Source organism: Prionailurus viverrinus, chromosome E1 (genome assembly GCF_022837055.1).
Source record: "Prionailurus viverrinus isolate Anna chromosome E1, UM_Priviv_1.0, whole genome shotgun sequence".
NCBI classification, from domain to species: Eukaryota; Metazoa; Chordata; class Mammalia; order Carnivora; family Felidae; genus Prionailurus; species Prionailurus viverrinus.
This window is the reverse complement of record NC_062574.1, coordinates 49,856,008-49,916,079: the sequence shown is the minus strand read 5'-3', so window position 1 is coordinate 49,916,079 and position 60,072 is coordinate 49,856,008. Positions and strand designations below refer to the sequence as shown.

General features: G+C 58.4%; 1 protein-coding gene across 1 annotated transcript; it reads left to right on the top strand.

The window, feature by feature from the left end:
- Positions 1-3,855: 3,855 nt before the first annotated feature.
- Positions 3,856-52,208, top strand: TIMP2 (TIMP metallopeptidase inhibitor 2). The gene is made up of 5 exons (XM_047833711.1): positions 3,856-4,283; positions 39,558-39,658; positions 41,609-41,717; positions 47,832-47,956; positions 49,273-52,208. The coding sequence occupies exons 1-5, from the start codon at positions 4,151-4,153 to the stop codon at positions 49,468-49,470; spliced, it is 666 nt and encodes a 221-aa protein (XP_047689667.1). The 5' UTR covers positions 3,856-4,150; the 3' UTR covers positions 49,471-52,208.
- Positions 52,209-60,072: the final 7,864 nt, after the last annotated feature.

The following is a 60,072-nucleotide window of genomic DNA, read 5'->3' as shown; positions in this document are numbered from 1 at the left end:
CAAAAACGGAGCCTTGTTGATCTGCTCTGCATTTTGCTTTTCTTGAGCCTGAAGGTTTTATTGGTTTCCCTAAGCTAGTGGTTATCAACCAGGCGGTTTTGGTCCCACCCAGGGACATTAGGCAATGTCTGCAGACATGTTTGGTTGTCACCACTTGGTGGTGGTGGGGGGGGGGGACCCTTGGCATTCAGGGGGTGGAGAAGAGGGATGTTGCTCAACACCTCACAGCGCACAGGGCGCGCCCCTCCCCCACCGGAGATCAATCGGGCCCAGAGATCGGCGTCACCGAGGCAGAGAAGTCAGCCCTGGCCGCAGAGGGTTAATAATTTAATTAATGAGCAAATAGGAACATGGACCGTCCTTATAGCGTCTGCTGCTGGTCGTTAAGACGCTGACTGTGCAGAGAGCCACAGCCCATATTCTGGCCACAGCCGGACTCAGCTTCTTGTCACCGTGGATGTCCTGCGGTAAACAGCCCCACCAAGGAACACGGAGGACAGATATCTGGGCGGATGCAGCGGGTGGCGGGGGGGTGGGGTGGGGAGGGAGGGGAGTACCACCTGCCTTCTATGGTCATGAGTCAGAAGCCCAGAGTGGACAGGGGCCCGTCGTGACCCTGATCCCTCTCTGGGGGCCACCTGTCACACAACCACAGAAACCTCCCAGACGGTCAGGTGTACGGACAAGCCCCCCCCCACCCCCCCGACCCAGGAGCTGCCCGAGACATCGCCGCTGTTCTGTATCTAGCCTCCTGGGCATGTGGGGCCAACCGTCATGCCTGTAAGTTACACGGAGCGTCTGGCTCTCTGGAACCTGCTGGAAGGAGGTGGAGGCTTCAGCTCCGCTCCAGCTGCCTCTCGGGAGAGAACACTCCATGCTCAGGAGGCAGGAGATCTCCTCCAAACTGAGAGAGTGAGTCTACGGAGAAGACGCATTCCCAGGGCTCTCCCAGTGCTGGGTGGACAGAGCCTGGCTCTCCCGGGCCTGCTGCCCGGGGCCCGTGAGGTCACTCTGACTCTGTTTACCTGACAGGAGCAGGAGGGAGGAGCCATTGGCATTTCCTCCTGGCTCCCGACAGTGTTTACTCTGTCAGGCCAAGCCCGGGACACGTTTGCTGGGTGTGCCCCGACACGGGTAGGACAGGCAGCGGCTCTTGGTGAGGGAGGCAGGGGCAAGCTGTGAGTTTCTGGTAGACGGTGGTGGGCCCACGAGTGTGGTCTGAGGGTCCCGGAAGTCCCCCCTCCCCGGCTGGCCCGGCAGGTCCGCTTCCCCCTGTCTGTCCTAAGACTCAGCCCAGAGTCAGGCTCTGGGGGCAGATACGAGCCCAAGGCCAGAAGGTGAAATCAGAATGGATCCCGGGGGGAATGGGCCAAGGTCTCCTGCGTGGCTCCCCTACTGGCCCACTCCCCCAATATCAACGTAGAGGAGGCTGGGTAGGAGCAAAGGTGACAGAGGGAGCTACCGGCGGCCCGGGGCCTCCTCCCTCCCCACTCTGCATGGATGTGGGCCATGCAGACCCTGTCCTCCTTCTTGGGGGCGTGGTCAGAGCGCAGCCTCGCCTGGCACGTAGCAGAGCGAGCGCTCTTGCGATGGGGCGTGTGAAAGATCACTCTGTTGACATCAGCAGCCAGGTTCTAATGTCCTCCTATCCTCAGTACCTTCCTCATCTGAGGCCTCAGTTTCCTGAGTTGGAAGACAGCACCTGGAAGGCGGGCCAAGGCTGCAAAGAGGAACAGAGAGGCACTCAGGCGGCAGTCAGATGGCTGGAGCCGGTGAGGTGGAGATGGGGGTCGGGGGGTGGGGCGGCTGCTGGGCCCGCATGAGAGTCATTCGATGTGGGGTGGCTCTCAGTAGCAGCCAGCACATGCACCAGATTTTAGAGACCAGGTCAGCCATTCAGAGCAATCCTTTAGGAAGGGGGTTCAATCACCGTTCTGCGGGTGCGGAGGGCGTGGTGGGACCGCGAGGCAGCTGGGCTGCTGAGTCTGAGACCTGCTGGTGCCCTCTGCCCCCACTCCAACCTTTCAGAGAGGTACCTGCGCTGCCCATCTGCTAAAAACCCTCCAAAAGCTCCAAACTCAAAATAAAAGGTGCGTCCCCTCCCCTCCCAGCCCCTCTGACAGCAAATGGGTCCTAGCTGGCCCCTTTTCCCTCACTTCCCCCTCCCTCACTGGCTCAGGGGTCTTTGCACCCACTGCCCATGGGACTTTTGCCTGTTCTGTGGGTTTCTGAATGCCCTGCTCCCAGGACAGTGTCCCTCTGTAGATGCTCCAGTGAGCACTGTGGATGGAAGGGAGGAAGGAAGTCCAGGTCTCTTATTTCCACCCTGGGGCAGCTGGTGTGGCCCCACTCCCCTCTTACACGGCCATCGAACCTACCTCTGGGATCCTCATCACCCTCACCTATACCTGACTGCTCAGGTGTACGTCTTGCCTAAAAGACAGGGCGCCCCTAGGTTGTCTGTTTCATAAACTGACAAATCGATTTTGGATTCTGCAAATTTCAGCAGCATTTTGGTTGTGCCTGTCACAATGAAAGGATGGGGGGGGGGAAATGTTACAGTTTTCTGAATTCACGACTAGAGATCGGACACCATCTCAAAACGACACAATTCTATTTTATGCGAACAAAAGCTGGAAAAGTGACTTTGGGTTTGTCAGGGTGCTAAAAATAACCACTCTGCCTATTTATCTTTGCTCCCAGTTGTGTGCTGCAAAGCGCACACAAACAGAGAGAAACCATTTTCCCCCAGTCTTCCAGTATTTTCCAGTTTCCTATTGAAAGTCAGCATCACACAGTTGCATGAGCAATTACTCCTTAACTGTGCCCTTTTCCTGCACTTACAGCCCTCCTAGATAACACACGCCCTGCGGGCAGGAGGGAGGTCCTGTGTATAACACCACCACCAACCGCAGAGGGGCTGGGGGGCAGCCTCGGTGACAGACAGGTACACGGGGACCCTGGTGGCCACAGTTTGCATGCCATCTGCGCCTCCAAGATCCCGGCCTTTCCTGGAACACAGAACTGTTTTGGGAAAAGTCCTTCAGCCCCACATTTGTGGGCTAAGGGAGGAAACTGTGAGCAGAGCCCAGCAAACGCTCTCCATCCAATCCTACTGCGTCCTGAACTCCAAGGCCCACCCCCCACTGGCTCTTGTTGGCTGGTCAAAAATATGGCCAGTTTATATAAAATCCTGTTTTGTTCATAGTAACCACTCCCCCTCCCCCTCCATGTGAACTGGTCAACCGCACTTAAAATTCTAAGACCTGCATTTGAGACAGGAATCTTCACGAAGCTTCCTGAGGCCACCTACCAAGGGGGGGGCATGGGCAGGGGGCGGCGGGGAATGACCCCTGCTCTGAAGCGCACACATCCCTTTGGCTCCGTCCCTAGCCGAGGGACCCCAGGGGTGGAAGGGAATCAGGCAGCGTACGCCTCCAAGCCGGAGGGGAAGGGGCAGTCGGCGGGCGCCTGGTGCCGTGGAGGGGTGGGCTGCGAGTCCCAAGTGCTGAGTCAGGGCCCCGTGGGCGCTGCCCGCCCCGCGGCTGCCACCCCAACCTCGGGCGATCTCGGGGGGCGCCGGGGGGAGGGGGGCTGCGGGGCGCGGCCGGGGGCCAGGTGCGCAGCTGCGGGCGGGGGTGGGGGCCAGACGTGTCCGCCGGTCTGGGCACAACAAAGCCGAGTTTGGGGGAGGGCGGGGAGGCGCGGGAGGCGCGCGGGGAGGGGGCGGCCCAGAGCTGCCGGAGCCGCATTGGCCGCCCGCCACCGGGGGGCGGAGCCGGCTCACCCCGGAGCGCAATAAAAGGCCGGCTCGGCCCGCGCCCGCAGCGCACGCATCCATAGAAGGCAGTGGAAGCCGCCGGCGCCGGGTCGCGCGCTCGCTCGCTCGCCCGCCCGCCCGCCCGCCTCGCCGCCCCCACCCGTCTCCTCGCCGCCGCGTGAGCCGCGCCCCACGCCCCGCGCGCCCCCCTCTCCGGCCCGCGACAAAGACCCGGGAAAGTTTGCGCGGGCGAGCGCGGGCCAGGTGCGGAGGGCGCGCCCGCGGAGCGCAGCGAGCCCCGCGCGGCCCCGGCGCGCCCAGAGGCCAGCGCTCGCAGAGCCGGCGGAGGCGGCCGAGCCCCGCGCCCCGCGCCCCGCGCCCCCGCCCGCCATGGGCTCCGCGGCCCGCAGCCTGCGGCTCGCGCTGGGCCTGCTGCTGCTGCTGGGGACGCTGCTGCGCCGGGCCGACGCCTGCAGCTGCTCCCCGGTGCACCCGCAACAGGCGTTTTGCAATGCAGACGTAGGTAAGGACGGCGACCCCGCCCCGGCCCGGTGCCCGCCTCCCCGAGGGTCCGCGGGCGCCCCGCCCGCCCGCAGCTGGCCGAGGGGCCCACGCCCCGGACCCTGGCCCTCGGGCCTTCTCGAATCCTGCAAGTGGACGCCAAAATCGCACTTTTTTTTCCACCCCCTTCCGTCTCCCTTTCTTTGCTTCTCTGCCGAGATGCTTCTCAACCTCAAAATTCCACCGAAATTCCGCTGCAGCTCCAGCCCCAGAGAAGGGAGCCAGGGAACGGATCGGGTTTTGGCAGGCGGAGGGCCCTGGGATGCCAGCGCGGGGGGCGGGGAGAGTGGGGGGACACAGCGTGGGACGGGGAGAGTTCCGGCGCCGGGGGGCTGGAGGCCTGGGGACCCCGGGAGAAACTTGCACGGATAACATGGAGCTGGCCTTCTGTGGCCTGGAGCTGAGTGCCAAAGGGCTTCTCTGCCTGGGCCCCTCCCTCCAGCCCCGTTTGGGGGTTCGCAGGATTAAACTGGGGCAGAGTGGAAGCTTCCCTCCTCTGGCCGGCTTCCCTGTGCTCAGAGGGGCAGCCCCGAGAGGCAGCTAGAGCCCCAAAGGCAGCTCCTTAATCTGCACCCTGCCCAGGGGGCACCCAACCCAGGGCCGTCGGGGGAGAGGGAGGAGGGTCCTTGAGTGGTTTGCACCCGGTGAGTGCTTTTTCAGGACATGCACAAGAACGAGGCTGTGTGGGGCAAGTGGGGTTGTGTGGCTGTTTAGAATCCTCAAGAAAATATCTGTTACCCCCAGGACTCCTTACCCCCCCCCCCTCCAGTGGTGGGAGCAGGCAAGGGAGGGAGGAGAAGCCAGATACTAGGTGTGATCCACGCAGGGGCTGGGACAAGTGGGGAGAAGCCAGCAGAAATGGGAGGAACCAGCTGGGCCCCAGAGGTTTCCATGCAGGCCTCCAACTGCCCTGGTGAGGGTCAGCCAGGTTCTCCTGGGCCAAGTTCAGTTGAGCCGGAAGGACAGATGCCCAGCAGGTGGGCCACTGCAGCCCCCTATCCTGCCCCCCCCCCACCACCACCCCCAGGCTTTTCAACAGGTTTATGTTCTGCTCCTGAGTCTCAGCCAGCCAAGCATCCGGTTGCCAGGCCACATGTGGTGGGGCTGGCCACCCTCACCTGTGCAGATGCAGAGCCAGGGTCTCTGGGTTTCTTCTGTTGTCAGCCATGCCCTTCTCATCCCCCCACCCCCACCCCCATGGCTGCTGGCCACACCCCAGCTGGCCCTCTGAGCTGTTGCCAGCCCAGGAAGTGTTCGTGGGTTCTTATCTGTGGGCCTCACATGGCTGTGGCCACCTGGGCGTGGGACGTGGTCCATGCTTACGGACTAGTTTTCCGTAAAACCCGAGTTGGAGGGAGGTAAGGTCGGCTCCCCGATTTGGGTTTGGTGCTCAGCAGGATTTGAGGGCGATGCACATCGGCCTCCTTCTGGGGTGTCTGCTGGGAGTCCCGGCCTGGCCAGGCCCCTTTGCTAAGAGCGAGGCCATACTTCTGACCATCAGGCCATGGGGCAGGATGGTCCCAAGGCCCAGAAGGAACCGAGTCTTGCAAGGTGCTTGGGCTTGGTTCACAGGCACCAAGCAGGAAGGGGCTGGCCCTGGAGACCACCTCACACTCTTTGGCCCCGAAGGGAGAATTCCTGGCCGCGTCCTGGCCCAGTAAGCTGAGACAGCAAAGGGTCGGGGTCGAGGGGCTTCTTGCTTTGTGGTTCCTCTCTCTTCCGCCTGGATCTCCTGGCATTTGTGTCCCAATTCTCCAAATCAGAAGCATTGGAGATCCTAGACTTTTAACCCCGTCTCAGCTCGGAGGCCGGTCGGGGTACCGACGCCAGACTTGCATTGCGACGCCCAGTTCGTTAGAGTCCCGTGGCTGCTGTAGCGAATCACCAGAAACTGGGGGGTGAAGGGGGGGTGCTTAAAACAACAGGAATTGCTTCTCTCACAGTGTAGGGGCCCAAAGCCCCAGATCAAGGTGTGGGTAGGATTGGCTCCTTCCGGGGGCCCCGAGGGGGAATTCGCTCTAGGTCTCTCTCGCAGCTTGGTCTGGCTGCTGGTGCTCCTTAGCTTGTGGACGCGTCCCTCCAGCCTGCGCTCTGTCTTTACGTGGGTCCGTCTGTGTGCGCGTCTGTCCAAATCTCTCTCTCCTTAGAAAGACCCCGATCACTGAGTTTCGGGCCCACTTGAATCCAGCATGACATCATCTTAACGTGATCACATCTGCAGAGACCCTATTTCCAAATAAGGTCACGTACGCAGGTTTCTGGGTGGACCTGAATTTTAGGGGGAAGCTCGTCACACACCGGCTGCCCCGGTCGGCCCCTCTGTGTTCGATCTCCTTGGGATACAGAGCCGAGGCACCCCAGGGTGGCCGTGGAGTAAACCTCACGGTGAAGGCCGTGGCCCTTCTGTGTCTGCTTCTCTTTTAAGTCCTGCTTGTATTCCCCGCTCTGGCCCAGAACCGAGTTGCCTGGGACTCTTTTAGAGACCACTCAAGGCTGGGTCCCTTTGTAAATACAGAGGGCCGGGCCTGGACCTCAGCTCTTGTGGTTTTAAAAGCGCCACAGGTGATTCCGTGCCACCACGGCCGGCTGTGGCCGCGACCCAGGGGCCCGTGAAGGGTGATGGCCTCACACACACTGGGGTTACTAAACGCTGACCTTGAATGTGCTGTGCTGGCTCCTTTAATTGTCGGCTGGACGCAGGCTCGTTAACTGGCTTGGTGTCTACGAGAGGCAGTTGGCTTAAGAAATAGTCCGATCTCTGTCTGCCTGCCTGTGTAAGGATTTCTGGGAGCTTGTAGGACCGGAACTGTGCTCAGGAAAAGGAGCTCATGATGAGGTTGTGAAATTTACGATGAAGGGAGCAGTAGGTAAGACCTGGGTCCCTCCTGGAAGGCCTTGTTCCCCATCCTTTCCAGGCAAATGAGGACAAACGGGAAACGTTTCCTGTCTCAGCCCTGCTCCCATGTGCTGCTGGCCCGTCTCCTACCACCTAATGGAGTCCGTGGCCGTCTACCGCGAGCCTGCCCAGCCCCCAGCCCCCGGCACCTGGCCACAGACCAGCTTTGGGCCTTTTTTTCAAGCAGTACCACCACGGAGGGAGCCTCCAGACACTGAGCCAGCTGAGAGACTTGGCCAGTTTGGGAGTCCTGGGTCAATCCAGGAGCTCCCTGGATCTGGCAAAGAAAATCTCACTTCTGGCTTGGGTGGCAGCACCCAAGGCCACGTGGCTCCAGAAGAGTGGCCCACGATGGCGTCTTTCTCAGGGTGCTCCCATCTCCAGACCCTGCTCTCGGCAAACCCCCTGGCGATCTCTGGCAGAGCGGAGAAAGGCCCACCACCAAGGTCGCTTGCCGGTTGCCGGGCCGGGCGGGCCAGACCGTGGCCACCTGCAGAAAACACACAGCGAGCATTCGGAAATGGCCGTGTCTTCACTGGATGCACGTGTCCGGGAAGACCAGGGCAGATAAGACTCCAGTGAGTTGAATCAGGCCCTAAGTGCACGGGGGCCGGGTGGGGGTGGCTCTTTAAAACTGCCGTTGGCGACTCCTATAGAGTGCTTGCCCGCTTGGTGTTGTGTATACCCTTTCACGGCGGGCTGTGTTTCAACAAGCCGTTATGGCGTGGCCGGCTCCGCCCCACGGGAGGCATTGTCCCCCGCCTTAGGAGGGGACCTCCGGACACCAGTGCCAGGTGGTGTGGGAGTGCTGGGTGTGTCAGGGTGGGCAGAGCCCCGCAGTCCCCAACCCTGATGGCCACACTCCAGGTGCTTTGGGTAAATGATAAATCAAGTACCTGTGTGAGAGGGGAATGCATTTTTAGGATCTGGAAGTAGCAGGTTTTGAAGGGAGGGGGGCCACGGAGGGGACTGGAGCCCCTGGGCCCGGGTTTGGACAGTGTCCCTGGAAGGATGCATTCTCCCCAGGGAGTCCCTGGAACCTGGGCTGCTGGCATTTCCCGGGGTTGGGAGACAGAGGGCGGAGATGTATCCTAGACACACGCGTGCAGGTGGTGCCGGGCGTGGCCGGTGGGTGGAGGGAGCTCTCCCCACACCGTGGCCCCTGCCTGTGGGCTGAGGACTTGGTGTCAGCCTGCAGCCGGGACCCGCTCGGTCCTCCTCGGGAATTTGCGGTTGGGGCCTGTGGTCTGTGAGCGGCAGGTGGGCTGGGCCCCTGCCTCTCTTCTGTGCTGTCTCAGCTGGGCCGCCGGGCAGACCCCCGTGCCGGGCGCACGGTCCAGGTCCAGTGGTGGCATTTGAGCGCATTGAGAACAAGGATGTGGACCCCTTCCCAGGCTTATGGGGTTGGCGGGGAGGGAGGGCGTGCAGCCACCCTAGGCCAGATGCAGAGCCACTGACCCGAGGCCCGAGGCCTGCAGGTGTGGGTGAACCCCTCAGATTCCCAAGTGGCTAAGAGATCTACCCGGAGGACCCTGGGAAATGCAGCAGGAGAGAGAAGGGCCTGGAGGAGACCAGAGAAGAAAGAACAGCGTGGTGGGCGGGGCCAGTGCTTCTCCCCTGCGCCAGACGCTCCCTCACCCTTCCGCAAGCACGCGCACAAGGGACCAAGGACAGGTGGCCCCATGACTAGGCTGGTTTTCCTGGAAAGAGAAAAGCAGAGCTGAGGAGCCAAGGTGGGAGAGTGTGAGCCCTGAATCTGAGGACAGGGCTGGGGGACCATGCACCCAGACGTGGTTAGGTGCATCATCCGTGGCGGCAGCGTGGGGGTGTGCCGAGCAAAGGGACCACCCACCCGGGGAACGGTGAGAGAGAGTTCCAGGTGCAGAGCAGGGGGGCGAGGGGCCAGATGACCCCTCCGTGGTGTATCACGTGCAATGTGTCCCTTCCCAGGGCCCCAAGGCAAGCCTTTGAGGATGTGCGCCTGTGGATGACAGCAGGGGTGGCCCCGGGAGTTGGCTAGAAGGCAGATGTCTGAACTGGTCCCGAATTGGAGCCTTGTGGCTCGGGGCATGGGCACTGGTATTTTTTATTTGGAGTGTGCACCTGGGAGAGGGGCAGAGAGGGAGGGAGAGAGCGAATCCCAGGCAGGCTCCACACTGTCGGCACAGATCCCCGTGTAACGCTTGGTCTCTCCAACCGTGAGATCATGACCTGAGCCAAAATCAGGAGCCAGATGCTTAACTGACTGAGCCACCCAGGCCCCTCATGGGCATTGGTACTTATAAGACTGTCCAGGTGATTCTGGTACCTGCCAATGTTTGCACAGAGCAGTTGTCTCCAGTGTGGGCTACTCAGGACACTTTTGGTTTGAGAAAAGAATGTTCTCGGGGCTCCTGGGTGGCTCAGTCAGTGAGGTATCTGGCTCTGGATTTCGGCTCGGGTCATCATCTCCCGGCTTGTGAGTTCAAGCCCCGTGTCAGGCTCTACACAGTCAGTGCAGGATTGACAGCTTGGGATCCTCTCTCTCTGCCCCTCACCCGCTCATTCTCTCTCTCTCTCTCTCTCTCAAAAAAAAAAAAAAAAAAAAAAAGAATGTTCTAGATCTTTAGTATAGGCATTGACAGCAGTACTTGTACATAACTTTAAATGGGTAGATAGGTCTTGAGGCTGCTTGGCCAGACTTCTGTCTTGGTGCTAAAGGGTCTGAGCAGGTGTGGAGACAGAGGGCCGTGGGGGTGTCCGGCCAGGGGTTAAGCAGGTAGATGAGATGCCTAGAGTTTGGGAGCAGAGGTGGCTGAGGGAGGCGGGGAAGGGGGACTTCCAGACGGAGGGATGGTCAGGAGCACCTGTGTCTCAGAGGGCAGGTAGGATGAAGTTGACTCCCCCATCCAGACCTGGGAGCCCCCAGGACCCACTCCCCCGGCCCCTTGAGGCCTGAACTGGCTGGAATCCTTCGGTGCCTCCGTCGTTGTGTGGACGTGCGGCTCCAGGGAAAAGTGCACAGGACCCAGAGGCATCGTGTTTTGCAGCTGACAAAATTGGATCCGCTGTGTCTGAATAGTACCCCAGGTTAGGCTTCTGGAGACCCCAGCAAGGCGGACTGCACAAGCGTTTACTCTAAGAATCACATCGAGGTGGAGTCTTTCTAAGGAAGGGTCCTATCCTGGGCCGTAGGGACATCTATCCAAAGATAGACTAGGGGGTGGTGGCGGGGGGGGGGGGGGGGGGGCGGGGGACACGGGTCTTGAGCCCTGAAACCACAAGCAAAGCCGTGTGTCTGTGTGTGCGCACGCGTATGTGTGTGCGTGCCCGGATTTTCCGAGGCAGGGGCGGTGGCTTCCACCAGATTCTCAGAGGGCTGTGTGACCTCCAAGAGCCGGTTCGCTACCGTGGAAACAGCCATTGTATGGCCCGTAGGGGAGAGTGGAGAACGTGGGGAGAAGTGTCACTGGAACCGAAATGCGGGCAGCTCTGAGCCCGGGTGCGGCAGTGGAGTCTGGAGTCCCGGCGATGGGACCCACTGCAGGATTTTGTGCGCCCCCCCCCCCCAACTGTTAGATGCCAGGGTGGGGGAGGGGCACAAAGCTGCGGGGAGGAGAGCGATTTTTTTTTTAATGTTTTATGTATTTTTGAGACAGAGACAGAGCAGGAGCAGGGGAGGGGCAGAGAGACAGGGAGACACAGAACCGGAAGCAGGCTCCAGGCTCCGAGCTGTCAGCGCAGAGCCCGATGTGGGGCTCGAACTCACAAACCGTGAGATCATGACCTGAGCCGAAGTTGGACGCTTAATGGACTGAGCCACCCAGGCGCCCCGATTTTAAGGGGCCTGCAGTTCTCCAGGAGCCCGTGCCTGCAGTGGGGGAGGTCTCGGGAGACAGAAGGCAGGTGTAGCAACTGGTGGGCCTGGTGGGGAGGGAAGGGGCGGGAAGGGCTCGTGGGGGCTCGTCTCTGGAGTTTGCCCTCAGTGCCCAGAGACCAGGTATCCCCTCACGTGCTCAGGGCTACCCTCCCCGTTTAGTTCTGCTGGGATACAGAGCCTGGGTCTACACGGGAAAGCCTCTGGCCGTGGCTCAGCAGATGGTGGAAAATCGGGGTGGGCGGGGGGGGCCCAGGAGGGAAGGGGGAGTAGAACACAGAGGGGAAGTCGAGTCAGCAGGAAACGAGGGAGCTGGCTTTTATAACAAGCCTGTTAGGGAGGCCGCCGTGCAGCCCCATGCCGGCGTCCAGAGGGGTGAGGTCCTGGGCCGGTGCCCTCTGCCTCAGTTTCTCCAGCTCCAAACAGATGGCAAATTACTTACTTGCTAGGGTTGTGGGCGAGGATCACAAGAACAAGCAGAGGTAAAATGCTTAGGACGCTGCTCACAGGGGGTTCTGGTGTGTGTGTGTTTTGGGGGGGGGGGTGTTCGCTGTCTCCACGTGAGACCCTGTGCTGTGCGCACCACCCCCACCGAACAGAGCAGAGGCCGTGGTGATCGATCGCACAGGGAAGGGAGCTGGGGAGACACAGGCCGGGTTCCCGGGCCGCCTGCGGGCAGCCAGGCAGGAAATCATCCTAAGTTTGGGAAGGGCACAGGACGGGGACCGTGACAATAACAGCTGTTGCTAGTAAGTGCCGAGTGCTTGGAGGTATGTCCGCGTGTTCCTGGTGTTAGCCCTGCCCGTTCAGTTGTTATCCCCTTCTATAGAAGGTCACGGTGAGGCACGGCTGATGAGGTCACTTGCTCGGGGTCGTGCAGCGGGCAGGTAGCGGAGAAGACAGGAGGTGTTAATAGAGGAGCCCGACCTTCGGGATTCTGAGCCACGAGAGCTTGGCTGGGGCGGGAGGGTGGAGGGTGGAGGGTGAGAGACCTCTCGCTCAGAGGTTATAGCCCATCGACTGCAGATGAGCAAATAAATGAAGCTCTATCCTGACAGCAAAATATTCAGCTGTCATTTTCAGCGGTGTTCTGGATTCACGTTTGTGACCTAGAAGAATCTTTAGGACGTATTTATTTTAAGTGTTTTTTGTAAATGTTTTTATTTATTTTTGAGACAGAGAGAGACAGAGCAGGAGCAGGGGAGGGGCAGAGAGAGAGGGAGACACAGAATCCGAAGCAGGCTCCAGGCTCCGAGCTGTCAGCACAGAGCCTGCCGCGGGGCTGGAACTCATGGACTGTGAGACTATGACCCTGAGCCGAAGTCGGACGTTTAACTGACTAAGCCACCCAGGCGCCCCAGGACGTGTTTATTTTAAAAGCCCAGTTGCACTGAGTGCTTTCAAATTTATTTTATTTTATTTATTTAGTTTTATTTATTTTATTCTTTAATTTTATCTTATTTTGTTTATTAGTTTTTAAATTTTATTTAAATCCAAGTTAGTTAAACTGTTGTGTAATACTGGCTTCAGGAGTAGAAATCAGGGATTCATCACTTACATACAGCATCCGGTGCCCATCCCAACAGGTGCCCCCCCCTTAATGCCCATCCCCCATTTAGCCCCTCCCCCCCACCCAACTCCCCTCCAGCAGCCCTCAGTTTGTTCTCTGTATTTAAGAGTCTCTTACGGTGTGTCTCCCTCTCTCTTTTTGTCTTATGTTTCCTTCCTTTCCCCCATTTTTATTTTTTTAGGTTTATTTTCATTTATTTCGAGAGAGAGAGAGAGAGAGTGAGCAGGGGAGAGACAGAGAGAGAGGGAGACTAAGCCCAAACAGGCTCCACGCCGTCAGCACAGAGCTGGGCTCGGACCCTGTGAATCGTGAGATCATGACGTGAGCCGAAATCATGGGTCAGACTCTTAACCAACTCAGCCACCCAGCACCCCTGGTTTCGCATTTTAAACATTCTCTCCCCCGGGGCGCCTGGGTGGCTGAGTCGGTGAAGCGTCCGACTTCGGCTCAGGTCATGATCTCACAGTCTGTGGGTTCGAGCCCTGCATAGGGCCCTGTGTTGACAGCTGGGAGCCTGGAGCCTGCTTCGGATTCTGTGTCTCCCTTGCTCTCTGCCCCTCCCCTGCTTGCACTCTGTCTCTCTCTCTCTCTCTCTCTCTCTCTCTCTCTCTCTCAAAAATAAACATTAAAAAAGAGGAAAAGGAAATGTAAGGACAGAGTGAGGTTTCCTCAGGAGGGGAGAGGCGGAGGAGAGGCCCCCACGTGATCGGGTGAGGGCGCTGAGCCTGGGGACACGTGCCGCCCCAGAGCCGCCTGACTTTGCCTTGGGTCCCCCGAGAAGCGGGCACACTGAAGGGTTCGTGGCCCCTCAGAACACCCGTCATGCTTTACCCGCCTCGGAGACGGGCCGTGAGTTCCATCGGCTTTACTGAGGTGCGGTTCCCGTATGGCTGTTCATCTGTTCCAGGTGTAGGAGTCTGGTTTTTATTTTTTTTTTTTTTATTTTTTTTAAATTTTTTTTTCAACGTTTATTTATTTTTGGGACAGAGAGAGACAGAGCATGAACGGGGGAGGGGCAGAGAGAGAGGGAGACACAGAATCGGAAGCAGGCTCCAGGCTCCGAGCCATCAGCCCAGAGCCTGACGCGGGGCTCGAACTCACGGAGCGCGAGATCGTGACCTGGCTGAAGTCGGACGCTTAACCGACTGCGCCACCCAGGCGCCCCAGGAGTCTGGTTTTTAGTACATTCGCGGGGGTGAGCGGCCGTCACCGCTGGCTGATTTCACAAGGGCCAGGGGACCCTGAGCTGGGTTCCCTTTGCGGTTTCTTAGCGGGAGGCGTGGGGTGGCCTTCAGCCTCCTCCCACCACTGGAGCCTGCTGTTCTAACCCGGTGTCCTGGGCTGCAGCCCCGTGCGCCAGGAGTTCGAGGCCCACAGCGGCTTCTGAGCCGGGCAGCAGAGCCGAGCGGTGGGCAGTGTGGCACACAGAGCCCGGTCGGGGGCCGTTGGGCCCCGGCCGGACCCAAGCCGAGCCCTGGGCCGTCGTGAGGGCCGGCTGCACGTGTGGGCTTTCTGGTGCTGGCTCCCCTCTCCCCTGTTGGCCTGTGGGGTGTCACTCCCCGAACTGACCTCAAAGATACGGAGAATCCACCCCCCCTCCCCCTTCTGGGCTCAAGCCGGCGAGCACAGTGGCAGAGATGAGCTGCAGGGCAAAACCCCGGCTTTCTGCCGTGGAACGTTCCATGGGCAGAGAGACCCCGAGATCACATCGGTGTGTCCTTGGGGACAGGACCTGGCTTGGGGTGAGGCTTTACTTGTCCCTTTCTGGTCTATACCCTGGAGATGTTGGTTGGGCCTTCCTGGCAGCCCCATGAGGGGCTGGGGGCACCTTCACAGAGCCGGTGAGGCACGAGACCGCAGCACCGGGCTTTGCCCTCACCCCTGTCACTGTCATCGAAGGCGCTGGTTAGAAAGCATTTCAACTGCTGATTCTTCACCAAGGGCGGGATGAGAAAGCGGACCGACATGTTAGAGAAAGAAGACAAAGTAGAAGGTACTGGGAGAAAGGCCAGCCAGAAGTGGTTCCGAATCCCAACCCCTGTGCCCGTCTGAGTCTCCATTTCCTCTTCTGTACGAGCAGGATTGAACTTCTGGAGGCCGTGCCCTCGTAGACGCCGAGTAAGGCTCTGCGAAAGAGTGCGGTGCAGGGGGAGGGGGGCCTTGACGGTCGTCGGTCCCCCCGCTGCACCCAGGATTCTGAGACCCAGCACGATGCTCCGTCCCGGAGCTCTTTAGGGAGAGGCCGCAGCTGGCGCGGGAAATAAACCTGCATCGTTCCTGGCCAGCTCTGGCCGCTGAAGCCCAGCCGGGCTGTCCTGGGGCCAGCTCGCGGCAGCTGCCTTCCTCCCCCCCGTCCGGATGGGGACTTCGGGGCTCGAGGGTGGACTCACGGTGAGGCCACGTGTCAGGAGGACCGTGTGCTTGATGATCACACGAGATCGTAGCGCCAAGGAGAGATTGTGCCTTCGACCGTCTGCGGCTCCGCCTCTGTGGCTGGTCACGCCCGGTGACTGAGAGTTCACCGTGCCGCGTTGGCTGACCCTCCCCAGGCCACCGTGTCCTCCCCCAGGTCCCGTGAGGTGCAAGAGAGCGGAAAGCAAGGACAGGAGTGAGAATAAAGCCAGGAGTGTGTTGCACGCAGAGGTGTGGGGGCAGTGATACCGTTTGGGCCGTGTGTCTTGCGTGTTGACACGTACCAGCGGGATCTGGGCTCACATCACCACCGGGTGCTGCCACGCCGAGGAAGATTACCTGACCCTTTCCCCAGGTCACAAGGCCACTGGGCGTCCCGGCCGCAGTCCCAGCCCGGAGTCCAGGGTGCTTTGGAGAGCTGGCGCTCCATTTGTCAGGGGCCGGGAGAGAGGGGACTTGGCATCACTTGTGGGCTTCAGGTCCGTGGAGAGGGTCCTGTTCCGTTCGGAGGAGAGTGCGCGTTTCAGGAGGATTGTGGCGGCCCCTGTGGCCGGTTGGCTTTGGGGGCACGTAAGGCGCCCTGCTTTTTGGGTACAGGGTTATTAGTTGGACGTGTATACCCAAGTGCTCTCCTGGGGGCTTCTGTCTACAGCTCTCCTAGCATTTAGCCTTCAATTTTTAAGTCTCTGGGAGGAAAGGACCAGCCTGGCATCTCAGGAGCGGGGGAGGGTTGTGCTAGAGCAGGGCCAGGATGCAGGCCGCCCAGTTGTGTACATCTTGTCCCCTCATCCGAGGTGGCTCCGGGACGGAGAAGGAAGGAACAAATCTATAGCGGCCTTGGCTTTTTGTGCACCAGTTCTGGAAGGCAGGGATTGAAAACCCAGGGCTCATCGCCCCCAATTGTACGTCTCTTAGATGAAGATACCAGCTGTCGAGGCCTTCCCAGCACAGAAGGGCCTCCCGTGTCCCTTCCTGGTTACGAGGCCTCGGTGAGGCCGCTGTCCTCTCCTGTCTGGACGGGGACTGGTTGGATGACTCACCCAAGGTCACGCAGCTGAGGGCTCAGGCCAGGAATGCAAGGAGCCTGGTCCTGGCACGCGTCTCTAGAAATGGGACCGGATGTCACAGCTTTGGACTTCCCGTGGCTTGGTTCATCTGGCTGAGGGGCTTGCTGTCCTTGGAAGGGCTTGACTGTAGGGTTCTGTCTTAACCCGAGCAGTTGAGAGGCTCGGAAGGGCATTTCGGCCTTGCCACTCGGGGCCTTTAAAAATCAGTCTCCCGTCTCATCAGGCAGCCCTGTATCTAGGCATTTTCTGAGGGAAGGAATTCGGCACACGTGCCAGCGTTCAGTCAGGATATTCATTTCCGTCTCGTTTGTCTTAGGGAAGCGTTAGAAACACCTACATACACAGCAGCAGGGGAGCAGTTAAATAAATCACAGCTTCTGATGCTCTGCGGGACCAAAGGGTGTACGATTTTTGTTTTTTTAACGCGGCGTGTTCAGATGGGGGTGGGAAATGAGACGTTCTCTTACAAGCGTGCGGTTCCTAATTTTTCTATGTTGCGTGTGAATGACACGTGTCGTTTTTGAAGCTCAGGTTCGCGAAGGTGCGGGTCGAACCGCGGAGCGCAGCGGTACGGGCCTGGGCTTGAGCCGGCTGGTCCTACGCCGGTGGTGGGCCCAGAGAGGAAATGCCGTCGAGCAGGGCAGGTCAACGCAGAGCAGGGGAGCTGTTGCTGAGGTGGTGTTAGGAGGACCGGGGCTCGGGAGAAATGTCTTCGACGGTGGTGGCCATACCGGGACGTTCTGGAAGGCCGTCAGGGGCCCCCTAAGCTGTAACATTTGGAAGCCGTGTTTATTCCACCCCCGACCCCCACCCCGAGCTTGTCCCTTGCTGGAGGCGGGTACAGAAGACCATGCTGAAGGGGCTGGGGGGCTGGAGGGGTATTCACTGCAGCAGAAGTAGAACTCCCTGTACCCGCAGGACCAGGAAGAGGGACCCCAACAAAAAGGGGGTGGAGGGGGCAGACTGTGGTTGAGAACTTCGGTGGGAGGTTCCGGCCCCGGACAAAGGCTTTTGTCCCCAAGATTCCCACGATTCAGCCAAGTTCCCGCTAGTAACTTTCTCCTCTCAAGAAACCAAACCCCGGGGCGCCTGGGTGGCTCAATCCGTTAAGCGTCCACCTTCGGCTCAGGTCATGATCTCACGGTTCGTGAGTTCGAGCCCCGCGTCGGGCTCTATGCTGACAGCTCGGAACCTGGAGCCTGCGTCGGATTCTGTGTGTGTCTCTCTCTCTGCCCCTCCCCTGCTTGTGCTCTCTCTTTCTCTCTCTTCCTCAAACATAAACGATTAAAAAAAAAAAAAAAAAAAAAAAAGGAAGAAACCAAGCCCCCGAATCAGTTGCTTTGACTTCTTAAGGCCAAAGTCATGTTCTCCAAACTAAATTTCTTGACTGTCAGATTGGCGGAGGGTGCCCCCCGCCCTAGAAACGAGGTCAGGCATGTCTGGTTTCTTATTTTGGGTGGGTGGGTGACCACAGGGGGCCAGGGCCAGGAGCCCTTCCCCTCCTCGTCTGGTTAGCTCTGCTCAGCAGCGGCGTTCTGTAGGTCCCCGACCTGAGTGGGGACAGAGGCTCTCCGAGGGGGGGGGGGGGGGGCGGCAGCATCTTGGGGATCCCCGACTTTGACTCGGGACAGCTCAGAAGAGCGACCCCCTGGCCCTCCTCACCAGCATGTGCTGCCGGGCCCCTCCTTAAACCCCAAAAGGGCACCCGCGCCCCGACCTTCACGATGTGCCTGTGTGTGTGCTGTCTGTCTGCCCGTCATGCCAGCCGCTTGAAGCAAATCTTCGTGATTGGTAGCCTCCCAACAGGTGTCCTCATAGGCGCTCGCCCTCTGGCTGGCTGGTCACCGTCCCTGACTTCAGCCCTGCTCTGATGTCATAGGCCAGCAGCTCTGTCGTTCCCGCGGCAGCGGCCTGCCTCTGGTCACCGGCTGGGGCAGACGCCGGGCTGCTGGTGGAGGTGGGGAGCTGTGAGTCCAGCCTCCCTCGGCCAGTGCGCCCTGGAGAACCCAGTGCAGGCCGTTCAAAGCTCCAGTGGTGCCCGCCCCTTATCCATCGTGGGGTGGGCTCCGTGTGGGCCCAGCTGTTTGTGGGGGGAGGTCTTACAAGGGCCTTGGGAAGTGGGCCAGTCAGGGTCGCCAGGCCACGTGTCCAGAAGGCTAATTTGAATTTCTTTTTTTTTTTTTTAATATTTATTCATTTTTTGAGAGAGAGAGAGGCAGAGTGTGAGCAGGGGAGGGGCAGAGAGAGAGGGAGGCCCAGAATCCGAAGCAGGCTCCAGGCTCCGAGCTGTCGGCACAGAGCCCGACGCGGGGCTCGAACCCACGAGCCGCGAGATCATGACCTGAGCCGAAGTCGGACGTTGAACCCACTGAGCCCCCCAGGTGCCCCTAGAAGGCGGATTTGAAAGTCCTGCACTAACGGGGCTCTCCATATGCAGCCGGATGGGTGGTGGTGGCTGGGGACAGGGCTGGCGCCGGAGGTCCCTGTCTGAGGGAATGGGGAGAAGTCATCGTGCGGCAAGAACAGCCGTCAGTCGTGGGAGACCCCTGACCAGCACTGGGTACCTGGGGGTGTGAGGTTTCGGGGAAACCCGATGATTGACATAGTCAAGGGACGTTTAGAAAGGAAGCCCCCGGTTGGGTCAGCCGTAGCGGCCCCCTTGGCTAGCCTGATGTCCCCCATGGGTTTGGGAGAGTCTGTGCCTCGTGTCCGTCTCTGAAGCTGGTCGGGGGGGTGTACAGATTTATAAGCCCCACCCTAGGATGTGGGTGCAAAACTCTCCTGTGGGACTTGGCCAGGATTCTTCTTCTACCATGACTCCCCCTGCTCCCAGTGGTTCTGATTCGGCTGGTCCAGAAGCCCAGCTGACTTTAAGAACCACCACTCGGAAACTTGGCTGAGAGTCAGGAAGTGGGCAAACCCCAAGGCTCTGGGCAGCCCAGTGGTTGTATTGTTAGAGGCTAGAGCTCAGAGAAATGGAGTTTAAAATGTCTCTGAGGTTTGTTTCATCCGGGCTTGGCTTGGATGCCTCCAGTGATGGGTGTCTCACTACCTACAAGGCACCCCCAGGATTTCAAGACAGCCATTTAGCAAGTGCTCCTTTCCACCTGGCCAGTTTCCACCTCCCTGTAATGTGTTGCTGGTCTCGCTCAGTCATCTGGAGACACACACAGTAAGTACCACCCTCTTCCCCAAGTAGCTTGCCAAGCATTTGGGTGTTTCCTGGTGATGAATGCCAGCATCTGTGCAGATGGGTGCTGCTGTTACCACTATTTCACAGAGGAGCAGACTGAGGCACCCAGAGTTAAGAAACCTGTGCTGGGTCACACAGTTCATACTCGTCACCACCACATCGTGCTGTTCTAGACTTCTCCATCTCCTTCAAGCTCCTCTCCAGACACTCTTGGTTCCTTAGGATTTTTCTTCCACGGACAGGTTTTTCATTCTCCTCCTGAAGAGAGGCTACAGCCCCTCCCCCCCCCCCCCCCCCCCACCTTGTGGAACTCTCTAGTTTTTTTGTGAATCCTTTCTGGGAAGACCCATCTCTCTAGTATTCAGATTTTCTCCTTAGTGAACTTGTAGTTCTCATTTACGTATATTTCTCTTTCTTTTAATGTTTCTTTCTTTTTTTTTTTTTTTAATTTTAACCTTTATCTTTTGAGAGACAGAGACAGAGCACAAGCAGGGGAAGGGGCAGAGAGAGAAGGAGACACAGAATCCCAAGCAGGCTCCAGGCTTTGAGCTGTCAGCACACAGCCCGATGCAGGGCTCAAACTCATGAGCCATGAGATCATGCCTGAGCCGAAGTCGAACACTTCACTGATGGAGCCACCCAGGCGCCCCTGTTTATTTTTTTTTGAGAGAGAGAGAGACAGACAGAGCATGAGCAGGGGAGGGGCAGAGACACAGAATCCGAAGCGGGCTCCAGGCTCCGAGCTGTCAGCCCAGAGCCCGACATGGGGCTCGAACCCACAAACCGCGAGATCGTGACCTGAGCTGAAGTCGGTCGCTCAACCGACTGAGCCACCCAGGGGAAACCACGTGTATATATTTCTTAATTAGGTTAATTCCGAAGCATTTCATTAGTTACGCTTTATGAAGCTTTGCCCCCGATGCTAAGCAGACATGCTGGCTGTTGACACCTCTTGCCCCCTTAAGGTTATTTCGACACACGTCTGTCGGCTCCGTGCACGTGGGTTGCATCGTCTGCTTTGACGTCTCTGCGGTGCTTGGACGTTCACCGAGCCTTCCCGTGAGCCGGGCTGCCTCGCTCCATCCCGTGGGGTGGCAGCAGGGTGGGCTCCCCGGGTGTGGGCGCGCCTCTTCCACGTGCCCCCCAGCTCCTCTGCGCGTCCCCTCCACGCCCGGCTGGGGTCCGACCGGGGCAGCGCCGGGCCGGACCGTCGCCCTGCTTGTCCGAGGCCTCTCTGTCGCCACAGGTAAAGATCACGCGCGTCCCTGCCGAGCCGCTCCTGCTTTGCGCTTGTGCAGCCGGGGCTGGGGGGGCCCACGTGTGGGTTGTAAACGTCTTCCCGACCCATCGAGTGTTGTCAGGTTTGGTCGGGTGTTCAAGCCTCTTAAAAATCTTCTGAGCTGGAGGTGTGCCTTCTAACGCTGCTGCTGGCTTTCTGTGTCCCCGCGGGGAATTGCAGGCTGGCTCTCCGTGCAGCTGGACTTGGGACGGCTAGACTCACACACTCGTGAACTTGACTCACAGAAGAGCGGTGCCCCGTACTGCAGACTCTGTTTATTCTTCGGGCACAGTTTAACAAGCTCCCTTGTGTGGGTGGCAGGCCACAGGAGTTGGGAGCTGTTGGAGGATAGGGCGCTGGCTGTCACTCTCTGTCTGTCTCACAACCAGGGAGGAGGACATAGGCAGCTATAAAGAGTCAACGTAGAGGGGCGTCTGGGTGGCTCAGTCGGTTGGGCGTCCGACTTGGGCTCAGGTCATGATCTCACGGTTCGTGGGTTCGAGCCCCGCGTCGGGCTCTGGGCTGACAGCTCGGAGCCTGGAGCCCGCTTCAGATTCTGTGTCTCCCTCTCTCTCTGCCCCTCCCCACTCATGCTCTGTCTGTCTCTCTCTCTCTCTCAAAAATAAATATTAAAGAGAAAAATGTCAACCTATAAAACCCAGATTGTATTCGGGGAGGTCACTTAGTATAGAGGAACCTTACCCTACACGTGTCTTTTTCTTTCTTTTCGTTATTTTTTTAGTTTTCTGCATTTTAATTTCTTTCTTATTTATTTTTTTTAATGTTTATTTAATTTTGAGAGAGAGAGAGAGACAGAGCACGAGCAGGGGAAGGGCAGAGCCAGAGGGAGACGCAGAATCCGAAGCAGGCTCCAAGCTCTGAGCTGTGTCAGCACAGAGCCCGACGTGGGGCTCAAACTCGTGAACTGTGAGATCATGACCTGAGCTGACGTCGGACGCTTAACTGACTGAGCCACCCAGGTTCCCCTAGTCCTATGCATTTTAAAAGCCTTTAAGGGAATCTTTATGTTACTGTCCAAAACAGAATCGGGAGCGTTCCAGAAGAGGTCAAGTTTGATCTATTCTGTGTACTCTCAGAGGACAGAAATGATGAACTTTGCCTCTGAGAGGGTAAGCCTTAATTATATGGAGATGTTCTCCCTCTCTGGCCGCACCAGCTAACGGGAGCCTTTCTGTGTCTATTTTTGTGTGTTTCAAAGAAAAGGTGCTAAACCCTGTGACCCAGGCACTGAGCCTGCAGGCCTTTGGAGAGGGCAGGAGTGTCTCTCTAGTTGCTACAGAGCCCAGGGGCCACCGGACCTGGCTTGGGAGACGTGGGTAGGGCTGAGGAGGTGTCTGTTGGTGGAACAAGAAATTGTGCATCCGGGGCGCTGGACCCGGATGGTGGGAGGGGGGCATTTGGGAACGGCGGGGAGCCAGATCACACACTGCCAGCAGGGTCTCCGGCCCGCAGGCCGGGGACTGTGGACCCTGGTGGGTATTGTCTGGGAGCTGGTGATTGCCTGGTGAGCCGGCCGTGCTCTGGGCCCCTCCCTGCAGAGGCTGGGATGGGATCTGCGGGCAGCAGGGCCCCGGAATCTGCATTTTCACCGGCAGTGCAGGGGACGGGGGTGCAGGTGGGCTGTGGGCTGCACCTGGAGACCTGCTGGTGTGGGTGAGAAGATGTCACAGCCCGACCACCAGCTGGGCTAGAATGGTGGCCGAGGACGGAGGAGGAGTGGCCGGGGTCAGGGCAGGGGTGGGGCACAGAGAGCCTGATTAGGGGTCTTTCCGGAGGGGCTCAGGTGGGGAGGGGGCTGGGGAGGAGGCAGATCAAGGCCCTGATACTGGCTAGAGCCACCTACTAGGGCCGCCCTTCTCAAAGTATGGTCCCCGGACCAGAGTATCCCTTCCCCTGGGGGCTCCTCAGAAATCGGAGCCCCCAGCCTCACCTCAGACCTTCCGGATCAAAATCTGACTCTCCGCGAGATTCAGGAAGCACTGGGCTAGATCTTGCCTTTCGATGTTCAAGTAAAATACTCGAATGGGAAAGGGGAGGGTGGTTCATTCGATGACCTCAGAGAAAAGCACCCGGAAAACACTGTGGACCCCCCCCCCCCCGCCGCCGCCCGCTTAGCACGGAAGCTGGGCGCCTCAGAATCCCGAGAGGACAGGTGTCAGGTGGTAAGTTCTTAATTTTGCTTCCAGTTGATTGATTTATTTATTTTGACAGAGAGAGACAGAACAAGCAGGGGAGGGGCAGAGAGAGAGGGAGAGAGAGAATCCCAAGCAGGCTCCGCGCTGCCCGCACAGAGCCCGACACGGGGCTCAAACCCGCGAATCAGGAGATCATGACCTGAGCCTAAAGCAAGAGTCTGACGCTTAACCACCTGAGCCCCCCAGGCGCCCCCGGGTGATCTGACCCCCCTCAGCTGCAGGGTAGGTGTCTCAGATCAGGGGTCTGCCTGCTCAGATTCGAATCCCTGCTGTACTGCCTCTGAGCTGTGTGGCCTCAGACAAGTTACTTAACGTCTCTGAGTCTCGGTTTCCCCATCCAAAAGTGGGGTAGGAATAGAGCTCCTCATGGTGAGACCACGTGGGAGGGGTGGTCGGCTTCTACTGTGTCCCCGCTTCGTAGCCCCGTGGCGTTATGCGTCCTGTACACCGGAGGGAGCCACGGACCCGAGACCCTCCGTCCTGCCTGCCGTCGGAGCCCCTGGTCTGGGCACCTCCCGGCCTCTAATTGTGGCACTGTTGTCCTTCCTGTTCACGGGCGCGGGGTGCCCCGGAGTCTGCTGTGGGCCTGGCGCTTCCCCGCCTCCCGCAGACGGGGTCCCCCCAGCTGCCTGGCAGGGGCCTGTCTCTATCGGAAGGCTGTCTGAGCGACTGCCTGGGGGCGGCCGCCGCGCTGGGGCCGCAGAGGGTGAGAGAGAGAATGGGCCCAGTGTCCGCTTGGCACTAGAGGCCGGTCGGTGACCACCTTCCTTCCGTCTGCTGCTCTGAGCCGGGCTTGTGTAGGGACCGGGGCTGTGGTTTCCCCGAGGGGCGGCAGGCAGCCGGCATGGGGCGGGCAGCCGTCCAGCTCTGGGGGAGCAGGCTTAGGAGACCGGAGGGAGAACCCCAGGACGCTGAGAACACTCTGGGCTTAAGTGAGCGAGCGGGGTCGGGCTTGGAGTGTCAGCACGCAGGAGCCGGGGACGTGGACGGACAGCGAGGGGGGCATCTGCTGGTTATCAGTTCTGGGCTTTGTCCCCAAGACGTCTTTGTCCCCAGATTTTTCCGTTTCATCCATTTGTGTGTCTCCAGGAAAGCCAGCTCAGCGGCTTTGGGGTATCCGCCTCCGGGGGCCTGGCTCAGGGTGATGGAGTGGTGGGGTGCACTCCAGAGTGGGAGAGTCGTGTCCAGACTACTGACCGGGGCCAGTGAGCAGAGGGGGAGCCAGTGGACCGCCGGATCTCGGGGTACACTCTCCCCCCTCCCCGCGGGTATCTTCCAAGGCAGACGAGGGGACAGCCACAGCTCTCCAGACCTCTCTCCCCGTTTGGACACCACCGTGGCCATTCCCGGGTTGGGAAAAGTTCAGTGTTGGGCATCTGAGACTCAGACCCAAGCTCCCCACTTCCCCCGGGAAGGTCGTGTCTTGGGTCACGTGCTTTCCTTTCTCTTGGCCACACGACTGCCGGGTCACCTGACAGATCTGGGTTTGCCTTTTAAAAATCGGCCAAACTCCTTCCCGAAGCAGCCGCACCATCTTGCGTTCCCGCCGGCAGTGTGTGAGGCTTCTGCTTCCTCCCCGTCCTCACCAACACTTGTTATTGTCCGTCTTTTTAATTATGGCCGTAATTCACGCCCGGCGGGTGTGGATGGGACCTTGCTGTGGCTTCAGTGTGCGTTCCCCCGAGGACCGTCCGTGCTGAGCGTCTCGTGCCTTATTAGCGGTGTGCCTCTCCCTTACGGAAGGGTCTGGTTTGATGTTGTGTGTGTGTGTGCCCGTTTAAAAATGGGATTGTGGGGTGCCTGGGTGGCTCAGTCGGTTAGGCGGCCGACTTCGGCTCAGGTCATGATCTCGCGGTCCGTGAGTTCGAGCCCCGCGTTGGGCTCTGTGCTGACTGCTCAGAGCCTGGAGCCTGTTTCAGATTCTGTGTCTCCCTCTCTCTGACCCTCCCCCGTTCATGCTCTGTTTCTCTCTGTCTCAAAAATAAACATTAAAAAAAAATTTATAAAAATGGGATTGTTTGTCTTCCTGCATTTTGAGTGGTTTACATAATCTGGATTCAAGCCTTTTTTGTTGGATACGTGACTCACAGGTATTTCCTGCCAGTCTATCCCTTGTGTTCTCACTTACTAACGATGTCTCGTGGCAGGGAAATGTCTTGAGTGTCGATGGCATTTTATCAGTTTCTTTGATTGGTTGTGTTTTTGGGGTTGTATCAGAGACATCTTTACCTAACCCAAGGTCGTGAAGATGTACCCACGTTTCTTTCTGAACAGCCGTGGTTTTAGACCTTACGTTAAGGTCTGCGATCCATTCTGAGTTAATTTTTTTTCCCAAACTGACACAATGGTCGGTGTGGTTTTTTTTTTTTTTTTTTTTTAACATTTATTTATTTCTGAAGGAGAGAGAGACAGAGCGTGAGTGGGGGAGGGACAGAGAGAGAGGGAGACACAGAATCCGAAGCCGGCTCCGGGCTCCGAGCTGTCAGCACCGAGCCCGACGTGGGGCTCGACTTCATGAACCGTGAGATCATGACCTGAGCTGAAGTCGGACGCTCAACCGACTGAGCGACCCAGGTGCCCCCTGAGTTAATTTTTATATACGGTGTATGATTTTGTCTGTGGCGAGATAGGGGGTCTGTATTTCTGGTGTTTGCACGTGGCTGTCCCAGCACGATTCATCGGGGGAAAAAAACACCCAAACTGCTCTTGGCCCCGTTGAGTTGCCGTGGCCCCTTTACCAAACCTCCATCAGTGTGTTTGATGCCCCAGCTTTCTCTTCTCTCCCCCTCCTCTTGCTCATAGCGGTGGTGGGCACAGTGGCTGAGCGTAACTCTGACCCCTACTGGAAGTATATAACCGCGTGATCAGATCTACCCAGAGCCGGCGGCCGGCGGTTGGTCAAAGGCACGGTGGTCCCCGTGCACAGCACAGGCCTGTCTCTGCCACTTGCCGGCTGTGTGATCTGGGCTAAGTTTCTTAATCGGTCCCTGCCTCTGTTTCCCCACCTGTGAACCAGGGGTGCTGATAGCTGCTTACCTTGCGGGGTTATCAGAAGGAAGATGAGCCAAAGATGAGCCAAAACGGGTAAGGTGCTGGAAGGGGGCCCCGCACAGCGACGGTCGGCTGTTCCACGGACGCGTGCTGTGTTCCGACTCCCACCATGCCTCTGGGCTGGCCTTGCTCAGCCCACAGAAGTGAGAGCAGGGAGGGGTGGTGGAGGGGCGCTCGGCACAGCCTGCAGCTGTCCGGGGAGGGGCTCCTTTAGCTCACCAGCCTGGCTCATCTTGGTGTCAGCTGCAGGGGGCCACAGATGTGACTCCACACCTTTTTGGTGTAAACGCCCCTCCTTTTCTGGGAAGGCGGGCAGAGCCCGGGTCCCTTCCTGAGGCCGGAGCGTCCCCCTCTGATAATCCCACGAGCGAAGAGCTGCGAATCCTGAGGAGAGAAGCTTAACCCCCTCTCTGATTGGTTTGCCCTGGATTCTGGTGCCAAACGTGCCTGCACACGCACACCCTTGCACACGTGCACACACATCCTGCCTAGCAGCCTCCTCGTCGTCCTCCTCCCTTTCCCCCTGCCATTTACAAGCAGCTCCCCCTGCAGAGACCAGACCCTCGCCCCGTTCCGCCCCTGCCTGAGTCCCGATGCGTCTCCCGGGGTGGGGGTCTCTACCTCGGCACTGCTGACGTGTGGGGCTGAACCAGCGTTCGTCGTGGGGACCGTCCCGGGGCAGCGCGGGATGGGGAGCAGCGTCCCAGGCCTCCACATACCAGACGCTGGCATGTCGTGACAGCAAAGCATGTGTCCAGACATTGCCGCGTGTCCCCTGCAGAGCAGACCCACACCCCACCGGGAACAGTCGCCCTGCGGGATCTTGTTAAAGGTGTGCAGGACGAGTTGGGAACAGAGCCTGGGCCCTGGCGGGCGGGGTGTGGGCCAAAGTGATCCGGAGGGACATGTCGTAGGGCTCGTCCCGCATTCCGAGCTCCGTGTGCCTTGTCTCCAGGGGCTCGCTCTCCTCAGAGCGTTCCGGGCCGCCGCGTGTGTCTTCCATCCTTGCGTGTCCTCAGCCCCTGGCGCCTTGGCCCCCACCACCCTCCCTCCGAAGCCGTGTCCGCGGAGGCCGCCGACATGAGAAGAAACACAGGCAGAACCGCTCAGCCGTGTTCCGGCCCCAACCACGAAGCCCCGCTTTTGAGGCGGAAGGCGGAAGCACAGATTGCTCCAAGCCCGCGAGAGAGGAGACCTCGCTCTGCAGAGAAGGCAAGACCTCCAGCAGCCCCGGCGCCTGGCCGAGGGGCCGAAGTCAGGGTCCCCAAGCCCACGAACACAAGGCCCGGAGAGGCCGTGTTTAGCGCATCTGTTCGGTGTCGCGGGAGGACAGGCCAGGGAGCACCCACCTGACTTGGAGGGGCCTGCCCAGCGAGGAGCGGCCCGGCTGCAGGGGGCCGAGGAGAAGCACAGAGCAGAGAGGAGTCACCCAGAGGAGCCAGTGAGACCGCGGCCCCAGTGCACCAAGAGGAAGGCGGTGGGCACGGAGAAGCAGGGGGCTACCAAAGCCACAGGCCTGACCCGTCGCCCCCGCTGCGCCCCAGAGAAGAATAAGGGGCAGCGAGCGCCTTCGACAAAGACCGGTGGTGGCCGCCGTCCCGCTGACCCGCAGGTGAGCAGAGGGGTGAACACGGAAAAGCTGTTGGCTGCCGTGGAGGGACCGGAACGTCTGGAGAAAAGGGAGAGAGAAGGAGCCTGGGACGGGAGGAGGCAGCCGGGAAAGGAGGCGCGTTCTCCCATCCAAGGCCTGGAAAACAACTGTCTGGATCAGGGTCCCCAGGGAAAAGCGAAAGACCTAGAACAGCTGTGGCCGCTTGGCTCTCCCCTCAGAAGGGGAGCCACGTCACCCGTGTCCCTGCGCTGGCACGGTGACAGGAGCAGGTGGCAGAGGGAGCTGGAGTTTGCCTTCGAAGAGTTGTTTGACACCAACAGAAAGCTGAAGGTACACCTGATCTTGAACCTTGCACCCAGGCCCGGGGCGGATCACAACCCCGGCGGGGAGCACGGCCTCTCGGGGATGCAAGGCTACGGAGGCGAGACCCAAAGAGACCAGAAGACGGGAGGTGTGGAGACCGAAATGGATCCTGGCAGGGAGTCCATGCGACCCGCGGATGTGGACGCCCGCCAGACGGCGTCCCGAGACAGTTGGAGAAAGTTCCTGAGCGAGCTCGAGAACCCAAAGTATCACAGGTTGGCCAAGCTCACGTTTAGGAATGAGAGTAAGCCGTCGTTTCTCCAGGCAGGAGGGTCTGTCGGTGAAGAGACCCGGCTCCCGTGCTCCGGCTCTGGGCGGGCACCGGCCGGGCTCGACCCGCTGGCCGGGGGCCCGCGTCACCCTGCCCCACAAGACCTGCCAGACGGAGCTGGCTGCGTGGCATCGCGGCCCAGGCGGAGGGCGGAGACGGGGCGGAGGCCGGGTCGGCAGACGGGACCCCAGGGGCTGAGCTGGGGAGCCCACCCCCAGACTGAGCTGGAGGAGCCCAGAGAACAGGGAAGGGCGTGCGTGGCTCTTCTGAAGTCCCCCTCCTCCCGAGACCCGAGCGAGGAAGGGCCGTATGAAGGCGACGCCACCTCCCCCTGGCCCTCTAGCTTCGCGGACGATGACGGGCACAGTCAGATGATCCGTGACCTTCAGCAGCAAATTGAAGAGCAAAACAAGTTGCACAAGCAGTTTCTCGAAGACGCCAGGAAACGCTTGCAGGAGTTCCAGAGGATGTGATAAGCTCGAGAGTTCCGCCCGCAATAAATGCACCGTTGGTACCCAAGCCCGTGCCCTCTGTGTCTGCGTCACCCGCTCAGGAGCCAGTAGGCACCCCCCGCTTCACAGCGGCCTCCCCGGCGCGACCGCGGCAGCCCCTGTGGGGCACGGTCCGCGGGCCTGGCCACGGGTGGGGGCTGCCCGCTCGCGCCGGTCGCACAGCGGAGACTCAGGTGAATGAAGCATGTTTTGGCCGGACAGACACTGGACTTTCAGGGGAATCCAGGGTCAAGCAGGCACAGTTTCAGAAGTTTCAATGTGGTGTTGCTTAGCCGTTGGCCGAGACCGAAACGGGGAGATCTCACTGAAACCTCTGAAGTCTTTTTCAGACCCACAAAACCAACATCGTTTAACAGGACCTCGCTTAGTATACGTTCTTGTAACTTTAATATCAGGAAGTGAGAGTGAGGCGGAGGAGAGGCAGGAAGAGAGGGAGGAGAAGACAGAGGCGGAGGGAGGAAAGGGGAGTGGTCCCCAGCAACCGGGCCAGCCTGGCGACTTCGCCTGGGGCTGGCAGTGGCGGGGCACCTGGCCGGCTGGTCAGTGTCCCACCCCTGGCTGTACCCCTGACCCAGCAGCCCTGGAGACCTTGCCCTGGGCGGCGGGGGGCGGGAGCGTTCATCTGTCAGTTGCAGATACTTAGGGGCTGGGACGGGGGTGGATAAACTTTTTCTGCAGAGAAGAGGACAGTAAATTTTTCAGGCTTTGCCAGCCAGCCAGTCTGTGGCAATGACCCACAAACGCGACCATAGGCAACTCACACTGGGATGGGCGTGGCCGGGTTCCGGTGAGACTTTATTTACAAAAATGGGGGGTGTGGGTGTGGATTGGGACCTCAAGCCATAGTTAGGTGACCCTGGACCGGCGTATGAAGGACGTGCGTGCGTCCCCCCTCCCTCCCCAGGACCTCAGGTGCGCGGAGTGGGATCATCCGTCTTCGGTCGTGATGCATTTGTATCACTGGCCCACGAATGGCCTTTTCCCCTTTAACGTGCATTTCCTCACGGATGACGTCATGAATGGTTGTGAGCCCAGGGCTGGAATATTTGCTCAAAACTGGCTTCTGCCTGTGTGCTACTTCCGTTTCGTGGCCGCTGTGCCTTCTTAGCTACATGCCTGTGAACTTGGGGTTTGTCCCCCGTCCCTCATCCTGTGGGGTGTGCCCAGGGAGATGTGGGGTGACCCAGGCACATGAGAAAGGCGAACTGGGCTTCCCTGGAGAGCATCCGGCTCACAGAACCCCCAAATACGCCACCTGGATGGGGCAGTAACAGCACCCCACTGAGGTTTTTGGGTTGTTTTCGAATCTTCAGTATCTCGGGTGAGGAGGCTTCTGTTGCCGCGCGTTTTCGTCTCATTGAAAGCATCTCCTTGGACTCTGTTGTCGGTCTGGCTTTTCCGCTTTAGGTGGAGAAAATGTGTGATCGTTTTGTCCCCTGGTTCTGGAATGTCATGGGTCAGGACCCCAAAGCCAACTCGACGATCTGATCTAAGCTCAGTACCGTTAAGAACGAAGCTCCGGGCCGGGAGGGGTGTTGGCTTTGCGTTGCCCAGTGTTGCACATTTCAAGATGAGGTACCTGGAGCTCCTGCCTGTTCCTGAAGCTTCTCCGTGGTCGGAGAGGGTGCTGTGAGATCCCCAGGTTTAAAGCCATGGCCACAACAGGACACAAACATTGAGTACCGAGGTCTTCTGACAGCTGGAAGCCCCGGTCTAATGAATGGACGAGCCTGCCTTGGAGAGGGTGATTTTTGTTTCTACTTTCAAAGGTAGTATTTGTGGCCCGTGTGTTTTAGGTGACGAACTGCCCCTCCTCAGCTACACTTGAGCTAAAAGTAGATGTAGGAGATAGGCAGTGAGACATGGTGGAGGGTGGGTCGTCGCTGCCCGGACGGTCACGCCTACACTGTCCCCAGAGAGTGGGATGAGACACCCTGCCCTTTCCCACCTGTCCTGCAGGAGCTGGGGGCCAGTAGTGCAGAAAATAAGACTGCCCTCCAGCCCACCCCCGACTCCCTGTGAAGATGTCAGGTGCCTAAAGAGCAGGCTGGGGGCCTGGCAGACCCTGTCTTTGCTCCCTGTTGATCTGACCCACCTGGACTGCGGTGTCAGAGGCCCTGGGACAGAGCCACCTGGAAGGGTGTGGGGCTCCTGGCAGGTTCCCACGGAGCATGCCAAGAAGCAGTGAGGACTCCTGACTCCCGGATGACTCTGTGCCCCTTCGTTCTCCTGAAGCGTTTCTTGGGTCCTCCCTCTCCGAACACTGTATTTTCTAGAACTTTCCGTGGGCTTGATGCTCCTGCCCGCACATTTTGAGGCAGCCTCCCTGTTTCCATCTCCTCCCGCATTTACTAGCACCTTTGCCATCTGGTCGCTTCCTGGCAGTCCCGTCTGAGTCCTCGCCCCCGGACTACAGGGACTCGGGAAGGCCTCCGTGGCCGGTCGGGTGGTGGATGGGCGCCCCTGTTTGCCCAGGGGGGTTGGAGAAGGAGAGCGGCACGTGTGCGCGGCTGAGGTCCGCTGCCCGCGGGACAGGTGCAGACCTGCAGTGCCGGGACAAGAGACGGGAACGGCGGTTCACCCCGTGATGGCATGACCCCCCCCCCTCCTGCTCTTGCCGCACCGGCAGGCATCGTTGGCTTTGGCTGTGACCCTGCCTTCTGTGTGTGCTGCTCTGAGGGTCCTCATACCGTCCCTGCCCCCGCCCAGCCAGGGGCACGGTCGCGGGTGCATGATAACATCCAGAACCCCAGGAATGTAGAATAATGGGGAAAAGTAAGATGTTTTAAAACTTGGGGCCCCGGGGGACCCTCTCTGCCCTGTAGTAGTTCTTCAGACGAGCGGGAAATGTAACGTGGTAGGGAGTTGATGTGTTAGTGTGGCCTGCCTCCGAGGTGCCTGGGACGGTCCGGGCCGCGTCCCAGGCATGCGGGAGACAGCTGTGAGGACCGGACTGACCTGCTGGGTCCTCTCCCACGTTGGAAGCTGGGAGCGTAGGCCCTGGGATCCCTGTCTCTGCCCGAGAAATGCCGTGGGCTGGGGTCAGCGCGCAGACCGCATGCCTCAGCCCTACTCGAGGAGGGGGAGGGGGGCGGGTGCTGCCGTGCGGATGGACCTGAGCCCCGGGCCCAGCCCTCTGCCCTCACCCTGAAAGTGGGGCAGCCCGGAGCAGAGCCTAGCCCGGGGTCCCGGCCTGCCAGGGGCAGTGTGAAGACGCCCCAGCCCCCAACCCCTCCGTGCCCCTTCCTCAGCCTGCGGATGGGGAGGGATTGCAGGGGGGTGGCCAGATGCTCCCTCTGCGCCTCCCTGGGCTCCCTCTGCCTCCTGCCCCGCCCCGTCCAGCGGCTGCCCCCCGCTGCGGGCTCCAGGCCTGGGGTTTGCGGGGCTGAGCTTGGCTGCTCCTCGGGGTCTTGGCGGAGAAAGTGCAAAGCAGCAGTCCCTTCCACAAAGCCGCACTGTTCTCAGCAAATCCTCCCAGGATCGGGATGCATTTTTTTCAAGTGATTCAGCAGCACGTGAATGGGAACGGCCTGAGCCCAAGGCTTCGGGAACCGTGACCAAGGCCTCTGGCATGAGATCCCGCTGGGCTCACAAGGAGAAGGAAGGGTGGCGGGGCGCAACTCAGGGGCCTGCCAGGGTCCTGGGGGGGCGGGGGGAGGGCGGCCGAGCAGCGAGGGCCGAGGCTCTTCTCTGCGCAGCTGATGAGCTCTTAGAGACGGCTCCCTCCTGCTCCCGAGGGGGCCGTGGAGGTGGGAGTGCTGGTCTCCATGGAGACAGGGCATCCAGTGGACAGCAGCTCAAGCGAATGTGCTAGAATCTCGAATGGCCCGGGGCTGGGCCCACACTGCTGGTTCCTGTGCTCTCTCGTGCAGCCCGTCACCCTCCCCGACGCGTCGGCCCCCATAGACGCATCTGCTCCTGGGGGTCGTGAGTGCAGGCATCTCCAGCACCGGCCTGAGTCCCGCCGGCCAAGCCTTGCCCTCACCCTGGATAGGCACAGCCCTGCCCCAGAGCTGGGGATGTCAGCCACCACCACCCCCACCCCAGGATGAGGAGGCTTGCAGGGACCCGAAGGTGCCATCTGGTCTCCCAGTGCTGCTGCTCAGTGGAGGAAGCCCCTGGTTGCCTCCCGGCACCACGGGGAGGCCTTTAATTGTGAAATGATGCCTCTTCCCCCTTCTCAGTTCCCTAAAAGACTTGGCCTTGGAGGAAGTCTGCTGCACTGCCGACCGAGAGGGGCCGGGCACTGACACCAGGGAAGGCAGAGCCAGGTGTTTGGGGAAAGCCCTCACCACCGTGTCCACCGAGGGGCACCTACAAAGCTGGGGGGTGGGCACACAGTGAGACCGGAGGGGCAGGTGGGGTGGACGCTCCTGGGTGCTGAGCCAGCACTTGATGTCCTTGTGGCCTCTCCCAGGCTCTCTGACCACACCCCGCTTCCTCGTGGTGCAGTTCTGGGGGGAGGGGCATGGCCTCAAGCCCCGGGGGGTCTGAGCAGGCCTGCAGCCCACGGGAGCACGGTTCCCTTTCTGGGTCACTGTCTGCCCTGTCCCCCACCGTGCAGCTGGTGAGGTCCGCCCACCCTGCTCGCCATGCGAATGCAGTCCCACTGGAGGGGTTCACAACCGTCTTTCCTGTGCCCCCCCCACCAGCCACCGGAAGTGCTTTAGTCACATGCAAGCAGTTAGGGAATCCCACGGCAATTGGGGGCCCCGAAAACCTAGTAATTTTGTTACAGCTTTTGTGGGGCAACGCCACAGCTGTTACCACTGGGCTTAGATGCTGGACGGGGGCACCCCCTCACTTTCCCAACTCTGGCCTTGAAGGTGGGATGGAGGGGCCCCCTCCAGGGCGTGTCCCGGGGCCAGGCTACCCTCAGCCAGGCTTTAGACACGCTCATTACCTTCAAGGAGCTCCAGCCAGGTCGACCAGCCATCCGGTGTCGCCCGTCCACCCCAGAGGGGTAAGAAAGTCTCGTCCTAAGCGGCAGCCGCAGGACGTAGCGGCAGGTGTCGGCGGGGACTTGGGTAGCTCTGCGGTTGGAGGGTGTAAATGTCTAGACGGCAGGGCCCCTGCAGCTGTCCCCGAGCCCCCAGTGGAGTGGAGCCCACCTGGAGTCAGTGGCAGCTGGGTTTCCTCTGAAGAGGTTGGCATGTAATTGTACGTGGAGACGAGGAAAGGGACCAGGTGACCCGCGGAGGGCGTTGGCAGCTGCAGTGACCTCATTTCCGTGTGAGAAGTGGCCTTCCCCGCACTCGCCCCTGCGGCCGCACGCCATTGCCGCGGCCGTCAGACCCCGGCGCCCGCAGCGGGTTTGGCTCGACTGCGTTCCGGCTGCTGCACAGGGCGGCCCCGCCCGCTCTTGGGGACACAGGACAGGAGGGTCCAGGGCACACGTCTGGCAAATCTAGTCGAGACGCCATCTTTCCCTCCCCCTGGGCGCGTGGCCCCGGGAACATGCCCCTGACCGGAGGGACCACGGGCCTGGGAGCAGGGTGGAAGGGCAAAGCAGCCGTGTCCCTGCGGGCAGTGCTCTCCCTGGGCGACCCTCCCGGGTTCACGCTGGAGGCCACAGAGAGTAGGCTGGGCCGGGAGGGGACGTGGCCTGTGCTGATGCTGAGCCAGCCCTGGCGCTCTGAGTCAGTGCACTGGTGAGGCTCAGATGATCCGGGGCTGGATTTTGACCTTGTATTTACAGGAGTATTTTTTCCGAGCCCCGAGATTCCCACGTCTCTTCTGGGCAAATGCGTGGTTTTTCCATACGCCAGAAGCTCGGCCTCGCCCGGAACCGGGGCCTGGGGGCTTAGCGTGTGTTGAGTTTGTTGAGACGAGGCCTCGAAGGTCTGGAAGTCACGTTTGAATATGCACAGCTTGACCCGTGCTTCGGAATCGGGAGCCGGTGCCCAGGCAGAGAGGCCCCATTGGGAAGTGTCCTATTAGGATAAGTTCGTAAACGTAGCAGGTGAAATGCCTCCAGGGTGGCCAGGTCCATGGCAAGATAGTAAAGACGACCCGGTGAGAATAAAATACACAGACTTGGCAAAGAGAGCTCTCCTTCTGGGTCTGGCTCCCCCCCACCACGGATTATGGGCACGGCTTGCTGTATCCTTCGTGGCCTCCCAGGAACGTCCACGGACACAGTAGGACTCAAAAGATGTTGGTGGAGTCCGGGGGGGGATGATATGAATGTCTGCCTGAGCTGGTCGAGTGAGCCACACCCCCTGGCCAGCCCAGGCCACGTTGCCGTGCGCTGAGGACACCCTAGTTTTCCCAGAAGCCCCCTGCTGTCCCTCCCATGCCCCCCCTCCCCCCTCCCAGGACAGTCTGGCCTCCCTGGCTTTTCCCTGGGTGCTCGTCCTCTCTCAGAGTCTGAACCCAGCCCGTGTTCTTGGGATCATCGTCTCTGCCCTTGACTCTCCACCCGCCCAGCTCTTTTCCATCCCAAATCTGGCTGGGAGTGCGAGGGATCGGTTTTGCAGGCTGCTAGCCGGGGGAAGTGACATCATGTGGTGTCCGTGGCCCGAGGGGTGGGGGCAGGGGCTCTGCGGTTGCGTGTGCTTTGAATTAAGTCTACGGTTGTGCATTCCAGTAGCCAACATCTGGCGGTGAATTCATCAGCCAGCGTATCACCCTTGATCTCAAACCCAGATGTTGTGTTAACGGCAGAAAGGAAAGAAGAAAAAACAAAATCCGAGCAGCTTGGGGAGAGGCCATCATTGTTTAGCACAAAGCAGTTAGAACAAGGATCTTTATAAAGCCTCTTGTTCCCGCCGCTGCCTCTGGTTCCTACGGCGGAGGGCGGGCCAGCAGAGCAGAACCCCTCGCTGGTGGGGGGTGGGCAGGCCGTGGGCCGATCACCCACCCCAGGGCCGGACACTGGGCCCAGCAAACGTGTGTCCGTGCCTGGATTTTAATTTCCTCTCAGATTCTTTTCTGCTTTTCCCCAGCCCTGGTCTTTCAGCGGCCTGGGACTGAGAGGGACCCGTCCTGTGCTCAGAGTGGTCTCCATCCCAGAGCTCTGGAGATGCCCATCGCCTGGGGTGTGGGAGATGCCGTTCTGGAGAGTTCTCTGCCTCCTCCCTGTCCGCCGCGAGGGTGCGCGTTTCTGTTTTCCTGTCCATTGTCTGACTTCTTGCCTGGGTTGGGTGCTCCTTGAAGGCCCTCCCACACCTCCCCCCTTTCTCCCGTGGGCAGCAGAAGGAGGCCCATGCTTTTAGGATTTCGCTTGAAATGCAACCCAACCCCAGACTCTTGAGTTTCTGGCCTCGTGCTGGGGGCAGAAGACTGAGGGTCCAAAGGTCGGCAGCCAGAGCTGGCTGGGGCCCACCTTGGTGCCCCTCCAGCCCTCCCGCCCTGTGGGGCCCCTCTGTCCTGTTTCCCCTCAGGTCTCCTGCCTCCACTTGCCTGTGGGATCCTCTGGCTCTGATAAATTTATTCACTAAAGCTTTTCGCGTGCCCTTCCCCCACCTACAGTGCTGAGCCCAAGTAGCCCCTGCTGCCCGGAGCAGGTTGGCGGCTCTGGGGCTCGAGCCCGCGTGGACAGGTGTATGTGTCGCGCCTCTCCTTCACGTCAGGAGGGCGCTGACACTCCCAGAAGATCGCCAGAGGACTGGTCATTGCTTCTCTTCATTTTCTTTCTTTCCTTCACCTTGTCTCTTGTTTTGCAAAGTGGAGAGAGGGGGTCCCCACGCAGAATTCAAAGACGCCGAAGAACCTGAGTTCTTGTGCTGCGTGGACGAGCCCCGTCCGAGCTCCTCCGGGCCCCTCCCCCCCGCTTCCCTGCAAGCAGCTGGCAGCCCGGGAGCCACTTACCATTCTAGTCCGACCCCGCGAGTGGACCCCGGACCCTGGATGCAACCGGTGCCTTCTTTCCGACAATCTGAAACCGGAAAGTGTGGAGTCTGTCGCCCTAGGCCAGAGCGAGCATGTCAGGGAGCCGCGTCAGACCGGCCCCTGGGATTCGTGCTGACCGGGATGTGCGGTGTGGACCCGAGCGGCCAGCAGGTGTGGCTCTCCAGACCCGTCACCCGCAAGAGTGGGGACGTGCGCGCCATTCTTCGCCACAGCGCTTTTGCTGTTCCGTCGTCCGGAACTAGAGGTCCGTGGGGCCCCGGGCACCGTGTTTCCGAGCCCTCACCGCACCCGGAGGGAGTGCGGGTACCGGCAGTGGCACCTCGGCTGCGGACGTGAGCGGCTGTGTCTCCGGGACGTCAGGGAACTTCCCAGAGGCTGCGCGGAGGGGGAGGGGCTGACACACAATCTAGCCCGGCGCTGCCCCTTTTGAATTAGGATTTGGACTGCCTGCGAGCCTTAGGGGTTTTTCTGGGAGAAAACGGCATGGAAGGCAGTGGAACCTTTTCGCCGTCTGAGAGTAGCGTTTGCTTGTCTTCTGCCCGCCAGCGAGTGATGTTTCTTGAGCACCTATTTCGGGTTGAGCATTGTGTGGGGGTAGCGGGGCTTCTGGAAGGCAGTTCCAGAAAGCATGCAGAATTGGGTGTATTATAGTAAAATCCAGCAGCAATGCCGTTTCTAGAACCGTGGCTTCCCTTGGATGTTTCTGGTTCGTTTGATATCATCAGCCGGTGACGGTGTCACGGGAGGAGACAGGGTTAATCCGGTACGTTTCCTGATTTGCATGAACACGTCTTAACGTGGCGTTGCAGTAGGGTATAGATTACACAGGTAGTACAAGGGACCACAGACAGACTTCACCTGGCTCCCCAGATTTCTCAGGTACAGCTCATTTCCATCTGGCGAATACCTGGTGAGCGCCAACTGCTCTGGGCCTAGAACATAGCTTCTGCCAAAAAAAAAAAAAAAAAAAAAAAATGGGGCGCCTGGGTGGCTCCGTCCGTTGAGCGTCCGACTTTGGCTCAGGTCATGATCTCACGGCTCGTGGGTTCGAGCCCCGCGTCGGGCTCTGTGCTGACGGCTCGGAGGCTGAAGCCTGGAGCCTGCTTCTGCTTCTGTGTCTCCCTCTCTCTCCGACCCTCCCCCGCTCATGCACGCACGCGCGCTCTCTCGCTCGCTCTCAAAAATAGACATAAAAAAAAGAGAACGTAGCCTCTGCCTATCAGAAAGGCAGGTGCACGGCTGTTTACGACAGGTTGGATGAGAGTGTGGAATGTGCCACATGCTATGGGAGGACAGGATTTCCCAGAACAAGACAGGAAAGGGCAGTTTTATCTGGGTCTTTAAGGATGAATAGAAGTTTTCCAGGCAGGGGAGGGGTAGATGGCATTCGGAGCAGAGGTGGGGATACCCCTGGGCAGGTTTGGGTTCAAGGGACTATTATGGGCTGGTGGGACAGCAGGATGGGAGCAGCCGGGGGTAACTAAAATACATACCTCCTGGTACCGGGTTGCAAAGGGTCTCCCGTTTTAGACGAGGGCAGTGGGCGGCTGAGGAGGACACTTGAGCCAGGAGGGATGCGTCTAGAAAAAGTCCGCTGATGCCAGGGCCAGGAGGAGCCATGGAAACAGGTTGACCTGTTGCCAAGGGCAGAGCCCTCGGTTCTGGGCGGCCCACTGGGTAGCATTTCCTAGATGTGGGTTTGCAGGTTGGGGCCTGGCTCAGCCCCGAAAACAGGAACCCGTGGCCTTGGCCGGTCATGACTCAGCTGCAACAGAAGACACATGAACGGGGTTTGGGCCTGGGTGGGGTGGGGGCGCTGGTCCCTGGTGCCAGGCTGGGATCCGGGGGGTGGGCACAGACGGGGGGTCCATGTGCCTGGGCCTCCGGGCTCCGTGGGGAAGACCACCCTGGCCAGGGAGTCCCGAGATCCGAGCTGCCCACCCGCGGGTGGAGAACAGAGGCGCCTCGGAGCCCGGTTCTGTCTGTTCCTTCTTTCTCTGTCTTGCTCACATCCCATTAACGGGTGACCCTGCACAGCTGAGTTGTGGAGGCCAAAGCATTTAAAGCTCTTAAAACAGGCCGTGCCACCAGCTGATAGGGGTCAAAATGGGGAAAGGGGGGGCTCTGCCCAAATGACACGGGAACTGCCCACCTCACCTTGTCGGGGCACGGGCTGGGGCCCGGGGTCTGCCTGCCTTGCTAGGAGGAGGCTGTGGGGGGGGCATGGCCCACGAGCAGCCTCGGGCTCTTGCAAACACTCCAGAACCTTCCCAGCCCGGCCTCTTCCGTCTCCTTCACCTTGTGTCCCAGTCTGGGGTCATTTTCCTTCCGTGGCAGCGGCCCCGTACGTCGGCCGGGGTGCCCGTGACTGCCTCCTCACCCGGTTCGATACCCTTTGGCGGGTAAAGCGCTCTGACCCTTCCTCTGTCGTGCTCCCTATAGAACCTGTGTCGTTATCACAGAGAGTCAGCCACAGGACATCTTTCAGGGACACTTTTGGGACAGATTAGGCGTAGCGGGATAGACTCTAAAGATCGAAGCCCCCCCCCCCCCGGCCCCGCCCAATCCTAAACACGACGAGGCCTCTTGGGGAGGCTGTTACTCCCCTGCCTTCAGCCTGGAAAAAAAAGCCTGTTTGCCAGTAGGCTGCGGACGGAGGCTGGGTGGTAGGAGGCTCCCCGTCTTAGCTGCACGATGATGATTGCGGGCCAGTTAATTTGCTTATCTGCTTCCCCAGCCACCTGCATACACAGTGGAGAGAATTTGCAAAAGCCCCAGAGCACTCAGGCGTGACCTCAACAAAGCGCTTTGTCCCCATCGGTGCCTACCAGTAACCCCGCTGGTCGCGAGAGATCGGGTTTCTGCTTCTGGCTCCCGTGGACCGATTCTTGGGACCAGAAGGGGGCTCTTAGGGCTTTACCTCTTGACCCTCCCCGCTGAGCTCGTGAGGGTGTCTGGTGCCATGCTAAGGGCTGGGGTCATCTTGCCCCCTGCCTCCCGCCTCCCTGCAGCCCCTCGCCCCTGCTCGGAGCCAGGACGGCACAGGGGGGGGACTCTCCTCACCTCTGTGTCTTTATTTTGCAGTGATTAGGGCCAAAGCGGTCAGCGTGAAGGAAGTAGACTCCGGGAACGACATCTACGGCAACCCCATCAAGCGGATTCAGTATGAGATCAAGCAGATAAAGGTAAGGGAGACTGTCACCAGGCTGCCCCACTGGGCAGAGCAGCGGGAAGGTTGGGAGCAAGGTTGGGCCCCCCCCCCCCAGAGGCGGGAAACCATGAGGAGGTGTCCCGGGGTCTCGGGGAATGGAGCGCGGCCCCCGTGGAGCGGACCTAAGGGCTTCGAGCCACAAGTCGATCTGATTTCCTTGCGCGTAAATGCCTGAAAAGTCGTGTGGACCTGCTGCGTTCCCGTCGACTGGGTTACTTCAAAAATGTGTCGTCTTCCTTGTGATGGGTCGTAAATTCGGGGCAGGCCCTCAGCGTTACCAGCAAGTGTGCCAGAGTTTCTATGGACCATTCCACGGGTGCCTGTCCTCGGCTGAGCTAGGGCGAGGTTCGAAGCCGGGGGACCTCGGTCGTTGCGTCTGGGAGGCCTCATTTTCCCCCACGCTGTGCTGTGGGCTCTAGTCTTGCCTGGTGAGCTTTAAATTCTAAGAGGAAGGAAGGAGTCCTCCGGGCAGGTGTGGTGGGAGCCAGCTTCTTGCAAGGGAACGCGAAGGAAGGATGGAGCCCGTAGCCCGGCCGGTGACGGAGAGGAACATCGGCCGGGTGGCAGAGGGGCGGACAGATGCGGGGGGCGGGGGGCAACGCGTTAGTTTTTTCGGAACGTGTGTTCGTGTCCAAGGGCAAGGAGCCCGTATTTGAGGGGAGACGGGGCAGAGGGCGGGGCTTGGAAAGACAGGACCAGCCCTGGAGGACCGTGATCCTGATCGTTGGCAACAGTAGCTAACTCGGTCCACAGGAGAGAAGGAGATTCTAGGCTGTAGCTGGAGAAAGGGCTTCATCAAGGTGGGAGTTGTAGCCGTGCGTGTTTAACTTCGTTACAAAAATGTTATTTTTAGCCGGAAACGTTATCCGAAGGTCAATGAAATGCTTATTCGCTGCATCTGTGGCAGCTAAGAGGGCGTGTGCTATGAGCTGGAGAGAGAGCGTCTCTGTTCCTGAGACCTCATCGAGGCATCGTGAAAAGGCCGGTGTCGACACCAAAGGACAATTCTTGCCCTTTGGTGATGAATAGAGCATGCTGTCGTCACCATCGGCCTAACCTTTCCTGGCGTGGGTGGGACGAGCTGTCTCAAAGCCGGTTTATCATGACATTGAGATGACCCTACTCCATTGGGGTTCGCTTGTTGAAAGCCCCTCCTCCCCGCCCATCCTGTCCCCCAAAACCAACGCCGTTGAGTCTGATTTAGGCCCAGCAAAATCCCGATGAGGTGCCCGAAGCCCGAGGGCGCCCCCTGGGCTGCGCCCCACGGCTGGGGTGGGGGACCATCCTCAGTGCACACTCACGTCCCTGCCTGTCACCACCCCCGGTGGGGCCACAGGAACCCCTGGCTCTGGTGGGTTCTGCCTGTGTCACCTCCTCCCGGGGAACAGTGCACCCCTCCACGTGGGCTGCAGGCGCGTTCAGTAGGTCACTCAGTAGATCCGCAGGCGAGAAGTCAAACCCCACTGGCCCCGGGGAGTCGCATCCTCTTGCAAGGGTGCAGTCCCGCCCCGGGGCCCCATCAAGCAGCCCACGCTTGACCCAAATTCCTGGCAGTGCACAGGGGGGTGTCCCTCCACGACGGGTGAGAACCACCTGGAGATACACGGGCCTCTCCCCGGAGATTCTGAAATGACCTTGTCGGTGGTAGGGAGAGTCGGGCGTCTGAGACGGTTTCCTCCAGGTGACAAGAGTCGTGCCCAGCGTGCTGATAGCTGCCACAGTACGTGAGGAGTGTCTCCAGAGAATCAGTCTACAGCGGGAACGGTCACCTTCTAGCTCACTAGAACCTTCTGCCCCCCCTTTCCCATGCTGCACCACAGGTGCAGGTCGGGCGGCCCCTCCCCGGGATGTTACGCGTGGGACCCGGACCTTGTGAGCTGTGCGGACCGGCTCTCCTCACGTTTCCTTATCCTTGCCTTTCCAGATGTTCAAAGGACCTGACAAGGACATAGAGTTTATCTACACGGCTCCTTCCTCTGCTGTGTGCGGGGTGTCTCTGGACATCGGAGGGAAGAAGGAATATCTCATTGCAGGTGTGTGTGTGGATATGCCCTGGAACGTTGTCAGGGACCGTCCAGGGCCGCGTCTCCAGGGTGGGACCTGGCGAAACCACGAGGCGGGACAGAGTCCCGGGTCCCGACGCCGAGAGGCCGTCCCGAGGTCTCTGGGCTTCCCTGCCCTTTCCCGACTGCGAATTCCTGGTGGATTCTCACCTGCCCCCCAGAACGGGGGACCCGGTGTGGCTTCATGGGGAGACATAGTAAACCAGTGTCCACGGGGAATCTGCGGTCGGGCAGACACCAGGAGGTGAGAGGGTTTGCGTTTTGCTCCTGAGGGGGAGTCATGCGCGAGATGCCGGAGGCACCCGTGGCTGGGCGGGAGGTGGAGAGGGGTTGAGACCTTGTGTTAAAACTGCTGATGTTATGAGGTCCTCGACCTGTGCAGCGACTCCGCTCATCCTGTCTTTTTCCTTTTTTTTCTTTCTTTTTTTTTTTTTTTTAAGTTTATTTACGTATTTTGAGAGAGAGAGAGAACACGAGCTGGGGAAGGGCAGAGAGGGGCGGGGGGGGAGAGAGAGAGAATCCCAAGCAGGCTTCCGCACTGTCAGCACAGAGCCCGGACGTGGGGTTCGACCTCACAGACTGCGAGATCGTGACCCGGGCCAAAGTCAGGTGCTCAACCGACTGAGCCACCCAGGAGTCCCCTAAATGTTTTCTTATGAGCATCTATTACAGTTTAGGTTTTCTTGAGCTAGAACTCACACACCACGCAATTCACCGTTCAAGGGGAGTCATTCACTGGTGTGATACCTCCATCATCGGGATGGGCAACCACGGCCACCGTCGGAGAGAACTCCGTACCCTTTCACTGTTCTACCTTGCTGGCCGCCCCCCCCCCACGCTCCTCCCCCAGCTGCAGCACCCCCCAGTCTACTTCATGACTCCGTGGGTTTCCCTGTTTCAGAGGCCTCTGAATGGAGTCACAGAATATGCGTGGTCCTTTGTGCGCGACGTCCCTCACTCCGTGGGGTCGTTTCACAGCTTCGTCCAGGTTGTAGCATGAATCAGAACTTGTCCGCTTTCTATGGCCGAGCAGACCGCGGTCTGTCTGCCCGCTCACCAGTCATTTCGTGGACGCTGGGGTTGTCTCCACCTTTGCGCTCTTAGGCACGAGGCTGCCGTCCACACCCGTGATCGGGTGTCCGCGTGGCGGTGTTTTCATTTCTCTTGGGCCGATACGTGGGAGTACAATTCCAGGGCATATGGTGACTACGTTTAAGCATTTGAGGGGCTGCCAGACTGTCTTCCAAAGCAGCTGCACCATTTTACATTGGCGGCATCTCCTGTTTTTCCGATAAGAAAAATAAAGTCAATCGGAGAGAGAGGGATGGGGACAAAATCACGAAGCGGAGACCTTCCTGGCTGTGCTTGTCACGGCGACGCAGGGGCCGGCGGGGCCGGGCAGGTGCACAGAACACGTGGTGCGGGTGCCCAGGGGCGGCTGTTAGAGACCCAGGTCAGCAGGTGCAGGGGGACAGTCAGCCTCAGGCGTGTCTCCTTTTTCATGCTTCCCTATGCTTGCTACATTTTTACGAATGACATCTATTGCTTTTATGATGAGGAAGATAAGCCCTGGAGAGAAGGCAAAGGAGACAGAACCTTGCATGGTGGCGGGAACTTGGCGCCCTGACAGGTCCACGGTTTCCAGGCTCCCGCATCGGGTGGAGCCGGGCTTTAACCTACACGCCTCACCCCGCGTCTCCTCACGTCGCCCTCTAGAGGCAGCCGCCCGAACTGCAGAGCTTCCAGAGCTGCTGGAAGGGGGGCGGGCCAGGGTCCCCTCCGGGTGGGGGCTCCCGGGTGGGAAGGTGACCTAGGCCTGGCTTCACGCACGTCTCCCCCGTCTCCCTGCGACCGGAAATCGTGGCGCCCCTTTCCTGGCCCTGGCGGACTCTAAAAGCTTTTTGTGCAGATTCCGTCCGATCCTTACGACCCCTTATGAGGAAGGCACTGCCATGATCCCCATTGGACAGATGAGGAAGACCGAGTAGACGAACACCGTGGCCCAGGTCCGGGGGCGTGTGCCTGAACCCGCTTCCCCACACCGGTTGTTAGGTTCTGCTTGGTGGCTCGTTGGTCGCTTGACATTGGGGTGTGTCTAGGGTGCAGACTTTTTTGGGCAGATGCTGTGCCGGGGGGGGGGGGGGGGGGCGGGGAGGCGGGGGGGAGGGTGTTGGGCACATCTCCGCACGCCCGCGCCCGGGCCGCGCCGGGCTCTCACGCTCTGCCGTTTCGTTGGTCGGGTCCAGGCTGTGGAGGTCTCGCTGCCCAGCCTCTAAGCCAGCAGCCCCTTCCCCGCACCGTGTGTGAGAATTCCTGGGGCGGGGGGGGCGTTGGCTACCAGCCCTGGTGCCCAAGGAGCACCGCAGACCGGGTCAAGCAGAATCTCCCGGGGTGTGGCCCTGGCAGCAGCATTTTTTCTTAACGTTTGTTTATTTTTGAGAGAGAGACAGAGCACGCACACAGCAGGGCTGAGCCCCAGCAGCCGGGGTCGGTCCCCTCCCTCACGCAGGGGCTCTCCGGACATGACCGTCCTCTCCCGGAGCCCCTTGTGGTCAGGCCTGCCGCTTGCCCGGCGATTCCGAGGACCTGGGCACTGCCCTCTACTCCCTGAGGACGGGCAGTGGGGACAGCCCAGAAGGTGGATCCTGTCCAGCAGTCAGGAGCCCTGGCATGTCGTGTCCCCGTCCCACTGACCGAGAAGAGTGCGAGGAAGCCGCGTGGCTGCCTGGAAAGCGTGGGTCCAAAACGAGAGCCGAGGTGCGCACGGCAGCTTTGTGGTGGTTCTTTTGCTAGTGGTTACTTCGTGTTATTTTGGGGGACGTCATAGGAGAGCCTGCTTATTTTGTTCAGCCCTGTTCTGAAAGGAAGAGGCTTCTGTGTCCGAATGAAGCTGGGTTTTTAAAATTTATTTTTGATGTTTGTTTATTTTTGAGAGAGAGAGACAGAGAGAGGGAGAGAGAGACAGAACACAAGTGGGGGAGGGGCAGAGAGAGGGAGACACAGAATCCGAAGCAACTCCAGGCTCCCAGCTGTCCGCACAGAGCCCGACACGGGGCTCGAACTCACGAACCGCGAGCTCATGACCTGAGCCAAAGTCGGACGCTCAACCGACGGAGCCCCCCAGGGACCCCTCTACTTATTTTTAATTGATTTTTAATTTGCAATTTCCTGATGGCCTGAGAGCCACAAAAGGCACTTCTGGCAGCAGCTGGCCCACCCTTGACAGGGGGGCCTCGCTCATCTGACTTCTTCCCCAGCTCGGTGAGATAACTCTGGATCCAGTCTGGTGTTCACTTTCTGAGCACAGGCTCTCCATCTCGTCCTCCTGGGGTCGGGATGGGCCACCCAGAAATCACGGGGCGCAGCAGACAACTCAGCCGGCCCGAGGCAGCCCACCTCCTCTCGGGCTGATGATTCAAGTTCACGTGTTGAGCCGGGCACCATGAGACACTCATGTGCGGGAACTGTTCTAGAATGGGCCCTGTAATTTTCTTCTGCGGTCCTCTCCTCCAAGAGGAAAAGGAAGCGTACGGTCCTCAGTTACAAATTTTAATTAATTCCTGTCTTCCTCTCCAGTCCGAAAGGACTGTGTGTTTTTCCAAGGCAGACGTAGCAGAATGTGACAGACGGGCACATCACGCGTGCCCGCCCAAGTCTTGGTACCCGTCCCTGTACCGAAAGGGTGTCCTTTTAAGATCCGGAGATGCTGCTGTACCTTATACCCGACGTCCGAGGTCACCGGTATCCCCGTAACCAGGGCCACAGAAGACAGACAGTTTGCATTGCATCGCGTGTCCTTCCATGCCCTAGTCTTGGCGGAAGCTCGACTTGGTGGTGAACAGGTCACCAGGGAAGACGGACAATGGGGGCGCCTGGGTGGCTCAGTCCGTTGAGCGTCCGACTTCGGCTCAGGCCGTGATCTCGCGGTTCACGAGCTCGAGCCCCGCGTCGGGCTCTGTGCTGACAGCTCAGAGGCTGGAGCCTGCTTCCGATGCTGTGTCTCCTTCTCTCTCTGCCCCTAACCCACTGGTGCTCTGTCTCAGAAATAAAAACATTAAAAAAAAAAAAAAAAAAAAAAGGGACGGCAAAAAGCGGCAGGAAGTGGGACGCTGATGCCAGCCAAGCAAGACAGCAGACATCCCTGTAGAAGTTGGGAGGGCAGAGCCAGCACGGGCCCAGCCTGTCTGTAAAGAACGACCCGGCCGGGCCAGGGGAGGGCCACGGCGTACCTCCCTGCATGGGTCATGCACGCCAGGAGAAGCCAGGAGACAGGAATGAAAGTTACTGGCCATCTTTCTGTTTCTCCCCTCCTTAGCTGCTCTGGACTCCTAGAAAGTAGGGGGGGAAAGCCAAACACTTATTTTTTTGTTTGCTTATTTATTTTGAGAAAGAGCAGGAAAGGGGCAGAGAGAGAGAGAGAGAGAGAGAGAGAATACCAAGCAGGCTCCGCAGTGTCGGCACAGAGCCCCATGCAGGGCTCGGACTCACGAACTGCGAGATCATGACCTGAGCTGAAGTCGGACGCTCGACCAACGGAGCCGCCCAGGCGCCCCAGATACCTATTTTTAAAGTACTTAGAACCACCCAAGCACTTCTCTTTGTTACTTGTTGGGACTCAGAATGAATGCTGCAGTGGCAGTCCTGCTTGTTGATTCTGTCCTTCACCTAGAATGTCAAGTGCAAACAGACACAAGGGAAAACAGGGTTCCCAAGGGTCAGGGGAGCCGTCAAAACAGAGGTCAGAGCGTCCGAATTCGCGTGCAGGGAGCGCCTCCTGCAACCCGCCTGGTGCACCGGCTGTCCCCGTGCCGCTCGCAGCCTCGGGCGAGCCGACCCGTGTCTCCCCTGGCCAGAGATCGCGGTGGCATTTACTCGCCGCAGTCGACAAGCCGCGTTAGTCACTCAACTACGTGTCTGTCAGCGGGTTCTCTCCGCCCCCAGTGCTGTGCCTGAGGTCGTTACGTTGGATGTACCGGAGCTTTGCCGAGTGCGGTGTGCCCAGGGTGCCCCCCGAGGCTCCCGTCTGCCCCCCGGGGAGCCTCCCCCTGCCCTCTGCCAGGCTCCGCCGCTCGTCGCCGGGCACCTGTGCGTCCTGACGCGATGCCATTGCGGTCACAGGGCTGGGACTTGAAACGACCTCCCGAGCCCTCCTTACGTTCTGTCATTCGCCAGAATTCGCTTGCCTGCCTTTGTCTCCTGCTTGGCTAAGGCCAAGGCCGTCCCCAGCGTGACCTCTTCAGCAGAGGAAGGGAGGGGCAGAACCAAGAGCCTGAGGTTTGAGACACAAAGAGTGCCTCATCCTCCCCCCCCCCCCCCCCCCCCCCCGCCCCGGGGAAGGGAATTTGGAGCGGATTCCCAATTCCGTGAGATTCCAAGGTTTTGCCATTCGTGGTAGAAAAACCCAGACAGGTAGACCGGTTCCTCATCAGATGGAGGAAACGTCTGAAAAAAACCAAACAAACAAGCAGGAAACAGTATGGTCTGCATGCGGCGTGATTTTTTCTGCGCACATCCATGGGCACGAAAGGATATTGGAAGGAAATGCGTCAAAGCGTTAGCTGTGATGGAAACGGGAGGTTTTTTCCCCGTTGTGCTGTTCTGTGCTCCACGGCGAGCACATGTCCCTTTTATACTCAGAGCAAGCGACCCACGGTGGAGTAGCCCACTGGGGCTGCCGTGAGGCCGCTTCCCCAACAGGGATTGGTTTCCTCGCAGACCTGGGGGCTGGGAGTCCGAGATCCAGGCGTGGGCAGGGCCACCTGCCCCCCGTGGCCTCACCTGCTCGTCCCTCTGTGCGCGTCTGTCTGGACCTCTTCTTATCAGGACACTGTTCGTATGGGGGGGGGGAGGGCTTGTGACCTCATGTAACTTAATGACCCCTGGGAAGGCTCCGAATGCACATCCTGAGGTGCTGGGGGGTTCGGGCTTCGACACAGGGATTTGGGAGGAGACACGACACAGGCCATGACACTCGGTATTTGTCAGTAGTAAAGTTCCCTGCGCCCCAGCCACGCTCAGGTGCAGGAGACGGGCAGGAGGAGGACGTGTATCTTGCCCTGAGCGTGGTGATCCCTGTGTCCCCAGGAAAGGCCGAGGGGAACGGCAAGCTGCACATCACCCTCTGTGACTTCATCGTGCCCTGGGACACCCTGAGCACCACCCAGAAGAAGAGCCTGAACCACAGGTACCAGATGGGCTGTGAGTGCAAGGTAAGCCGGTGCCGCCTTCTTTTGGGCCTTTACTTCATCACCTCCGTCTCCAGGGAGACCGCTGGGCTTTGGTCCCTGGCTTCTCAGTCCACGAGGTCCTTAGGACGGGGCCGTGGGGAGGCACGGTCTCTCCACCAGCGAGGCTGTCTGGCCGGGGACAGATCCCCGAGGCGTGCCCCTGCAGAGGGATCCGTGGGAGGTCGGGGCTGTCTAGCCACCTGGCCTATGGCTTCCAGGAAGGAGAGCCTCCCGGGGGGAGGGATTCCGTGGGGAGAACAGGGAAAGAATGTCCCAGCCCCCCTTCTTGAAAGCAGCACAGAGGCTGTGCCGAGCACAGCTGCAGCCGCGCTCACGTCAGATGCACCTGTACGCGGTGACATCCCCAGGCCTGCATCCCGTCCGTCCCGCCGCCCTGCACCCCACTGCCCCCGCCCCCAGCCCCAGCGCAGGAAACACCGCGGGCACCAGGGCCCCTCTGCCACCGGAAGTGAGTCTGGGGCCGGAGAGCAGCAGGGATCGGGCCGAGCCGGTTGGCCCAGTGCTTACTGGCACACCGTCGTCGCTAACCTATTCCTGAGCTCATTCAAAATACAAATTCCGACCCGCAGCCTTGCATACGTGGAGCAGAACCCCCGGTGCCCGACGTGAACTCAAAACTGAATTCTGTCCTTGCCCTGTCGTAGACTCTTGTTCCTCCACCAAAATGCTGCTTGCCGACCCCCTCAAAGCCCACACACGCTTGAGAGCAAGACAGCATCCTTTTTTTAAAGTGTTTTTTTGCGGGGGGAGGGCAGAGACAGAGACTGCGTGAGCAGGGGAGGGGCAGAGAGAGAGGGAGACAGAATGAGACTCGCAAGCAGAGCCTGATGTGGGGCTTGAACTCACGAAACCGTGGGATCGTGCCCTGAGCTGAAACCAAGGGTTGGACGCTCAACCGACTGAGCCACCCAGGCGCCCCAAGCTAGCGGCATCCTTTTTATTTGACTGGCGCCTCGCTCCGGAAAATGCAAGACCCTTTGTTGTTGTTAAGCTCCCAGGAGGGTGGGGCTAGCCCGAAGCCGGAAGGTCACACTCCTGCAGCATCTGGGGGCACAGACACCATGCACGAGGGTCCCCCCCCCCCGCCCCCAGCCCTGTCCCTGCTTCAGGCAGGTGCCTGCAGCTGCTTAGCAAGTGGCGGGGGCGGGGCACTGGCGGGGCAGGTTCAACTCTAGTCCCGGTTGCTCGGCCGGGCGCGTTGGCTGGCTGCGTTCTGGACGTGCCACCTCGCGCGGCCTCGGCCCCCGACCGAGTCCGCCCCCGCGCCCTCTTCCTAGATCACGCGCTGCCCCATGATCCCGTGCTATATCTCGTCTCCGGACGAATGTCTCTGGATGGACTGGGTCACGGAGAAGAACATCAACGGACACCAGGCCAAGTTCTTCGCCTGCATCAAGAGAAGCGACGGCTCGTGTGCGTGGTACCGCGGAGCGGCGCCCCCCAAGCAGGAATTTCTCGATATCGAGGACCCGTAAGCAGGCCAACAGCGTCCCCTTTGGCCAACGGAAGAGCCTCCAACCAAGAGTTCAGACTGGTCCAGCTCTGACATCCCTTCCCGGAAGCAGCATGAATAAAATAGTCATCCGAGCGGGTCTATATTGGTGTGATTCTCCTCCCGCCCCCCCCCCCCCCCCCACTGCCCCTTCACAAACGTGGTTGCGGTCCCACGCTCCATCCGCCAGCCTGGGCGGCGTGCGTCCCGGCCTCCCACCCTCGGGTGCGGACGGGAGTGGGACGCACGGGCCCGGCCACTGTCACAAACACTGAGCAGACAGCACTTAGGAGTCGCCCAGGCCTGGTCAGGGCAGAGCCTGGGAACGTGCGTTTTGCAGAAACTTCCGAGGGTCGTTGCAAGACTGTGTAGCAGGCCTACCAGGTCCCTTTCGTCCTGAGAGGGGCATGTCCCTCGTTTCCTGCAGCCTCCACGCCTCTGGCCCCAGGGTGGCAGTCCCCACCCTTTGCAAGTGCCCCGGCCTCCTCGGTGCCCATCACGGGCTCCCATAAGTACAGGAGTAGCCCTGGACCAGTGGCTTCCTCCTGCAGGAGCCCCGCTGACCCTGATGATCAGCAGAATTGCAGTGAGAGCCACGCTCCAGGGCCTTTGCGGCGTGGGCGACAAGCTTCAGCTTCAGTCCTGCCCGCCCCCCCACACCCCAACTCTGGGGGAGTCTGCCGCATTCTGCCCTGAGGGCAGGCACCGGGGGGGGGGGGGGGGGGGGGGGGACTCACGGCCGCCCTGACAGTTTACTCCCAGGCGGCCGAAGTCCCTCCGGCTTCCCCCTCCTCGTCCCGGCCTCGAGCGCACAGGTGAGTGGCGCACGTCGGCTTTGCGAGGGGTCGCGTGCGCCCGGCGCACCGGGCTGGCTGTGCCCCCCACACACACGCCGCAGAGCCCCTCCCGGGCGGGTGTGACCTCCCTCAAAGACAGACGTTCGCTGGGCTGTGCACGGATTCCTGTGAGTGAAGTTAGCCGGGCCTGCCGTGAAGTCTTCCCCGGGAAGGGGGAAATGGACGGGGGTGGGTTCGGTGGGTCCCCTGCTGGGCCTCCGGGTGCTGTGGCCAACACCTCACGCTCCTAAAGACGAATTCTCAGATAAGACGTGAACCCAAGTGACAGCTGTACCAACTTCCACTTCTGTTTGTCCCGTTGGCGCTCTCAGTTGGAAAACAAAACAAAACAAAACATCGTAGGGGACTAGAAAACCTGTCCCCTACCCGTGGCTTTCTGCTGCCCATAAAATAGGGGTTAACGCAGGCAGAAATCTCTCGGTAACAATAAAGGCAACCTTTTCCTTCCTCCTTGGGTTGTCAAGATGACCCGTGCTGAGTTGGCCACGCGAATTGGGGAACGGCACACACGTGCGCTAAAACCGAAGTCTGTCGGCCGGTGAATGGTCCCTCTGCAGAATGCTTCCAAAGTCACCACGTTCTAAGCCTGCTCTGTTCTGCGGTGACCCCAAAACACCCGTAAGACTCCTGACCACCCCCCCGCCCCAAGTGGCATGTCGGTCCCATGCCTGCTGGGACCTGGTCAGCGTAGATTCTGATGACTTCCCTTTCTAGGGCAGACTAGAATAGCCAGGAATCCGCCCTCGTTCCCAGGGTGCTTTCATGCTGTGCAGTGATAGAGAGTTTGTAAGATGTCATAACGGACCAGTCCACGTGATTGCAGTATATACGAGAACACCAGACCCCTCCCATCAATATAACACCCCACCCCCGTTTGCTTCCTGTATGGTGTTATCATATGTAACATTTACTCCTGTTTCTGCTGATTTTTTAAATGTCTTGGGTTTGTTTCTGACATCAGTTGTAATCATTCCTGTGCTGTGTTTCTTATTACCCTTGGTAGGTGTTAGAGTTGCACTTTTTTTTTTTTTTTTTTTTTTTTTTTTTTTTTTTTTTTTGGTTAAGGTTTCTGCATCGTGGAAGCATTTGACCCAGAATGGAAAGCATAGCCTTTGATGGTGGATTCCTTCAGATCGTCTGTTTCCTTCTTTGAGTACGGTCACTTCTTCCATTTGCTACCTTTTTGTTCTCTGGTTCAAGTCGTGACAAAGTAAAAGATCTTCGAGTCGGTTGGTTCTAAAACATGGCCTTCCTGCTTAATCCACACACATTGGTTCTTCTAGCCATGCTGAGCGGGGAAACAGAAACAGAAACAGAAACAAAACAAAAAAAATCAAGATGAAGTGCCCAGTGGCAGCCGAGAGGCAAAGCCACTCAAATGCCGTCAGAGTAAATAATTGCAACCTGTGTGTAGTTCGAGAAGGCTCTCCATTCGGCATTGTCTAATTTATGTGTTCTGTTCTAAGCACTGCTTGTTTCTTCCACCGTTCTTGTCTGCATTCAAGCAACTCAAAATATTTAAAATGAAGTTTACATTGTAGTTATTTTCAAATCTTTGCTTGATAAGTATTAAGAAATATCGGACTTGCTGCCATAATTTAAAAGCTTTGTTTGACTGTGTTTGTTTTTGCTTGGTTTTTGTTTTGTTGTTGTCGTTTTTTTTTGTTTTTTTTTGTTTTTTTTGTTTTTTTTTTTAATTTTTGGGCAATGTGTTTTTGCTGGAATATGAAGTCTGAGACCTTCCTGTGCTGGGAACACGTAAGAGCTGTTGAACGTTGACAAGCAGACTGCGCATGTCTCCGATGCTTTGTATCATTCTTGAGTGATCGCTCGGTCAATGGACAATAAACAGTATTATCAAGAACGTTGGCTCTGTCCGTGTGGCTGTATCCGACGTGGTGGCGTAAGAACCAGCCCCGACACCTCCAAAGGAGTCACTCCCGTGGAAGGGGGGAGGGTGCTTCGTCTACGAGAGAAACAGAGGGCTGGGTGCTCAGAGGAGAACGTGGGGTAACTCAGCAGGGACGGGGCAGACGGTGGTAAAGATGATTTGAAATTGGCCGAGGGGCAGAGCGCATGACACAGGCCCTTTGTTCATCTAGCAGACACACCCCACTTGCTATGCTATGCAGCACACAGAGCAGAGCCCCGTGCCCATCTTGCGTCCTCGACGGGGAGCACCTCCTGCCCCTTGTCCTTCTTCGCCCATGTCCACACCCCGCACACCCCACTTGAGGTCATCAGGGAAATTCCAGGTGTGAAACAGTGTCACCTGTAAATGCTTCAGTCCGTGTCTTTTAAATATAAGGACTATTTTAAACACATTTCCAGGGCGCCTGGGTGGCTCAGTCGGTTAAGCATCTGACTTCGGCTCAGGTCGTGATCTCACGGTTCGTGGGTTCGAGCCCCGCGTCCGACTCTATGCTGACAGCTTGGAACCTGGAGCCTGCTTCCGATTCTGTGTCTCCCTCTCTCTCTGCTTCTCCCCAGCTCTCTCTCTCTCTCAAAAACAAATATTAAAAAAAAAAATTTTTTTTTAATAAAAGCAAAAAGTGTTTTTAAAAAATGAAAAGGAGCACAGTTCCAGAATATTTTAATCACACCCTAAAAACGTAATTGGTATGTGCCTGTATCAGTGTTCAGACATCTCCGATGGTCCCATAGGATGCTTTTGTTATGGTCCACTGGTGTGAATCAGGATCCTCGTAAGGACCATACGTTGTAGTTCCTCTCCAAGGCTCTGTTTTTCCCGCAGGTTCCCCTCCCTCCCCGCGCCCACTCTCCTTCGAGCCGGGAAAGATGGCCTTGTCGCGATTTAAACTTGAACCAAGTCTCACGTCGCACCAGGTCGCCATAAGAAAACCCTTTAATGGTCCGTCTGAGCCCTTAGCCACCCCGTGGCGCATTTGCAGAACGGGATCTTCCTGGGACAAACCGGAAGACGTGTATTCCCTGCTTTACGCGGCTGCTACCGGGTCGGCGAGGACACAGTTCCAGGCGCCACCCTGGAGCAGCAAAGAGGCAAGAGGACCAAGTTCGCCCCCATGTCTGCGTCACTAACCACTAAGTGTCACCCATTTCACGTCACCTGTGGCAGAACCGTGTGGAATGTCCTTCCCGTCGGGTGAATCGAGGGGAGTGGCCTGGGGACGGACCCAGACCATCCCGTGGTGTGCGGATGCGCTTCCTGGGCACGCGTGGCCCTCTGGAGGCCCCACGGGGTCTTTGCAAAGAGCACATCACATGATTGCTACCCGGTTTGTTTGTTTTATGTAACGTAGGTCAAGTCGGACTTTGGAAAAACACTTATTGTGGACATTTTCAAACATTAAAAAAAGGCAGAGGGGTGCCCGGTGGCTCAGTCGGTTGATCGCCTGACTCTGGCCCAGGCCATGATCTCATGGTCCGTGAGTTCGAGCCCCGCATCGGGCTCTGTGCTGACAGCTCAAAGCCTGGAGCCTGCTTGGGATTCTGTGTCTCCCTCTCTCTCCCTGCCCCTCTACCACTCATGCTCTCTCTCTCTCTCTGTCTCTCTCTCTCTCTTTCTCTCTCTCTGTCTCAAAAACTAAATAAGCATTTAAAAAAAATTTTTTTTCAAAGGCAGAGAACGATAGAACAAACTCTGTGCGCCCGTGATCCCGTTTCAACAGTTATCCCAGTTTTCTTAATCTTTGCAAACTATTTTATTGTATTATTTTATTTCATTCTTTTTAAATATTTATTCTTGAGAGATAGAGTGTGAGCAGAGGAGTGGCAGAGAGAGAGAGAGAGAGGGAGAGAGAATGATCGGGGGAGGGGCAGAGAGAGAGGGAGACACAGAATCCGAAGCAGGCTCCAGGCTCTGAGCCATCCAGAGCCCGACGCGGGGCTCGAACTCACGGACCATAAGATTGTGACCTGAGCCAAAGTTGGACGCTTAACCCGACTGAGCCACCCAGGTCCCCCTCCCTCCTAATTATTAATGGGTGTGTTTAACTGATCTAACTTAGCAACAATAAGTCACAGCGGAGCTACAGATATTTTCCTGGGGTCAGTTTTACGATGGACAGTCTGCTGTTCCCACAGATTTTACATGAAGACTTTGAAATTCCTCTCTGAACAGGGTCTATCTTTAGCCTTGGGTTGGAGCTTTGAGCTGACCCCCCAACCCGCCCTGTCGCACACAGTTGCCGTGAATCCTTTGCGGTGAAAGGCAGCCCTTTGATTTGGGGAAACCGTTAGCTCCGATAGCAGATTTTCTCCTTCAGGAAACAAATGGATTATGAAGGGGCAGAGAGAGAGGGAGACACAGAATCGGAAGCAGGCTCCAGGCCCCGAGCTGTCAGCACAGAGCCCACTCGGGGCTTGAACCCACGAACTGGGAGATGGTGACCTGAGCCGAAGTCGAACCCTTAACCGACTGAGCCACCCAGGCGCCCCCATTTTATTTTAAGTGATCTCCACACCCAGCTGGGGCTCGAACTCACAGCCCCGAGATCAAGAGTCACATGCTCTACCAACTGAGCCAGCCAGGACCCCCCCAGGATGTGTTCTTATCAGAGATTAAGAGGGGGACCCCTCCTGAAATCCACGTTCCCAGACGCCAGCCCAGAAGCAGACCTTCTGAAGGAGAGCAGCCTGTGGGAACTTCTGCATACACACCCTGACCCTTTCATGTTTGTGACTTTCCGCAGGCTCAGGAGACTCCGACCCTGAACTCCCCTGGGCAACTGCTTAGCAAATCATTCTAATAATAATCCTGGTCAAAGCTAACATTTTATTCCACGCCAGGATTCATACCGAGGGCTTCACGTACGTTATCCCAGGGGACACGGGCCAAATCCGAGAAGCCCGTGCTCTCATCCTTCTTGGTTGGTAGATAAAGGGTCTGAGGCATAGGGAGGTCCGTTTCCTGGGCACCCGGCCAGTAAGCACTGGGGCTGGGGTTGAACCCGGGCAGAGGCGGGGTCTGGCCTCCTCCCTCCCGCAGCATCCCTGAGGACCGCCAGCCACCAGCCTGGCACAAGCAGCTTACCCTCCCCCAGACTGTCTCCCTCCTGGGGACATTTTGCCTTCCGTTTGCATGAAGAAGGGCCTTGTAGTGGCTTTTGTTTTGCTTTGCATGCGTTAGTTTTCAGAACAAGTTTTTGCCAGACTTGAAGCAAGGATGACAATAAAATCCCAGTGTCAGCTAAGACACGTCAAAACACCAAGATGCCTGTGATGGGTTGTAGTTTGTAAACTTAAAAAGGGTCAAATTCAATTGTCTGGAAGAATCGTCTCTATATAATTGGTCTTCCAAACTGGGACACTTTCGAGAGAGCAAGAGAGTGCTCGCAACGCCTGCGGCATAAACCAGGACGTGGTGTCGCCGTAGGACAACTTCCCCAAGGACACCGGGTGCATCGAACCCCCCTCCACTGTGGTCCCAGGTGCGTGGCACCAGCCTCAGCACCCCACAGCCCCAGGGCCCTGCGATCTGGGAGCAAAGGTGCACCAGGCAAGGTGGTTGTGGATTCCGTAACAAACAGACCCAACATCTCCGAAGCTAACAAAGAGAGGGGATTTCTTGCCGAGATCAACGGGGACATTTGTTGGGTGACCTTCCTCAGGCGATTCAGAGACCTGGGCTCTTTCCCTCTGTGTCCCCACTACCTTCCGGAGCCTCAGAGTCCTTCGCTTTCGGCCAGAAAAAGGAGCAAAGGAGGCCCCGGCAGATTCTCAGCCTCTGGCCTGGGCTTGGGTGTGACACCTGTCACTTCCTCTCCCGGGCATCGGAGAGAATTAGTCACGGCTGAAACTCCCTACGGGAAGCTTCTGGCCACGGCCCCCTGGGCCAGTACCCTCCTCCTTCCCAGGCAGGCCCAGACTACGGCAAAGAACAATCTAGCTGAGCCTGGTTCGTATGGCACCCTGGGCAGTGGCGGAGGTCTGAGTGTCCAATGCAAGGTGGTGCTGGGATTTAAACGGAAGGTCTTGGGGCGCCTGGGTGGCTCAGGTGGTTAAGCGTCTGACTTGGGCTCAGGTCATGATCTCCTGGTTCATGGGTTCAAGCCCTGCATCGGGCTCTGCACGGACAGTGTGGAGCCTGCCTGGGATTCTCTCTCTCCCCCTCTCTCTGCCCCTCCTCCACTTGCTTGTGTGTGTGTGTGCACACGCACGTGCTCTCTCTCGCTCTCAAAAATAAACATTTTTCTTAAAAGGTAAGTTCTAATTTGATTCATTTTGGTTACGCTTTTTTTTTTTTTTTTGAATTAAGAATTTTAGGGGAGGGGCACCTGGGTGGCTCGGTCGGTTAAGCAAGCGTCTGTTGATCTCAGCTCAGGTCTTGATCTCGCAGTCTTGAGTTCAAGCCCCACGTTGGGCTCCGCACTGGGCACGAAGCTACTTAAAAAAAAAAAATAAAAAGAGAACGTTTTATTATTTTCAGTGTTTTTCTCCCTTTCTCCTTCAGGATTTAGAGAGTATTCACTTGTCTCATCTTCCCTATTTCATTTTCTGTTTGGTTGGTTTTCGTGAACATTTACATGCACAGTATATCTGCAGTGAACCAGGCCCCGGGGACACTCGGATGAGTGAGACATAGTGAGGGCTTTAAGAGTCATGGTAGGGGAGGGAGAAGTGCAGAGAACATTCCAATTAATATATAAATGGAAAGTGCAGCAGGCCCAAGGCAACACAAACCTAATGGCAGGGATGGAGGGAATCCAGGAAGACTTCCTGGAGGAGGTGGTGCCTGAGGCAGCTGGAAAAGGGCAAGTGGGAAAGGGAATTTAGCCCAAAGACCGGTTGGAGCCTACAACAGAGACAGCCTTGTTAGGGTCGGGGGGGGGGGGGGGGGGGGGCGCTTGGATTCAGCTCTGCTGAGAGATCCAGGGCAGGGAGTAGGTGGGGGAGAAGGAGGAAAAGGCAAGCAAGTAGCCAGCCCCCCAGGGACCATTAGAGACTATACGAAGGAGCTTGTCTCTCCCATCAGCTTCTGGTGACAGGGAAGGGTTCAGGCAGGTGCACAGTGTTTTCGGGTAGGCCTTTCAACTCTATTATTCTATTTGGCAGTTTGAGTGATGGATTTGGCCATCCCAGGAACGCAGGTGCAGAGGGAGAAGGGCTTTATTTGGGCAATTAGATGGAGGGAAGACAGTGGCTTGAGGAATATTTGAGTAGTAAAATTAGCAAAATTGGTTGATTGACGATTTACATGGGGAGGGAGAGAGAGGAGACCAGGACGTGGACCAGGAAGGTGGATGTTGGGGTCATTGTCTGTATCAGCCTGGGTTCACTCAGGAACACCAGAACCACTCTGTGCAGATTTTAAAACGGAGGGGGTTTGGGGCACCTGGGTAGCTCAGTCGGTTAAGTGTCTAATTCTTGATGTCGGCTCAGGTCACGATCTCATTGTTCGTGAGTTCCAGCCCCGCATCGGGCTCTGTGCTAACCGTGCAGAGCCTGCCTGGGATTCTCTCCCTCTCCCTCTCTCTCTGGCCCTCCCCCATTCACTCTCTCTCTCTCAAAATAAATAAACTTAAAAAAAAAAAAAAAAACGGGATTAAAGCAGAGATTGCTTACAACCTGATGGAAGCCAACCAGAGAACAACAGGCAGCTGTTAGCACTTCTAGGGCAGAGGGACAGAGGTTGGAGGCTGTCCTACAAGAGCCCAGGGAGGGGACAGGCTGGGGAGGGAGAAGGCTGGAACCACAGTGCACATCGCTGGAGGGAGCCAGAGACTCCTCTGTTCCAAGCAGAAAGGGTGGAAGAGAGAGGCCCGGCCACTCCTTTCCTTTGCCCTCCAGTCTCGCCAGTGACCCCCAGTGGCCAGACCCTCCTGGATGCCGGGGAGCTTGGAAAAGCTGAAAAGGACAAGGATTCGGTCTGAGCTCCAGCCCAGCAGCCCAAGTGGGCAACAGGGCAGAAAAAGAGAGGCGGTTTAGGCAAGAAGGAATGCACCCGTGTCCGAGCATGGTGGGGTCAAGTGTTTGTGGATCCTGCAGGGAGGTGACCAGCAGGCACTTACTAGACCCACCGTTCCCAGGATGGGGGTCGGGGGAGCAGAGGGCTGCAGCTGCCCATGTGGAAGGCCCTGGACTACAGGCATAGTTACAGTGGTGATGGCCACAGAAATGGACGGCTCATGGGGCAAGTGTCTGTGTTACTGAAAAGAAACATTTAACTTTTCTTTCTTAATTTTTTTTTGACATTTATTTTATTTTTGAGACAGAGAGAGACAGAGCATGAACAGGGGAGGGTCAGAGAGAGAGGGAGACACAGAATCCGAAATAGGCTCCAGGTTCTGAACTGTCAGCACAGAGCCCGATGCGGGGCTTGAACTCACGGACCGCGAGATCATGACCTGAGCTGAAGTCAGACGCTTAACCGACTGAGCCACCCAGGCGCCCCTAACTTTTCTTTCTAAGATGGTTGCATCATGTTATACTCCTAGGGGTTTTACGAGTCTGCTTGCCTTGCCTTCTCTCCAACACGTAGTGTTTTCAATTTTAGCTGTCCTAGTGGGCGTGAAACATCCCTCGGTGTGGTTTTCATTTGCATTTCTCTGGTGACCTTTGAGGTTAAGCGCTTTAGGAAAGGCCTACTTGAACATACCTCGAGGAGATTCCACGCTGAGGCTTCTTATCGAGAGTCAGGAGGGGGAGGTAGGGTGGGAGTGTGGGTGGCAGAAAGCTCTTCCCTACTAGGTTTCAGCTTACTTTGTGAAGCAGGACAGCAGCCTCTCGGCTAACCTGTCATCTCAGATTTTCGGGGTCTCTCTGAGGGCCTGAGCCAATGGTGTGAACCTGGAGCGGGGAACACCTGGGTTTAAACCCTCACATCACCTCTTTGCAGAGATGGTGCGCGTAGGGTTGCCGGGGAGGCTTAAAGCATAGAATGTTGGCAAGGCGACAGACCAGCTAGGTCTCTGACACATAATATCAGTTCAGCGATGGAAGCAAAGGTGTTCAGTTTTGTTAAGCGCTACAGATCCGCTGGAGATTGTCTTTATTCCCCAGATGAGGAAATACAGGTTAGTTCACTGTCCAAAGCAACCCGCGAATTAGGGCAGCGCTGGGATAAAAGCCTAGTCTCCTCCTTCCCCTGTCGGTTGCCAGCCCTTGGGACCTGCCCCCACACTTCTAATCACTCGCTTACACATGGGATCAGGCGACACCATAGTGAGAACTGTCTCGGTTTGAATCACTGTCTCAGGGCACAGAAGGCTCTCACCCCAGGAACAGATCTCAATCTGAAGCTCCTGAGGGTTCTCCCAGGCCCAGGCCCCTACGGTTTTGTTTCTGCTTGTTTGCTTTTTCAGGACACCAGCATCCACGTAACAACTACAGGGTGAATTTTGTCCCAGTGACACCTGTTGTGGGTCCATGTCCAATCCCGGCCCCAAGGACTGTCGGGGTGCAGCGTGGGCATGGAGACTAGCTCTAGGCGGTTCCCCCAGGAGCTCACCCAACCCGCCACAGACTTCCCTGCCAAGAAAGAGCAGGCAGACAAGGCTCTGAGCGCAAGGTTGTGATTTTGGGTCGTTTATTCCCACCCGCTGCCCTCATCAGTGTCAGAGTGCCACGGGAGGTCAGGCTGGGAGCCGCTCATTCTCCCCCCTGCCCGTTCACGCGAGGAGTGGGTCTCGTGAAAACGATGTTTTAAAATACCGCAGAAGCAATGCGTATTTGCAAGCATTCAACCAAGAGCTGAACGCAGTCGTCACAGGATGATGCGTTTGGAGGTCGGGAGTGGGGCCAGGGAA

Bases quoted from the DNA above. Each gene is read 5' to 3' on its own strand.
- TIMP2 (XM_047833711.1), top strand. From the start codon at position 4,151: ATGGGCTCCGCGGCCCGCAGCCTGCGGCTCGCGCTGGGCCTGCTGCTG. The intron at 4,284-39,557 runs GTAAGGACGGCG...TTTATTTTGCAG, and splicing joins GTTTTGCAATGCAGACGTAG to TGATTAGGGCCAAAGCGGTC. The intron at 41,718-47,831 runs GTGTGTGTGTGG...CTGTGTCCCCAG, and splicing joins GAAGGAATATCTCATTGCAG to GAAAGGCCGAGGGGAACGGC.